The 70,984-nt window shown below is 44.5% G+C and overlaps 19 non-coding genes across 19 annotated transcripts; all 19 read left to right on the forward strand.

The window, feature by feature from the left end:
* Positions 1 to 1,195: 1,195 nt before the first annotated feature.
* Positions 1,196 to 1,269, forward strand: trnai-aau (transfer RNA isoleucine (anticodon AAU)). The gene has a single exon. It is a non-coding gene; the product is annotated as a tRNA-Ile (tRNA).
* A 2,212-nt stretch (positions 1,270 to 3,481) lies between these two features.
* trnai-aau (transfer RNA isoleucine (anticodon AAU)) lies at positions 3,482 to 3,555 on the forward strand. The gene has a single exon. It is a non-coding gene; the product is annotated as a tRNA-Ile (tRNA).
* Positions 3,556 to 5,773: 2,218 nt separating this feature from the next.
* On the forward strand, positions 5,774 to 5,847 carry trnai-aau (transfer RNA isoleucine (anticodon AAU)). The gene has a single exon. It is a non-coding gene; the product is annotated as a tRNA-Ile (tRNA).
* Positions 5,848 to 8,063: 2,216 nt separating this feature from the next.
* trnai-aau (transfer RNA isoleucine (anticodon AAU)) lies at positions 8,064 to 8,137 on the forward strand. Its single transcript has one exon. It is a non-coding gene; the product is annotated as a tRNA-Ile (tRNA).
* Positions 8,138 to 10,355: 2,218 nt separating this feature from the next.
* Positions 10,356 to 10,429, forward strand: trnai-aau (transfer RNA isoleucine (anticodon AAU)). The gene has a single exon. It is a non-coding gene; the product is annotated as a tRNA-Ile (tRNA).
* Positions 10,430 to 12,645: 2,216 nt separating this feature from the next.
* On the forward strand, positions 12,646 to 12,719 carry trnai-aau (transfer RNA isoleucine (anticodon AAU)). The gene has a single exon. It is a non-coding gene; the product is annotated as a tRNA-Ile (tRNA).
* A 2,217-nt stretch (positions 12,720 to 14,936) lies between these two features.
* trnai-aau (transfer RNA isoleucine (anticodon AAU)) lies at positions 14,937 to 15,010 on the forward strand. The gene has a single exon. It is a non-coding gene; the product is annotated as a tRNA-Ile (tRNA).
* A 2,217-nt stretch (positions 15,011 to 17,227) lies between these two features.
* On the forward strand, positions 17,228 to 17,301 carry trnai-aau (transfer RNA isoleucine (anticodon AAU)). The gene has a single exon. It is a non-coding gene; the product is annotated as a tRNA-Ile (tRNA).
* Positions 17,302 to 19,518: 2,217 nt separating this feature from the next.
* trnai-aau (transfer RNA isoleucine (anticodon AAU)) lies at positions 19,519 to 19,592 on the forward strand. The gene has a single exon. It is a non-coding gene; the product is annotated as a tRNA-Ile (tRNA).
* Positions 19,593 to 21,809: 2,217 nt separating this feature from the next.
* On the forward strand, positions 21,810 to 21,883 carry trnai-aau (transfer RNA isoleucine (anticodon AAU)). Its single transcript has one exon. It is a non-coding gene; the product is annotated as a tRNA-Ile (tRNA).
* Positions 21,884 to 24,100: 2,217 nt separating this feature from the next.
* trnai-aau (transfer RNA isoleucine (anticodon AAU)) lies at positions 24,101 to 24,174 on the forward strand. The gene has a single exon. It is a non-coding gene; the product is annotated as a tRNA-Ile (tRNA).
* Positions 24,175 to 26,391: 2,217 nt separating this feature from the next.
* On the forward strand, positions 26,392 to 26,465 carry trnai-aau (transfer RNA isoleucine (anticodon AAU)). The gene has a single exon. It is a non-coding gene; the product is annotated as a tRNA-Ile (tRNA).
* Positions 26,466 to 28,682: 2,217 nt separating this feature from the next.
* trnai-aau (transfer RNA isoleucine (anticodon AAU)) lies at positions 28,683 to 28,756 on the forward strand. The gene has a single exon. It is a non-coding gene; the product is annotated as a tRNA-Ile (tRNA).
* A 2,217-nt stretch (positions 28,757 to 30,973) lies between these two features.
* trnai-aau (transfer RNA isoleucine (anticodon AAU)) lies at positions 30,974 to 31,047 on the forward strand. The gene has a single exon. It is a non-coding gene; the product is annotated as a tRNA-Ile (tRNA).
* A 2,217-nt stretch (positions 31,048 to 33,264) lies between these two features.
* Positions 33,265 to 33,338, forward strand: trnai-aau (transfer RNA isoleucine (anticodon AAU)). Its single transcript has one exon. It is a non-coding gene; the product is annotated as a tRNA-Ile (tRNA).
* A 2,217-nt stretch (positions 33,339 to 35,555) lies between these two features.
* trnai-aau (transfer RNA isoleucine (anticodon AAU)) lies at positions 35,556 to 35,629 on the forward strand. The gene has a single exon. It is a non-coding gene; the product is annotated as a tRNA-Ile (tRNA).
* A 2,217-nt stretch (positions 35,630 to 37,846) lies between these two features.
* On the forward strand, positions 37,847 to 37,920 carry trnai-aau (transfer RNA isoleucine (anticodon AAU)). The gene has a single exon. It is a non-coding gene; the product is annotated as a tRNA-Ile (tRNA).
* Positions 37,921 to 40,137: 2,217 nt separating this feature from the next.
* Positions 40,138 to 40,211, forward strand: trnai-aau (transfer RNA isoleucine (anticodon AAU)). The gene has a single exon. It is a non-coding gene; the product is annotated as a tRNA-Ile (tRNA).
* Positions 40,212 to 42,428: 2,217 nt separating this feature from the next.
* On the forward strand, positions 42,429 to 42,502 carry trnai-aau (transfer RNA isoleucine (anticodon AAU)). The gene has a single exon. It is a non-coding gene; the product is annotated as a tRNA-Ile (tRNA).
* Positions 42,503 to 70,984: the final 28,482 nt, after the last annotated feature.

The raw sequence follows: 70,984 nt of genomic DNA on the forward strand, positions 1-70,984 counted from the left end.
AACGCAAATAAAAAAGGTAAGTAAAATAATTGAAATAAAATTATCTGAAGTTGTTTGAATTTAACAACTTCAGACAATTTTACTTCATTATTTTATTCATCTCTTTTTCATTTCACCTGCAATATCATAGAGCCATTAGATTTGGACAGCACTGAAAACACAATCTTCGGTCTGGCTCGTCCATTCCGAGCAGATATCCTCAACTGATCCAGCCACGATTGCATGCACTTGACCCATGTCTCTCTAAACCCTTCCTATTCAAATAACATCCAAATTCCTTAAAGTATTGGAATTGTACCAGCCATCACCAGCTCGTCGGCAACTTATTGCAGACACTCACAACCCTTTGCGTGACGCCGTTGCTCCTCACTGCCTGTCGAATTCTCACCCTCCCACACCAGATTTATACCCTGCCGTGCTGCACTGCCCCACCTGAGCGAAACGAACTTATCTATTTCCGAAAAATGCCCCTCATGATTGAAAAACCTTCATATGGTCAGCTCCCAGCCTCTGACGCGCCAGGCAAAATAGTGAGAGAGTGTTCAGCCTGTAAGCGTTTGCACCTTTTCATTTTCAAATGTAGGATGTAGATGCTGTCTGAAGCAGTCATCTTAGCAGCTGATCTGTCGCTGACAAACGCTGCAGGAAGGCGTGATAACCTGCTAAATATGCTGTCAAACGAAGATTGCAAAAGCAACATGAGTCATTGAGCAAAACGTGCAATTGAGTTCTGCGCTGTTGCTGACTCTAAAGCAACTGCGTCCTTCGGGAGCAGAAAGAATCCCACAGTTGGGTTACAATTCCAAAGCATTTGGCATAAGGTTCGCAGCAGTTTATCAGCAGCACATAACCCTGACTCCAAAGGTCTGTGAGTTTCCAGAAGCACAGTGAGCGATCGTTGAAGGTACGTTTCAAGCAGATGATATTTGTCAACATGACAAGCTGCAGCTGAGCTGGTGGCATTGCGATTGAAATTGCATGCGTCCGAACATTGTGCTTAATTTTGGATATCAGAGCAAATGGTTAGCTCGAGTGTGCGCGTTCGGTAAAGTCAATGTTTTTTTTGTTAAAAAACTTTGCAATGGAAGGAAATACTTCATACGATCGTGCGATCGATTGCAAATCAGAAAACGAATAGCCGCCGTGGTTGTGAGCGCAGGCAATATAAGCCTTTGTTTTGACCAAAGGGTACGTCGGTCGGTTAGCTCAGCTGGTTAGAGCGTGGTGCTAATAACGCCAAGGTCGTGGGTTCAATCCCCACACTGACCATGCGCAGCGCTCGTCTCGTCCGCTGTGCTGTGTCAAGGTTGGTCGTGGCTTTTGCTTTCACCGTCTGCAAGAACTTGTCACATGATCGATTCAGAAGTGTATTCATTTGAAAGCCGACCATCGCTGTCATGGAACAAAACTCGTTGGTCCTATGCGGATCTCAGCTGCGTTGCTGTATTTCCAAACAATGTGTCCACGAAACCACAAAATCACCAAGCAGAAAGCCTCAGCGGCGCAATAAAACATTTGACAGGGATAGACGCACAACTCGATCACCGTACCCATGATGACTGGTGGATGTTGTCTGCAGCAAATCAATCAGTCTCAATTGTTAACACAAAGAAATGCCAAACATGAAATATATAAAGTAAAAAGTCGACCTGGCACAGTCTCGGAGGAGACCAGAATTCAGGCTTCAATTCACTTCAAAGATTTGTTCAACTCATTTTCCTGGATCTCTGATACTACATTTCCCGCGACTTCCAGAGGGAATTCATTCGCTTGCTCACCTCTCATGCATCGACACTGGAGTCATCATATCCCCAGCAATATCACAGTGTCATTAATAAAAGCAAATTACTGCAGATGCTGGAATTCGAAACCAAAAGAGAAAATGCTGGAAAATCTCAGCAGGTCTGGCACCATCTGCAAGGAGAGAAAAGAGTTGACGTTTCGAGTCTAACTGACCCTTTGGTAAAGATTTTCAAAAAAAGGGGAGATTTACAGAGCAATTGACACCAGGCTGAGAGAAGGTGAGTCAAGGCTCCAGATGCAAAGGTGATAATGACAGTGCACGGAGAGATTAAAGGGAGATTAGGAGCCGCGAATGACCAAGGCTGAAGCCAGTGTTACGTGACAAAATATGTGGGGGATGTGTGAAACAGAGACAAAATGGAAAACAGGGGAGAAGCGTAGCAAAGCGGCAAGAGGAGAGGAAAAATGTATTGACAGAGTGGCAAGCGACAGAAAGAGAGACAAGCAAGAAATAAGAGGTACACAACAGTGAGAAAAACGCAAAAAAAAAGGTAAGTAAAATAATTGAAATAAAATTATCTGAAGTTGTTTGAATTTAACAACTTCAAACAATTTTACTTCATTATTTTATTCATCTCTTTTATCATTTCACCTGCAATATCATAGAGCCATTAGATATGGACAGCACTGAAAACACAATCTTCGGTCTGGCTCGTCATTCCGAGCAGATATCCTCAACTGATCCAGCCACGATTGCATGCACTTGACCCGTGACTCTCTAAACCCTTCCTATTCAAATACACATCCAAATTCCTTAAAAGTATTGGAATTGTACCAGCCATCACCAGCTCGTCCGGCAACTTATTGCAGACACTCACCACCCTTTGCGTGACGCCGTTGCTCCTCACTGCCTGTCGAATTCTCACCCTCCCACACCAGATTTATACCCTGCCGTGCTGCACTGCCCCACCTGAGCGAAACGAACTTATCTATTTACCCGAAAAATGCCCCTCATGATTGAAAAACCTTCATAAGGTCAGCTCCCAGCCTCTGACGCGCCAGGCAAAATAGTGAGAGAGTGTTCAGCCTGTAAGCGTTTGCACCTTTTTCCATTTTCAAATGTAAGATGTAGCATGCTGTCTGAAGCAGTCATCTTAGCAGCTGATCTGTCGCTGACAAACGCTGCAGGAAGGCGTGATAACCCGCTAAATATGCTGTCAAACGAAGATTGCAAAAGCAACATGAGTCATTGAGCAAAACGTGCAATTGAGTTCTGCGCTGTTGCTGACTCTAAAGCAACTGCGTCCTTCGGGAGCAGAAAGAATCCCACAGTTGGGTTACAATTCCAAAGCATTTGGCATAAGGTTCGCAGCAGTTTATCAGCAGCACATAACCCTGACTCCAAAGGTCTGTGAGTTTCCAGAAGCACAGTGAGCGATCGTTGAAGGTACGTTTCAAGCAGATGATATTTGTCAACATGACAAGCTGCAGCTGAGCTGGTGGCATTGCGATTGAAATTGCATGCGTCCGAACATTGTGCTTAATTTTGGATATCAGAGCAAATGGTTAGCTCGAGTGTGCGCGTTCGGTAAAGTCAATGTTTTTTTGTTAAAAAACTTTGCAATGGAAGGAAATACTTCATACGATCGTGCGATCGATTGCAAATCAGAAAACGAATAGCCGCCGTGGTTGTGAGCGCAGGCAATATAAGCCTTTGTTTTGACGAAGAGGCTACGTCGGTCGGTTAGCTCAGCTGGTTAGAGCGTGGTGCTAATAACGCCAAGGTCGTGGGTTCAATCCCCGCACTGACCATGCGCAGCGCTCCTCTCGTCCGCTGTGCTGTGTCAAGGTTGGTCGTGGTTTTTGCTTTCACCGTCTGCAAGAACTTGTCACATGATCGATTCAGAAGTGTATTCATTTGAAAGCCGACCATCGCTGTCATGGAACATCAACTCGTTGGTCCTATGCCGGATCTCAGCTGCGTTGCTGTATTTCCAAACAATGTGTCCCACGAAACCACAAAATCACCAAGCAGAAAGCCTCAGCGGCGCAATAAAACATTTGACAGGGATAGACGCACAACTCGATCACCGTACCCATGATGACTGGTGGATGTTGTCTGCAGCAAATCAATCAGTCTCAATTGTTAACACAAAGAAATGCCAAACATGAAATATATAAAGTAAAAAGTCGACCTGGCACAGTCTCGGAGGAGACCCAGAATTCAGGCTTCAATTCACTTCAAAGATTTGTTCAACTCATTTTCCTGGATCTCTGATACTACATTTCCCGCGACTTCCAGAGGGAATTCATTCGCTTGCTCACCTCTCATGCATCGACACTGGAGTCATCATATCCCCAGCAATATCACAGTGTCATTACTAAAAGCAAATTACTGCAGATGCTGGAATTCGAAACCAAAAGAGAAAATGCTGGAAAATCTCAGCAGGTCTGGGCACCATCTGCAAGGAGAGAAAAGAGTTGACGTTTCGAGTCTAACTGACCCTTTGGTAAAGATTTTCAAAAAAGGGGAGATTTACAGAGCAATTGACACCAGGCTGAGAGAAGGTGAGTCAAGGCTCCAGATGCAAAGGTGATAATGACAGTGCACGGAGAGATTAAAGGGAGATTAGGAGCCGCGAATGACCAAGGCTGAAGCCAGTGTTACGTGACAAAATATGTGGGGGATGTGTGAAACAGAGACAAAAATGGAAAACAGGGGGAGAAGCGTAGCAAAGCGGCAAGAGGAGAGGAAAAATGTATTGACAGAGTGGCAAGCGACAGAAAGAGAGACAAGCAAGAAATAAGAGGTACACAACAGTGAGAAAAACGCAAATAAAAAAGGTAAGTAAAATAATTGAAATAAAATTATCTGAAGTTGTTTGAATTTAACAACTTCAACAATTTTACTTCATTATTTTATTCATCTCTTTTATCATTTCACCTGCAATATCATAGAGCCATTAGATATGGACAGCACTGAAAACACAATCTTCGGTCTGGCTCGTCCATTCCGAGCAGATATCCTCAACTGATCCAGCCACGATTGCATGCACTTGACCCGTGACTCTCTAAACCCTTCCTATTCAAATACACATCCAAATTCCTTAAAAGTATTGGAATTGTACCAGCCATCACCAGCTCGTCCGGCAACTTATTGCAGACACTCACCACCCTTTGCGTGACGCCGTTGCTCCTCACTGCCTGTCGAATTCTCACCCTCCCACACCAGATTTATACCCTGCCGTGCTGCACTGCCCCACCTGAGCGAAACGAACTTATCTATTTACCCGAAAAATGCCCCTCATGATTGAAAAACCTTCATAAGGTCAGCTCCCAGCCTCTGACGCGCCAGGCAAAATAGTGAGAGAGTGTTCAGCCTGTAAGCGTTTGCACCTTTTCCATTTTCAAATGTAAGATGTAGCATGCTGTCTGAAGCAGTCATCTTAGCAGCTGATCTGTCGCTGACAAACGCTGCAGGAAGGCGTGATAACCCGCTAAATATGCTGTCAAACGAAGATTGCAAAAGCAACATGAGTCATTGAGCAAAACGTGCAATTGAGTTCTGCGCTGTTGCTGACTCTAAAGCAACTGCGTCCTTCGGGAGCAGAAAGAATCCCACAGTTGGGTTACAATTCCAAAGCATTTGGCATAAGGTTCGCAGCAGTTTATCAGCAGCACATAACCCTGACTCCAAAGGTCTGTGAGTTTCCAGAAGCACAGTGAGCGATCGTTGAAGGTACGTTTCAAGCAGATGATATTTGTCAACATGACAAGCTGCAGCTGAGCTGGTGGCATTGCGATTGAAATTGCAGGCGTCCGAACATTGTGCTTAATTTTGGATATCAGAGCAAATGGTTAGCTCGAGTGTGCGCGTTCGGTAAAGTCAATGTTTTTTTGTTAAAAAACTTTGCAATGGAAGGAAATACTTCATACGATCGTGCGATCGATTGCAAATCAGAAAACGAATAGCCGCCGTGGTTGTGAGCGCAGGCAATATAAGCCTTTGTTTTGACGAAGAGGCTACGTCGGTCGGTTAGCTCAGCTGGTTAGAGCGTGGTGCTAATAACGCCAAGGTCGTGGGTTCAATCCCCGCACTGACCATGCGCAGCGCTCCTCTCGTCCGCTGTGCTGTGTCAAGGTTGGTCGTGGTTTTGCTTTCACCGTCTGCAAGAACTTGTCACATGATCGATTCAGAAGTGTATTCATTTGAAAGCCGACCATCGCTGTCATGGAACATCAACTCGTTGGTCCTATGCCGGATCTCAGCTGCGTTGCTGTATTTCCAAACAATGTGTCCCACGAAACCACAAAATCACCAAGCAGAAAGCCTCAGCGGCGCAATAAAACATTTGACAGGGATAGACGCACAACTCGATCACCGTACCCATGATGACTGGTGGATGTTGTCTGCAGCAAATCAATCAGTCTCAATTGTTAACACAAAGAAATGCCAAACATGAAATATATAAAGTAAAAAGTCGACCTGGCACAGTCTCGGAGGAGACCCAGAATTCAGGCTTCAATTCACTTCAAAGATTTGTTCAACTCATTTTCCTGGATCTCTGATACTACATTTCCCGCGACTTCCAGAGGGAATTCATTCGCTTGCTCACCTCTCATGCATCGACACTGGAGTCATCATATCCCCAGCAATATCACAGTGTCATTAATAAAAGCAAATTACTGCAGATGCTGGAATTCGAAACCAAAAGAGAAAATGCTGGAAAATCTCAGCAGGTCTGGCACCATCTGCAAGGAGAGAAAAGAGTTGACGTTTCGAGTCTAACTGACCCTTTGGTAAAGATTTTCAAAAAAGGGGAGATTTACAGAGCAATTGACACCAGGCTGAGAGAAGGTGAGTCAAGGCTCCAGATGCAAAGGTGATAATGACAGTGCACGGAGAGATTAAAGGGAGATTAGGAGCCGCGAATGACCAAGGCTGAAGCCAGTGTTACGTGACAAAATATGTGGGGGATGTGTGAAACAGAGACAAAAATGGAAAACAGGGGAGAAGCGTAGCAAAGCGGCAAGAGGAGAGGAAAAATGTATTGACAGAGTGGCAAGCGACAGAAAGAGAGACAAGCAAGAAATAAGAGGTACACAACAGTGAGAAAAACGCAAATAAAAAAGGTAAGTAAAATAATTGAAATAAAATTATCTGAAGTTGTTTGAATTTAACAACTTCAGACAATTTTACTTCATTATTTTATTCATCTCTTTTATCATTTCACCTGCAATATCATAGAGCCATTAGATATGGACAGCACTGAAAACACAATCTTCGGTCTGGCTCGTCCATTCCGAGCAGATATCCTCAACTGATCCAGCCACGATTGCATGCACTTGACCCGTGACTCTCTAAACCCTTCCTATTCAAATACACATCCAAATTCCTTAAAAGTATTGGAATTGTACCAGCCATCACCAGCTCGTCCGGCAACTTATTGCAGACACTCACCACCCTTTGCGTGACGCCGTTGCTCCTCACTGCCTGTCGAATTCTCACCCTCCCACACCAGATTTATACCCTGCCGTGCTGCACTGCCCCACCTGAGCGAAACGAACTTATCTATTTACCCGAAAAATGCCCCTCATGATTGAAAAACCTTCATAAGGTCAGCTCCCAGCCTCTGACGCGCCAGGCAAAATAGTGAGAGAGTGTTCAGCCTGTAAGCGTTTGCACCTTTTCCATTTTCAAATGTAAGATGTAGCATGCTGTCTGAAGCAGTCATCTTAGCAGCTGATCTGTCGCTGACAAACGCTGCAGGAAGGCGTGATAACCCGCTAAATATGCTGTCAAACGAAGATTGCAAAAGCAACATGAGTCATTGAGCAAAACGTGCAATTGAGTTCTGCGCTGTTGCTGACTCTAAAGCAACTGCGTCCTTCGGGAGCAGAAAGAATCCCACAGTTGGGTTACAATTCCAAAGCATTTGGCATAAGGTTCGCAGCAGTTTATCAGCAGCACATAACCCTGACTCCAAAGGTCTGTGAGTTTCCAGAAGCACAGTGAGCGATCGTTGAAGGTACGTTTCAAGCAGATGATATTTGTCAACATGACAAGCTGCAGCTGAGCTGGTGGCATTGCGATTGAAATTGCAGGCGTCCGAACATTGTGCTTAATTTTGGATATCAGAGCAAATGGTTAGCTCGAGTGTGCGCGTTCGGTAAAGTCAATGTTTTTTTGTTAAAAAACTTTGCAATGGAAGGAAATACTTCATACGATCGTGCGATCGATTGCAAATCAGAAAACGAATAGCCGCCGTGGTTGTGAGCGCAGGCAATATAAGCCTTTGTTTTGACGAAGAGGCTACGTCGGTCGGTTAGCTCAGCTGGTTAGAGCGTGGTGCTAATAACGCCAAGGTCGTGGGTTCAATCCCCGCACTGACCATGCGCAGCGCTCCTCTCGTCCGCTGTGCTGTGTCAAGGTTGGTCGTGGTTTTTGCTTTCACCGTCTGCAAGAACTTGTCACATGATCGATTCAGAAGTGTATTCATTTGAAAGCCGACCATCGCTGTCATGGAACATCAACTCGTTGGTCCTATGCCGGATCTCAGCTGCGTTGCTGTATTTCCAAACAATGTGTCCCACGAAACCACAAAATCACCAAGCAGAAAGCCTCAGCGGCGCAATAAAACATTTGACAGGGATAGACGCACAACTCGATCACCGTACCCATGATGACTGGTGGATGTTGTCTGCAGCAAATCAATCAGTCTCAATTGTTAACACAAAGAAATGCCAAACATGAAATATATAAAGTAAAAAGTCGACCTGGCACAGTCTCGGAGGAGACCCAGAATTCAGGCTTCAATTCACTTCAAAGATTTGTTCAACTCATTTTCCTGGATCTCTGATACTACATTTCCCGCGACTTCCAGAGGGAATTCATTCGCTTGCTCACCTCTCATGCATCGACACTGGAGTCATCATATCCCCAGCAATATCACAGTGTCATTACTAAAAGCAAATTACTGCAGATGCTGGAATTCGAAACCAAAAGAGAAAATGCTGGAAAATCTCAGCAGGTCTGGCACCATCTGCAAGGAGAGAAAAGAGTTGACGTTTCGAGTCTAACTGACCCTTTGGTAAAGATTTTCAAAAAAGGGGAGATTTACAGAGCAATTGACACCAGGCTGAGAGAAGGTGAGTCAAGGCTCCAGATGCAAAGGTGATAATGACAGTGCACGGAGAGATTAAAGGGAGATTAGGAGCCGCGAATGACCAAGGCTGAAGCCAGTGTTACGTGACAAAATATGTGGGGGATGTGTGAAACAGAGACAAAAATGGAAAACAGGGGAGAAGCGTAGCAAAGCGGCAAGAGGAGAGGAAAAATGTATTGACAGAGTGGCAAGCGACAGAAAGAGAGACAAGCAAGAAATAAGAGGTACACAACAGTGAGAAAAACGCAAATAAAAAAGGTAAGTAAAATAATTGAAATAAAATTATCTGAAGTTGTTTGAATTTAACAACTTCAGACAATTTTACTTCATTATTTTATTCATCTCTTTTATCATTTCACCTGCAATATCATAGAGCCATTAGATATGGACAGCACTGAAAACACAATCTTCGGTCTGGCTCGTCCATTCCGAGCAGATATCCTCAACTGATCCAGCCACGATTGCATGCACTTGACCCGTGTCTCTCTAAACCCTTCCTATTCAAATACACATCCAAATTCCTTAAAAGTATTGGAATTGTACCAGCCATCACCAGCTCGTCCGGCAACTTATTGCAGACACTCACCACCCTTTGCGTGACGCCGTTGCTCCTCACTGCCTGTCGAATTCTCACCCTCCCACACCAGATTTATACCCTGTCGTGCTGCACTGCCCCACCTGAGCGAAACGAACTTATCTATTTACCCGAAAAATGCCCCTCATGATTGAAAAACCTTCATAAGGTCAGCTCCCAGCCTCTGACGCGCCAGGCAAAATAGTGAGAGAGTGTTCAGCCTGTAAGCGTTTGCACCTTTTCCATTTTCAAATGTAAGATGTAGCATGCTGTCTGAAGCAGTCATCTTAGCAGCTGATCTGTCGCTGACAAACGCTGCAGGAAGGCGTGATAACCCGCTAAATATGCTGTCAAACGAAGATTGCAAAAGCAACATGAGTCATTGAGCAAAACGTGCAATTGAGTTCTGCGCTGTTGCTGACTCTAAAGCAACTGCGTCCTTCGGGAGCAGAAAGAATCCCACAGTTGGGTTACAATTCCAAAGCATTTGGCATAAGGTTCGCAGCAGTTTATCAGCAGCACATAACCCTGACTCCAAAGGTCTGTGAGTTTCCAGAAGCACAGTGAGCGATCGTTGAAGGTACGTTTCAAGCAGATGATATTTGTCAACATGACAAGCTGCAGCTGAGCTGGTGGCATTGCGATTGAAATTGCAGGCGTCCGAACATTGTGCTTAATTTTGGATATCAGAGCAAATGGTTAGCTCGAGTGTGCGCGTTCGGTAAAGTCAATGTTTTTTTTGTTAAAAAACTTTGCAATGGAAGGAAATACTTCATACGATCGTGCGATCGATTGCAAATCAGAAAACGAATAGCCGCCGTGGTTGTGAGCGCAGGCAATATAAGCCTTTGTTTTGACGAAGAGGCTACGTCGGTCGGTTAGCTCAGCTGGTTAGAGCGTGGTGCTAATAACGCCAAGGTCGTGGGTTCAATCCCCGCACTGACCATGCGCAGCGCTCCTCTCGTCCGCTGTGCTGTGTCAAGGTTGGTCGTGGTTTTGCTTTCACCGTCTGCAAGAACTTGTCACATGATCGATTCAGAAGTGTATTCATTTGAAAGCCGACCATCGCTGTCATGGAACATCAACTCGTTGGTCCTATGCCGGATCTCAGCTGCGTTGCTGTATTTCCAAACAATGTGTCCCACGAAACCACAAAATCACCAAGCAGAAAGCCTCAGCGGCGCAATAAAACATTTGACAGGGATAGACGCACAACTCGATCACCGTACCCATGATGACTGGTGGATGTTGTCTGCAGCAAATCAATCAGTCTCAATTGTTAACACAAAGAAATGCCAAACATGAAATATATAAAGTAAAAAGTCGACCTGGCACAGTCTCGGAGGAGACCCAGAATTCAGGCTTCAATTCACTTCAAAGATTTGTTCAACTCATTTTCCTGGATCTCTGATACTACATTTCCCGCGACTTCCAGAGGGAATTCATTCGCTTGCTCACCTCTCATGCATCGACACTGGAGTCATCATATCCCCAGCAATATCACAGTGTCATTAATAAAAGCAAATTACTGCAGATGCTGGAATTCGAAACCAAAAGAGAAAATGCTGGAAAATCTCAGCAGGTCTGGCACCATCTGCAAGGAGAGAAAAGAGTTGACGTTTCGAGTCTAACTGACCCTTTGGTAAAGATTTTCAAAAAAGGGGAGATTTACAGAGCAATTGACACCAGGCTGAGAGAAGGTGAGTCAAGGCTCCAGATGCAAAGGTGATAATGACAGTGCACGGAGAGATTAAAGGGAGATTAGGAGCCGCGAATGACCAAGGCTGAAGCCAGTGTTACGTGACAAAATATGTGGGGGATGTGTGAAACAGAGACAAAAATGGAAAACAGGGGAGAAGCGTAGCAAAGCGGCAAGAGGAGAGGAAAAATGTATTGACAGAGTGGCAAGCGACAGAAAGAGAGACAAGCAAGAAATAAGAGGTACACAACAGTGAGAAAAACGCAAATAAAAAAGGTAAGTAAAATAATTGAAATAAAATTATCTGAAGTTGTTTGAATTTAACAACTTCAGACAATTTTACTTCATTATTTTATTCATCTCTTTTATCATTTCACCTGCAATATCATAGAGCCATTAGATATGGACAGCACTGAAAACACAATCTTCGGTCTGGCTCGTCCATTCCGAGCAGATATCCTCAACTGATCCAGCCACGATTGCATGCACTTGACCCGTGTCTCTCTAAACCCTTCCTATTCAAATACACATCCAAATTCCTTAAAAGTATTGGAATTGTACCAGCCATCACCAGCTCGTCCGGCAACTTATTGCAGACACTCACCACCCTTTGCGTGACGCCGTTGCTCCTCACTGCCTGTCGAATTCTCACCCTCCCACACCAGATTTATACCCTGCCGTGCTGCACTGCCCCACCTGAGCGAAACGAACTTATCTATTTACCCGAAAAATGCCCCTCATGATTGAAAAACCTTCATAAGGTCAGCTCCCAGCCTCTGACGCGCCAGGCAAAATAGTGAGAGAGTGTTCAGCCTGTAAGCGTTTGCACCTTTTCCATTTTCAAATGTAAGATGTAGCATGCTGTCTGAAGCAGTCATCTTAGCAGCTGATCTGTCGCTGACAAACGCTGCAAGAAGGCGTGATAACCCGCTAAATATGCTGTCAAACGAAGATTGCAAAAGCAACATGAGTCATTGAGCAAAACGTGCAATTGAGTTCTGCGCTGTTGCTGACTCTAAAGCAACTGCGTCCTTCGGGAGCAGAAAGAATCCCACAGTTGGGTTACAATTCCAAAGCATTTGGCATAAGGTTCGCAGCAGTTTATCAGCAGCACATAACCCTGACTCCAAAGGTCTGTGAGTTTCCAGAAGCACAGTGAGCGATCGTTGAAGGTACGTTTCAAGCAGATGATATTTGTCAACATGACAAGCTGCAGCTGAGCTGGTGGCATTGCGATTGAAATTGCATGCGTCCGAACATTGTGCTTAATTTTGGATATCAGAGCAAATGGTTAGCTCGAGTGTGCGCGTTCGGTAAAGTCAATGTTTTTTTGTTAAAAAACTTTGCAATGGAAGGAAATACTTCATACGATCGTGCGATCGATTGCAAATCAGAAAACGAATAGCCGCCGTGGTTGTGAGCGCAGGCAATATAAGCCTTTGTTTTGACGAAGAGGCTACGTCGGTCGGTTAGCTCAGCTGGTTAGAGCGTGGTGCTAATAACGCCAAGGTCGTGGGTTCAATCCCCGCACTGACCATGCGCAGCGCTCGTCTCGTCCGCTGTGCTGTGTCAAGGTTGGTCGTGGTTTTTGCTTTCACCGTCTGCAAGAACTTGTCACATGATCGATTCAGAAGTGTATTCATTTGAAAGCCGACCATCGCTGTCATGGAACATCAACTCGTTGGTCCTATGCCGGATCTCAGCTGCGTTGCTGTATTTCCAAACAATGTGTCCCACGAAACCACAAAACCACCAAGCAGAAAGCCTCAGCGGCGCAATAAAACATTTGACAGGGATAGACGCACAACTCGATCACCGTACCCATGATGACTGGTGGATGTTGTCTGCAGCAAATCAATCAGTCTCAATTGTTAACACAAAGAAATGCCAAACATGAAATATATAAAGTAAAAAGTCGACCTGGCACAGTCTCGGAGGAGACCCAGAATTCAGGCTTCAATTCACTTCAAAGATTTGTTCAACTCATTTTCCTGGATCTCTGATACTACATTTCCCGCGACTTCCAGAGGGAATTCATTCGCTTGCTCACCTCTCATGCATCGACACTGGAGTCATCATATCCCCAGCAATATCACAGTGTCATTACTAAAAGCAAATTACTGCAGATGCTGGAATTCGAAACCAAAAGAGAAAATGCTGGAAAATCTCAGCAGGTCTGGCACCATCTGCAAGGAGAGAAAAGAGTTGACGTTTCGAGTCTAACTGACCCTTTGGTAAAGATTTTCAAAAAAGGGGAGATTTACAGAGCAATTGACACCAGGCTGAGAGAAGGTGAGTCAAGGCTCCAGATGCAAAGGTGATAATGACAGTGCACGGAGAGATTAAAGGGAGATTAGGAGCCGCGAATGACCAAGGCTGAAGCCAGTGTTACGTGACAAAATATGTGGGGGATGTGTGAAACAGAGACAAAAATGGAAAACAGGGGAGAAGCGTAGCAAAGCGGCAAGAGGAGAGGAAAAATGTATTGACAGAGTGGCAAGCGACAGAAAGAGAGACAAGCAAGAAATAAGAGGTACACAACAGTGAGAAAAACGCAAATAAAAAAGGTAAGTAAAATAATTGAAATAAAATTATCTGAAGTTGTTTGAATTTAACAACTTCAGACAATTTTACTTCATTATTTTATTCATCTCTTTTATCATTTCACCTGCAATATCATAGAGCCATTAGATATGGACAGCACTGAAAACACAATCTTCGGTCTGGCTCGTCCATTCCGAGCAGATATCCTCAACTGATCCAGCCACGATTGCATGCACTTGACCCGTGTCTCTCTAAACCCTTCCTATTCAAATACACATCCAAATTCCTTAAAAGTATTGGAATTGTACCAGCCATCACCAGCTCGTCCGGCAACTTATTGCAGACACTCACCACCCTTTGCGTGACGCCGTTGCTCCTCACTGCCTGTCGAATTCTCACCCTCCCACACCAGATTTATACCCTGTCGTGCTGCACTGCCCCACCTGAGCGAAACGAACTTATCTATTTACCCGAAAAATGCCCCTCATGATTGAAAAACCTTCATAAGGTCAGCTCCCAGCCTCTGACGCGCCAGGCAAAATAGTGAGAGAGTGTTCAGCCTGTAAGCGTTTGCACCTTTTCCATTTTCAAATGTAAGATGTAGCATGCTGTCTGAAGCAGTCATCTTAGCAGCTGATCTGTCGCTGACAAACGCTGCAGGAAGGCGTGATAACCCGCTAAATATGCTGTCAAACGAAGATTGCAAAAGCAACATGAGTCATTGAGCAAAACGTGCAATTGAGTTCTGCGCTGTTGCTGACTCTAAAGCAACTGCGTCCTTCGGGAGCAGAAAGAATCCCACAGTTGGGTTACAATTCCAAAGCATTTGGCATAAGGTTCGCAGCAGTTTATCAGCAGCACATAACCCTGACTCCAAAGGTCTGTGAGTTTCCAGAAGCACAGTGAGCGATCGTTGAAGGTACGTTTCAAGCAGATGATATTTGTCAACATGACAAGCTGCAGCTGAGCTGGTGGCATTGCGATTGAAATTGCATGCGTCCGAACATTGTGCTTAATTTTGGATATCAGAGCAAATGGTTAGCTCGAGTGTGCGCGTTCGGTAAAGTCAATGTTTTTTTGTTAAAAAACTTTGCAATGGAAGGAAATACTTCATACGATCGTGCGATCGATTGCAAATCAGAAAACGAATAGCCGCCGTGGTTGTGAGCGCAGGCAATATAAGCCTTTGTTTTGACGAAGAGGCTACGTCGGTCGGTTAGCTCAGCTGGTTAGAGCGTGGTGCTAATAACGCCAAGGTCGTGGGTTCAATCCCCACACTGACCATGCGCAGCGCTCCTCTCGTCCGCTGTGCTGTGTCAAGGTTGGTCGTGGTTTTTGCTTTCACCGTCTGCAAGAACTTGTCACATGATCGATTCAGAAGTGTATTCATTTGAAAGCCGACCATCGCTGTCATGGAACATCAACTCGTTGGTCCTATGCCGGATCTCAGCTGCGTTGCTGTATTTCCAAACAATGTGTCCCACGAAACCACAAAACCACCAAGCAGAAAGCCTCAGCGGCGCAATAAAACATTTGACAGGGATAGACGCACAACTCGATCACCGTACCCATGATGACTGGTGGATGTTGTCTGCAGCAAATCAATCAGTCTCAATTGTTAACACAAAGAAATGCCAAACATGAAATATATAAAGTAAAAAGTCGACCTGGCACAGTCTCGGAGGAGACCCAGAATTCAGGCTTCAATTCACTTCAAAGATTTGTTCAACTCATTTTCCTGGATCTCTGATACTACATTTCCCGCGACTTCCAGAGGGAATTCATTCGCTTGCTCACCTCTCATGCATCGACACTGGAGTCATCATATCCCCAGCAATATCACAGTGTCATTACTAAAAGCAAATTACTGCAGATGCTGGAATTCGAAACCAAAAGAGAAAATGCTGGAAAATCTCAGCAGGTCTGGCACCATCTGCAAGGAGAGAAAAGAGTTGACGTTTCGAGTCTAACTGACCCTTTGGTAAAGATTTTCAAAAAAGGGGAGATTTACAGAGCAATTGACACCAGGCTGAGAGAAGGTGAGTCAAGGCTCCAGATGCAAAGGTGATAATGACAGTGCACGGAGAGATTAAAGGGAGATTAGGAGCCGCGAATGACCAAGGCTGAAGCCAGTGTTACGTGACAAAATATGTGGGGGATGTGTGAAACAGAGACAAAAATGGAAAACAGGGGAGAAGCGTAGCAAAGCGGCAAGAGGAGAGGAAAAATGTATTGACAGAGTGGCAAGCGACAGAAAGAGAGACAAGCAAGAAATAAGAGGTACACAACAGTGAGAAAAACGCAAATAAAAAAGGTAAGTAAAATAATTGAAATAAAATTATCTGAAGTTGTTTGAATTTAACAACTTCAGACAATTTTACTTCATTATTTTATTCATCTCTTTTATCATTTCACCTGCAATATCATAGAGCCATTAGATATGGACAGCACTGAAAACACAATCTTCGGTCTGGCTCGTCCATTCCGAGCAGATATCCTCAACTGATCCAGCCACGATTGCATGCACTTGACCCGTGTCTCTCTAAACCCTTCCTATTCAAATACACATCCAAATTCCTTAAAAGTATTGGAATTGTACCAGCCATCACCAGCTCGTCCGGCAACTTATTGCAGACACTCACCACCCTTTGCGTGACGCCGTTGCTCCTCACTGCCTGTCGAATTCTCACCCTCCCACACCAGATTTATACCCTGTCGTGCTGCACTGCCCCACCTGAGCGAAACGAACTTATCTATTTACCCGAAAAATGCCCCTCATGATTGAAAAACCTTCATAAGGTCAGCTCCCAGCCTCTGACGCGCCAGGCAAAATAGTGAGAGAGTGTTCAGCCTGTAAGCGTTTGCACCTTTTCCATTTTCAAATGTAAGATGTAGCATGCTGTCTGAAGCAGTCATCTTAGCAGCTGATCTGTCGCTGACAAACGCTGCAAGAAGGCGTGATAACCCGCTAAATATGCTGTCAAACGAAGATTGCAAAAGCAACATGAGTCATTGAGCAAAACGTGCAATTGAGTTCTGCGCTGTTGCTGACTCTAAAGCAACTGCGTCCTTCGGGAGCAGAAAGAATCCCACAGTTGGGTTACAATTCCAAAGCATTTGGCATAAGGTTCGCAGCAGTTTATCAGCAGCACATAACCCTGACTCCAAAGGTCTGTGAGTTTCCAGAAGCACAGTGAGCGATCGTTGAAGGTACGTTTCAAGCAGATGATATTTGTCAACATGACAAGCTGCAGCTGAGCTGGTGGCATTGCGATTGAAATTGCATGCGTCCGAACATTGTGCTTAATTTTGGATATCAGAGCAAATGGTTAGCTCGAGTGTGCGCGTTCGGTAAAGTCAATGTTTTTTTGTTAAAAAACTTTGCAATGGAAGGAAATACTTCATACGATCGTGCGATCGATTGCAAATCAGAAAACGAATAGCCGCCGTGGTTGTGAGCGCAGGCAATATAAGCCTTTGTTTTGACGAAGAGGCTACGTCGGTCGGTTAGCTCAGCTGGTTAGAGCGTGGTGCTAATAACGCCAAGGTCGTGGGTTCAATCCCCGCACTGACCATGCGCAGCGCTCCTCTCGTCCGCTGTGCTGTGTCAAGGTTGGTCGTGGTTTTTGCTTTCACCGTCTGCAAGAACTTGTCACATGATCGATTCAGAAGTGTATTCATTTGAAAGCCGACCATCGCTGTCATGGAACATCAACTCGTTGGTCCTATGCCGGATCTCAGCTGCGTTGCTGTATTTCCAAACAATGTGTCCCACGAAACCACAAAACCACCAAGCAGAAAGCCTCAGCGGCGCAATAAAACATTTGACAGGGATAGACGCACAACTCGATCACCGTACCCATGATGACTGGTGGATGTTGTCTGCAGCAAATCAATCAGTCTCAATTGTTAACACAAAGAAATGCCAAACATGAAATATATAAAGTAAAAAGTCGACCTGGCACAGTCTCGGAGGAGACCCAGAATTCAGGCTTCAATTCACTTCAAAGATTTGTTCAACTCATTTTCCTGGATCTCTGATACTACATTTCCCGCGACTTCCAGAGGGAATTCATTCGCTTGCTCACCTCTCATGCATCGACACTGGAGTCATCATATCCCCAGCAATATCACAGTGTCATTACTAAAAGCAAATTACTGCAGATGCTGGAATTCGAAACCAAAAGAGAAAATGCTGGAAAATCTCAGCAGGTCTGGCACCATCTGCAAGGAGAGAAAAGAGTTGACGTTTCGAGTCTAACTGACCCTTTGGTAAAGATTTTCAAAAAAGGGGAGATTTACAGAGCAATTGACACCAGGCTGAGAGAAGGTGAGTCAAGGCTCCAGATGCAAAGGTGATAATGACAGTGCACGGAGAGATTAAAGGGAGATTAGGAGCCGCGAATGACCAAGGCTGAAGCCAGTGTTACGTGACAAAATATGTGGGGGATGTGTGAAACAGAGACAAAAATGGAAAACAGGGGAGAAGCGTAGCAAAGCGGCAAGAGGAGAGGAAAAATGTATTGACAGAGTGGCAAGCGACAGAAAGAGAGACAAGCAAGAAATAAGAGGTACACAACAGTGAGAAAAACGCAAATAAAAAAGGTAAGTAAAATAATTGAAATAAAATTATCTGAAGTTGTTTGAATTTAACAACTTCAGACAATTTTACTTCATTATTTTATTCATCTCTTTTATCATTTCACCTGCAATATCATAGAGCCATTAGATATGGACAGCACTGAAAACACAATCTTCGGTCTGGCTCGTCCATTCCGAGCAGATATCCTCAACTGATCCAGCCACGATTGCATGCACTTGACCCGTGTCTCTCTAAACCCTTCCTATTCAAATACACATCCAAATTCCTTAAAAGTATTGGAATTGTACCAGCCATCACCAGCTCGTCCGGCAACTTATTGCAGACACTCACCACCCTTTGCGTGACGCCGTTGCTCCTCACTGCCTGTCGAATTCTCACCCTCCCACACCAGATTTATACCCTGTCGTGCTGCACTGCCCCACCTGAGCGAAACGAACTTATCTATTTACCCGAAAAATGCCCCTCATGATTGAAAAACCTTCATAAGGTCAGCTCCCAGCCTCTGACGCGCCAGGCAAAATAGTGAGAGAGTGTTCAGCCTGTAAGCGTTTGCACCTTTTCCATTTTCAAATGTAAGATGTAGCATGCTGTCTGAAGCAGTCATCTTAGCAGCTGATCTGTCGCTGACAAACGCTGCAAGAAGGCGTGATAACCCGCTAAATATGCTGTCAAACGAAGATTGCAAAAGCAACATGAGTCATTGAGCAAAACGTGCAATTGAGTTCTGCGCTGTTGCTGACTCTAAAGCAACTGCGTCCTTCGGGAGCAGAAAGAATCCCACAGTTGGGTTACAATTCCAAAGCATTTGGCATAAGGTTCGCAGCAGTTTATCAGCAGCACATAACCCTGACTCCAAAGGTCTGTGAGTTTCCAGAAGCACAGTGAGCGATCGTTGAAGGTACGTTTCAAGCAGATGATATTTGTCAACATGACAAGCTGCAGCTGAGCTGGTGGCATTGCGATTGAAATTGCATGCGTCCGAACATTGTGCTTAATTTTGGATATCAGAGCAAATGGTTAGCTCGAGTGTGCGCGTTCGGTAAAGTCAATGTTTTTTTGTTAAAAAACTTTGCAATGGAAGGAAATACTTCATACGATCGTGCGATCGATTGCAAATCAGAAAACGAATAGCCGCCGTGGTTGTGAGCGCAGGCAATATAAGCCTTTGTTTTGACGAAGAGGCTACGTCGGTCGGTTAGCTCAGCTGGTTAGAGCGTGGTGCTAATAACGCCAAGGTCGTGGGTTCAATCCCCGCACTGACCATGCGCAGCGCTCCTCTCGTCCGCTGTGCTGTGTCAAGGTTGGTCGTGGTTTTTGCTTTCACCGTCTGCAAGAACTTGTCACATGATCGATTCAGAAGTGTATTCATTTGAAAGCCGACCATCGCTGTCATGGAACATCAACTCGTTGGTCCTATGCCGGATCTCAGCTGCGTTGCTGTATTTCCAAACAATGTGTCCCACGAAACCACAAAACCACCAAGCAGAAAGCCTCAGCGGCGCAATAAAACATTTGACAGGGATAGACGCACAACTCGATCACCGTACCCATGATGACTGGTGGATGTTGTCTGCAGCAAATCAATCAGTCTCAATTGTTAACACAAAGAAATGCCAAACATGAAATATATAAAGTAAAAAGTCGACCTGGCACAGTCTCGGAGGAGACCCAGAATTCAGGCTTCAATTCACTTCAAAGATTTGTTCAACTCATTTTCCTGGATCTCTGATACTACATTTCCCGCGACTTCCAGAGGGAATTCATTCGCTTGCTCACCTCTCATGCATCGACACTGGAGTCATCATATCCCCAGCAATATCACAGTGTCATTACTAAAAGCAAATTACTGCAGATGCTGGAATTCGAAACCAAAAGAGAAAATGCTGGAAAATCTCAGCAGGTCTGGCACCATCTGCAAGGAGAGAAAAGAGTTGACGTTTCGAGTCTAACTGACCCTTTGGTAAAGATTTTCAAAAAAGGGGAGATTTACAGAGCAATTGACACCAGGCTGAGAGAAGGTGAGTCAAGGCTCCAGATGCAAAGGTGATAATGACAGTGCACGGAGAGATTAAAGGGAGATTAGGAGCCGCGAATGACCAAGGCTGAAGCCAGTGTTACGTGACAAAATATGTGGGGGATGTGTGAAACAGAGACAAAAATGGAAAACAGGGGAGAAGCGTAGCAAAGCGGCAAGAGGAGAGGAAAAATGTATTGACAGAGTGGCAAGCGACAGAAAGAGAGACAAGCAAGAAATAAGAGGTACACAACAGTGAGAAAAACGCAAATAAAAAAGGTAAGTAAAATAATTGAAATAAAATTATCTGAAGTTGTTTGAATTTAACAACTTCAGACAATTTTACTTCATTATTTTATTCATCTCTTTTATCATTTCACCTGCAATATCATAGAGCCATTAGATATGGACAGCACTGAAAACACAATCTTCGGTCTGGCTCGTCCATTCCGAGCAGATATCCTCAACTGATCCAGCCACGATTGCATGCACTTGACCCGTGTCTCTCTAAACCCTTCCTATTCAAATACACATCCAAATTCCTTAAAAGTATTGGAATTGTACCAGCCATCACCAGCTCGTCCGGCAACTTATTGCAGACACTCACCACCCTTTGCGTGACGCCGTTGCTCCTCACTGCCTGTCGAATTCTCACCCTCCCACACCAGATTTATACCCTGTCGTGCTGCACTGCCCCACCTGAGCGAAACGAACTTATCTATTTACCCGAAAAATGCCCCTCATGATTGAAAAACCTTCATAAGGTCAGCTCCCAGCCTCTGACGCGCCAGGCAAAATAGTGAGAGAGTGTTCAGCCTGTAAGCGTTTGCACCTTTTCCATTTTCAAATGTAAGATGTAGCATGCTGTCTGAAGCAGTCATCTTAGCAGCTGATCTGTCGCTGACAAACGCTGCAAGAAGGCGTGATAACCCGCTAAATATGCTGTCAAACGAAGATTGCAAAAGCAACATGAGTCATTGAGCAAAACGTGCAATTGAGTTCTGCGCTGTTGCTGACTCTAAAGCAACTGCGTCCTTCGGGAGCAGAAAGAATCCCACAGTTGGGTTACAATTCCAAAGCATTTGGCATAAGGTTCGCAGCAGTTTATCAGCAGCACATAACCCTGACTCCAAAGGTCTGTGAGTTTCCAGAAGCACAGTGAGCGATCGTTGAAGGTACGTTTCAAGCAGATGATATTTGTCAACATGACAAGCTGCAGCTGAGCTGGTGGCATTGCGATTGAAATTGCATGCGTCCGAACATTGTGCTTAATTTTGGATATCAGAGCAAATGGTTAGCTCGAGTGTGCGCGTTCGGTAAAGTCAATGTTTTTTTGTTAAAAAACTTTGCAATGGAAGGAAATACTTCATACGATCGTGCGATCGATTGCAAATCAGAAAACGAATAGCCGCCGTGGTTGTGAGCGCAGGCAATATAAGCCTTTGTTTTGACGAAGAGGCTACGTCGGTCGGTTAGCTCAGCTGGTTAGAGCGTGGTGCTAATAACGCCAAGGTCGTGGGTTCAATCCCCGCACTGACCATGCGCAGCGCTCCTCTCGTCCGCTGTGCTGTGTCAAGGTTGGTCGTGGTTTTTGCTTTCACCGTCTGCAAGAACTTGTCACATGATCGATTCAGAAGTGTATTCATTTGAAAGCCGACCATCGCTGTCATGGAACATCAACTCGTTGGTCCTATGCCGGATCTCAGCTGCGTTGCTGTATTTCCAAACAATGTGTCCCACGAAACCACAAAACCACCAAGCAGAAAGCCTCAGCGGCGCAATAAAACATTTGACAGGGATAGACGCACAACTCGATCACCGTACCCATGATGACTGGTGGATGTTGTCTGCAGCAAATCAATCAGTCTCAATTGTTAACACAAAGAAATGCCAAACATGAAATATATAAAGTAAAAAGTCGACCTGGCACAGTCTCGGAGGAGACCCAGAATTCAGGCTTCAATTCACTTCAAAGATTTGTTCAACTCATTTTCCTGGATCTCTGATACTACATTTCCCGCGACTTCCAGAGGGAATTCATTCGCTTGCTCACCTCTCATGCATCGACACTGGAGTCATCATATCCCCAGCAATATCACAGTGTCATTACTAAAAGCAAATTACTGCAGATGCTGGAATTCGAAACCAAAAGAGAAAATGCTGGAAAATCTCAGCAGGTCTGGCACCATCTGCAAGGAGAGAAAAGAGTTGACGTTTCGAGTCTAACTGACCCTTTGGTAAAGATTTTCAAAAAAGGGGAGATTTACAGAGCAATTGACACCAGGCTGAGAGAAGGTGAGTCAAGGCTCCAGATGCAAAGGTGATAATGACAGTGCACGGAGAGATTAAAGGGAGATTAGGAGCCGCGAATGACCAAGGCTGAAGCCAGTGTTACGTGACAAAATATGTGGGGGATGTGTGAAACAGAGACAAAAATGGAAAACAGGGGAGAAGCGTAGCAAAGCGGCAAGAGGAGAGGAAAAATGTATTGACAGAGTGGCAAGCGACAGAAAGAGAGACAAGCAAGAAATAAGAGGTACACAACAGTGAGAAAAACGCAAATAAAAAAGGTAAGTAAAATAATTGAAATAAAATTATCTGAAGTTGTTTGAATTTAACAACTTCAGACAATTTTACTTCATTATTTTATTCATCTCTTTTATCATTTCACCTGCAATATCATAGAGCCATTAGATATGGACAGCACTGAAAACACAATCTTCGGTCTGGCTCGTCCATTCCGAGCAGATATCCTCAACTGATCCAGCCACGATTGCATGCACTTGACCCGTGTCTCTCTAAACCCTTCCTATTCAAATACACATCCAAATTCCTTAAAAGTATTGGAATTGTACCAGCCATCACCAGCTCGTCCGGCAACTTATTGCAGACACTCACCACCCTTTGCGTGACGCCGTTGCTCCTCACTGCCTGTCGAATTCTCACCCTCCCACACCAGATTTATACCCTGTCGTGCTGCACTGCCCCACCTGAGCGAAACGAACTTATCTATTTACCCGAAAAATGCCCCTCATGATTGAAAAACCTTCATAAGGTCAGCTCCCAGCCTCTGACGCGCCAGGCAAAATAGTGAGAGAGTGTTCAGCCTGTAAGCGTTTGCACCTTTTCCATTTTCAAATGTAAGATGTAGCATGCTGTCTGAAGCAGTCATCTTAGCAGCTGATCTGTCGCTGACAAACGCTGCAAGAAGGCGTGATAACCCGCTAAATATGCTGTCAAACGAAGATTGCAAAAGCAACATGAGTCATTGAGCAAAACGTGCAATTGAGTTCTGCGCTGTTGCTGACTCTAAAGCAACTGCGTCCTTCGGGAGCAGAAAGAATCCCACAGTTGGGTTACAATTCCAAAGCATTTGGCATAAGGTTCGCAGCAGTTTATCAGCAGCACATAACCCTGACTCCAAAGGTCTGTGAGTTTCCAGAAGCACAGTGAGCGATCGTTGAAGGTACGTTTCAAGCAGATGATATTTGTCAACATGACAAGCTGCAGCTGAGCTGGTGGCATTGCGATTGAAATTGCATGCGTCCGAACATTGTGCTTAATTTTGGATATCAGAGCAAATGGTTAGCTCGAGTGTGCGCGTTCGGTAAAGTCAATGTTTTTTTGTTAAAAAACTTTGCAATGGAAGGAAATACTTCATACGATCGTGCGATCGATTGCAAATCAGAAAACGAATAGCCGCCGTGGTTGTGAGCGCAGGCAATATAAGCCTTTGTTTTGACGAAGAGGCTACGTCGGTCGGTTAGCTCAGCTGGTTAGAGCGTGGTGCTAATAACGCCAAGGTCGTGGGTTCAATCCCCGCACTGACCATGCGCAGCGCTCCTCTCGTCCGCTGTGCTGTGTCAAGGTTGGTCGTGGTTTTTGCTTTCACCGTCTGCAAGAACTTGTCACATGATCGATTCAGAAGTGTATTCATTTGAAAGCCGACCATCGCTGTCATGGAACATCAACTCGTTGGTCCTATGCCGGATCTCAGCTGCGTTGCTGTATTTCCAAACAATGTGTCCCACGAAACCACAAAACCACCAAGCAGAAAGCCTCAGCGGCGCAATAAAACATTTGACAGGGATAGACGCACAACTCGATCACCGTACCCATGATGACTGGTGGATGTTGTCTGCAGCAAATCAATCAGTCTCAATTGTTAACACAAAGAAATGCCAAACATGAAATATATAAAGTAAAAAGTCGACCTGGCACAGTCTCGGAGGAGACCCAGAATTCAGGCTTCAATTCACTTCAAAGATTTGTTCAACTCATTTTCCTGGATCTCTGATACTACATTTCCCGCGACTTCCAGAGGGAATTCATTCGCTTGCTCACCTCTCATGCATCGACACTGGAGTCATCATATCCCCAGCAATATCACAGTGTCATTACTAAAAGCAAATTACTGCAGATGCTGGAATTCGAAACCAAAAGAGAAAATGCTGGAAAATCTCAGCAGGTCTGGCACCATCTGCAAGGAGAGAAAAGAGTTGACGTTTCGAGTCTAACTGACCCTTTGGTAAAGATTTTCAAAAAAGGGGAGATTTACAGAGCAATTGACACCAGGCTGAGAGAAGGTGAGTCAAGGCTCCAGATGCAAAGGTGATAATGACAGTGCACGGAGAGATTAAAGGGAGATTAGGAGCCGCGAATGACCAAGGCTGAAGCCAGTGTTACGTGACAAAATATGTGGGGGATGTGTGAAACAGAGACAAAAATGGAAAACAGGGGAGAAGCGTAGCAAAGCGGCAAGAGGAGAGGAAAAATGTATTGACAGAGTGGCAAGCGACAGAAAGAGAGACAAGCAAGAAATAAGAGGTACACAACAGTGAGAAAAACGCAAATAAAAAAGGTAAGTAAAATAATTGAAATAAAATTATCTGAAGTTGTTTGAATTTAACAACTTCAGACAATTTTACTTCATTATTTTATTCATCTCTTTTATCATTTCACCTGCAATATCATAGAGCCATTAGATATGGACAGCACTGAAAACACAATCTTCGGTCTGGCTCGTCCATTCCGAGCAGATATCCTCAACTGATCCAGCCACGATTGCATGCACTTGACCCGTGTCTCTCTAAACCCTTCCTATTCAAATACACATCCAAATTCCTTAAAAGTATTGGAATTGTACCAGCCATCACCAGCTCGTCCGGCAACTTATTGCAGACACTCACCACCCTTTGCGTGACGCCGTTGCTCCTCACTGCCTGTCGAATTCTCACCCTCCCACACCAGATTTATACCCTGTCGTGCTGCACTGCCCCACCTGAGCGAAACGAACTTATCTATTTACCCGAAAAATGCCCCTCATGATTGAAAAACCTTCATAAGGTCAGCTCCCAGCCTCTGACGCGCCAGGCAAAATAGTGAGAGAGTGTTCAGCCTGTAAGCGTTTGCACCTTTTCCATTTTCAAATGTAAGATGTAGCATGCTGTCTGAAGCAGTCATCTTAGCAGCTGATCTGTCGCTGACAAACGCTGCAAGAAGGCGTGATAACCCGCTAAATATGCTGTCAAACGAAGATTGCAAAAGCAACATGAGTCATTGAGCAAAACGTGCAATTGAGTTCTGCGCTGTTGCTGACTCTAAAGCAACTGCGTCCTTCGGGAGCAGAAAGAATCCCACAGTTGGGTTACAATTCCAAAGCATTTGGCATAAGGTTCGCAGCAGTTTATCAGCAGCACATAACCCTGACTCCAAAGGTCTGTGAGTTTCCAGAAGCACAGTGAGCGATCGTTGAAGGTACGTTTCAAGCAGATGATATTTGTCAACATGACAAGCTGCAGCTGAGCTGGTGGCATTGCGATTGAAATTGCATGCGTCCGAACATTGTGCTTAATTTTGGATATCAGAGCAAATGGTTAGCTCGAGTGTGCGCGTTCGGTAAAGTCAATGTTTTTTTGTTAAAAAACTTTGCAATGGAAGGAAATACTTCATACGATCGTGCGATCGATTGCAAATCAGAAAACGAATAGCCGCCGTGGTTGTGAGCGCAGGCAATATAAGCCTTTGTTTTGACGAAGAGGCTACGTCGGTCGGTTAGCTCAGCTGGTTAGAGCGTGGTGCTAATAACGCCAAGGTCGTGGGTTCAATCCCCGCACTGACCATGCGCAGCGCTCCTCTCGTCCGCTGTGCTGTGTCAAGGTTGGTCGTGGTTTTTGCTTTCACCGTCTGCAAGAACTTGTCACATGATCGATTCAGAAGTGTATTCATTTGAAAGCCGACCATCGCTGTCATGGAACATCAACTCGTTGGTCCTATGCCGGATCTCAGCTGCGTTGCTGTATTTCCAAACAATGTGTCCCACGAAACCACAAAACCACCAAGCAGAAAGCCTCAGCGGCGCAATAAAACATTTGACAGGGATAGACGCACAACTCGATCACCGTACCCATGATGACTGGTGGATGTTGTCTGCAGCAAATCAATCAGTCTCAATTGTTAACACAAAGAAATGCCAAACATGAAATATATAAAGTAAAAAGTCGACCTGGCACAGTCTCGGAGGAGACCCAGAATTCAGGCTTCAATTCACTTCAAAGATTTGTTCAACTTATTTTCCTGGATCTCTGATACTACATTTCCCGCGACTTCCAGAGGGAATTCATTCGCTTGCTCACCTCTCATGCATCGACACTGGAGTCATCATATCCCCAGCAATATCACAGTGTCATTACTAAAAGCAAATTACTGCAGATGCTGGAATTCGAAACCAAAAGAGAAAATGCTGGAAAATCTCAGCAGGTCTGGCACCATCTGCAAGGAGAGAAAAGAGTTGACGTTTCGAGTCTAACTGACCCTTTGGTAAAGATTTTCAAAAAAGGGGAGATTTACAGAGCAATTGACACCAGGCTGAGAGAAGGTGAGTCAAGGCTCCAGATGCAAAGGTGATAATGACAGTGCACGGAGAGATTAAAGGGAGATTAGGAGCCGCGAATGACCAAGGCTGAAGCCAGTGTTACGTGACAAAATATGTGGGGGATGTGTGAAACAGAGACAAAAATGGAAAACAGGGGAGAAGCGTAGCAAAGCGGCAAGAGGAGAGGAAAAATGTATTGACAGAGTGGCAAGCGACAGAAAGAGAGACAAGCAAGAAATAAGAGGTACACAACAGTGAGAAAAACGCAAATAAAAAAGGTAAGTAAAATAATTGAAATAAAATTATCTGAAGTTGTTTGAATTTAACAACTTCAGACAATTTTACTTCATTATTTTATTCATCTCTTTTATCATTTCACCTGCAATATCATAGAGCCATTAGATATGGACAGCACTGAAAACACAATCTTCGGTCTGGCTCGTCCATTCCGAGCAGATATCCTCAACTGATCCAGCCACGATTGCATGCACTTGACCCATGTCTCTCTAAACCCTTCCTATTCAAATACACATCCAAATTCCTTAAAAGTATTGGAATTGTACCAGCCATCACCAGCTCGTCCGGCAACTTATTGCAGACACTCACCACCCTTTGCGTGACGCCGTTGCTCCTCACTGCCTGTCGAATTCTCACCCTCCCACACCAGATTTATACCCTGTCGTGCTGCACTGCCCCACCTGAGCGAAACGAACTTATCTATTTACCCGAAAAATGCCCCTCATGATTGAAAAACCTTCATAAGGTCAGCTCCCAGCCTCTGACGCGCCAGGCAAAATAGTGAGAGAGTGTTCAGCCTGTAAGCGTTTGCACCTTTTCCATTTTCAAATGTAAGATGTAGCATGCTGTCTGAAGCAGTCATCTTAGCAGCTGATCTGTCGCTGACAAACGCTGCAAGAAGGCGTGATAACCCGCTAAATATGCTGTCAAACGAAGATTGCAAAAGCAACATGAGTCATTGAGCAAAACGTGCAATTGAGTTCTGCGCTGTTGCTGACTCTAAAGCAACTGCGTCCTTCGGGAGCAGAAAGAATCCCACAGTTGGGTTACAATTCCAAAGCATTTGGCATAAGGTTCGCAGCAGTTTATCAGCAGCACATAACCCTGACTCCAAAGGTCTGTGAGTTTCCAGAAGCACAGTGAGCGATCGTTGAAGGTACGTTTCAAGCAGATGATATTTGTCAACATGACAAGCTGCAGCTGAGCTGGTGGCATTGCGATTGAAATTGCATGCGTCCGAACATTGTGCTTAATTTTGGATATCAGAGCAAATGGTTAGCTCGAGTGTGCGCGTTCGGTAAAGTCAATGTTTTTTTGTTAAAAAACTTTGCAATGGAAGGAAATACTTCATACGATCGTGCGATCGATTGCAAATCAGAAAACGAATAGCCGCCGTGGTTGTGAGCGCAGGCAATATAAGCCTTTGTTTTGACGAAGAGGCTACGTCGGTCGGTTAGCTCAGCTGGTTAGAGCGTGGTGCTAATAACGCCAAGGTCGTGGGTTCAATCCCCGCACTGACCATGCGCAGCGCTCCTCTCGTCCGCTGTGCTGTGTCAAGGTTGGTCGTGGTTTTTGCTTTCACCGTCTGCAAGAACTTGTCACATGATCGATTCAGAAGTGTATTCATTTGAAAGCCGACCATCGCTGTCATGGAACATCAACTCGTTGGTCCTATGCCGGATCTCAGCTGCGTTGCTGTATTTCCAAACAATGTGTCCCACGAAACCACAAAACCACCAAGCAGAAAGCCTCAGCGGCGCAATAAAACATTTGACAGGGATAGACGCACAACTCGATCACCGTACCCATGATGACTGGTGGATGTTGTCTGCAGCAAATCAATCAGTCTCAATTGTTAACACAAAGAAATGCCAAACATGAAATATATAAAGTAAAAAGTCGACCTGGCACAGTCTCGGAGGAGACCCAGAATTCAGGCTTCAATTCACTTCAAAGATTTGTTCAACTTATTTTCCTGGATCTCTGATACTACATTTCCCGCGACTTCCAGAGGGAATTCATTCGCTTGCTCACCTCTCATGCATCGACACTGGAGTCATCATATCCCCAGCAATATCACAGTGTCATTACTAAAAGCAAATTACTGCAGATGCTGGAATTCGAAACCAAAAGAGAAAATGCTGGAAAATCTCAGCAGGTCTGGCACCATCTGCAAGGAGAGAAAAGAGTTGACGTTTCGAGTCTAACTGACCCTTTGGTAAAGATTTTCAAAAAAGGGGAGATTTACAGAGCAATTGACACCAGGCTGAGAGAAGGTGAGTCAAGGCTCCAGATGCAAAGGTGATAATGACAGTGCACGGAGAGATTAAAGGGAGATTAGGAGCCGCGAATGACCAAGGCTGAAGCCAGTGTTACGTGACAAAATATGTGGGGGATGTGTGAAACAGAGACAAAAATGGAAAACAGGGGAGAAGCGTAGCAAAGCGGCAAGAGGAGAGGAAAAATGTATTGACAGAGTGGCAAGCGACAGAAAGAGAGACAAGCAAGAAATAAGAGGTACACAACAGTGAGAAAAACGCAAATAAAAAAGGTAAGTAAAATAATTGAAATAAAATTATCTGAAGTTGTTTGAATTTAACAACTTCAGACAATTTTACTTCATTATTTTATTCATCTCTTTTATCATTTCACCTGCAATATCATAGAGCCATTAGATATGGACAGCACTGAAAACACAATCTTCGGTCTGGCTCGTCCATTCCGAGCAGATATCCTCAACTGATCCAGCCACGATTGCATGCACTTGACCCATGTCTCTCTAAACCCTTCCTATTCAAATACACATCCAAATTCCTTAAAAGTATTGGAATTGTACCAGCCATCACCAGCTCGTCCGGCAACTTATTGCAGACACTCACCACCCTTTGCGTGACGCCGTTGCTCCTCACTGCCTGTCGAATTCTCACCCTCCCACACCAGATTTATACCCTGTCGTGCTGCACTGCCCCACCTGAGCGAAACGAACTTATCTATTTACCCGAAAAATGCCCCTCATGATTGAAAAACCTTCATAAGGTCAGCTCCCAGCCTCTGACGCGCCAGGCAAAATAGTGAGAGAGTGTTCAGCCTGTAAGCGTTTGCACCTTTTCCATTTTCAAATGTAAGATGTAGCATGCTGTCTGAAGCAGTCATCTTAGCAGCTGATCTGTCGCTGACAAACGCTGCAAGAAGGCGTGATAACCCGCTAAATATGCTGTCAAACGAAGATTGCAAAAGCAACATGAGTCATTGAGCAAAACGTGCAATTGAGTTCTGCGCTGTTGCTGACTCTAAAGCAACTGCGTCCTTCGGGAGCAGAAAGAATCCCACAGTTGGGTTACAATTCCAAAGCATTTGGCATAAGGTTCGCAGCAGTTTATCAGCAGCACATAACCCTGACTCCAAAGGTCTGTGAGTTTCCAGAAGCACAGTGAGCGATCGTTGAAGGTACGTTTCAAGCAGATGATATTTGTCAACATGACAAGCTGCAGCTGAGCTGGTGGCATTGCGATTGAAATTGCATGCGTCCGAACATTGTGCTTAATTTTGGATATCAGAGCAAATGGTTAGCTCGAGTGTGCGCGTTCGGTAAAGTCAATGTTTTTTTGTTAAAAAACTTTGCAATGGAAGGAAATACTTCATACGATCGTGCGATCGATTGCAAATCAGAAAACGAATAGCCGCCGTGGTTGTGAGCGCAGGCAATATAAGCCTTTGTTTTGACGAAGAGGCTACGTCGGTCGGTTAGCTCAGCTGGTTAGAGCGTGGTGCTAATAACGCCAAGGTCGTGGGTTCAATCCCCGCACTGACCATGCGCAGCGCTCCTCTCGTCCGCTGTGCTGTGTCAAGGTTGGTCGTGGTTTTTGCTTTCACCGTCTGCAAGAACTTGTCACATGATCGATTCAGAAGTGTATTCATTTGAAAGCCGACCATCGCTGTCATGGAACATCAACTCGTTGGTCCTATGCCGGATCTCAGCTGCGTTGCTGTATTTCCAAACAATGTGTCCCACGAAACCACAAAACCACCAAGCAGAAAGCCTCAGCGGCGCAATAAAACATTTGACAGGGATAGACGCACAACTCGATCACCGTACCCATGATGACTGGTGGATGTTGTCTGCAGCAAATCAATCAGTCTCAATTGTTAACACAAAGAAATGCCAAACATGAAATATATAAAGTAAAAAGTCGACCTGGCACAGTCTCGGAGGAGACCCAGAATTCAGGCTTCAATTCACTTCAAAGATTTGTTCAACTCATTTTCCTGGATCTCTGATACTACATTTCCCGCGACTTCCAGAGGGAATTCATTCGCTTGCTCACCTCTCATGCATCGACACTGGAGTCATCATATCCCCAGCAATATCACAGTGTCATTACTAAAAGCAAATTACTGCAGATGCTGGAATTCGAAACCAAAAGAGAAAATGCTGGAAAATCTCAGCAGGTCTGGCACCATCTGCAAGGAGAGAAAAGAGTTGACGTTTCGAGTCTAACTGACCCTTTGGTAAAGATTTTCAAAAAAGGGGAGATTTACAGAGCAATTGACACCAGGCTGAGAGAAGGTGAGTCAAGGCTCCAGATGCAAAGGTGATAATGACAGTGCACGGAGAGATTAAAGGGAGATTAGGAGCCGCGAATGACCAAGGCTGAAGCCAGTGTTACGTGACAAAATATGTGGGGGATGTGTGAAACAGAGACAAAAATGGAAAACAGGGGAGAAGCGTAGCAAAGCGGCAAGAGGAGAGGAAAAATGTATTGACAGAGTGGCAAGCGACAGAAAGAGAGACAAGCAAGAAATAAGAGGTACACAACAGTGAGAAAAACGCAAATAAAAAAGGTAAGTAAAATAATTGAAATAAAATTATCTGAAGTTGTTTGAATTTAACAACTTCAGACAATTTTACTTCATTATTTTATTCATCTCTTTTATCATTTCACCTGCAATATCATAGAGCCATTAGATATGGACAGCACTGAAAACACAATCTTCGGTCTGGCTCGTCCATTCCGAGCAGATATCCTCAACTGATCCAGCCACGATTGCATGCACTTGACCCATGTCTCTCTAAACCCTTCCTATTCAAATACACATCCAAATTCCTTAAAAGTATTGGAATTGTACCAGCCATCACCAGCTCGTCCGGCAACTTATTGCAGACACTCACCACCCTTTGCGTGACGCCGTTGCTCCTCACTGCCTGTCGAATTCTCACCCTCCCACACCAGATTTATACCCTGTCGTGCTGCACTGCCCCACCTGAGCGAAACGAACTTATCTATTTACCCGAAAAATGCCCCTCATGATTGAAAAACCTTCATAAGGTCAGCTCCCAGCCTCTGACGCGCCAGGCAAAATAGTGAGAGAGTGTTCAGCCTGTAAGCGTTTGCACCTTTTCCATTTTCAAATGTAAGATGTAGCATGCTGTCTGAAGCAGTCATCTTAGCAGCTGATCTGTCGCTGACAAACGCTGCAAGAAGGCGTGATAACCCGCTAAATATGCTGTCAAACGAAGATTGCAAAAGCAACATGAGTCATTGAGCAAAACGTGCAATTGAGTTCTGCGCTGTTGCTGACTCTAAAGCAACTGCGTCCTTCGGGAGCAGAAAGAATCCCACAGTTGGGTTACAATTCCAAAGCATTTGGCATAAGGTTCGCAGCAGTTTATCAGCAGCACATAACCCTGACTCCAAAGGTCTGTGAGTTTCCAGAAGCACAGTGAGCGATCGTTGAAGGTACGTTTCAAGCAGATGATATTTGTCAACATGACAAGCTGCAGCTGAGCTGGTGGCATTGCGATTGAAATTGCATGCGTCCGAACATTGTGCTTAATTTTGGATATCAGAGCAAATGGTTAGCTCGAGTGTGCGCGTTCGGTAAAGTCAATGTTTTTTTGTTAAAAAACTTTGCAATGGAAGGAAATACTTCATACGATCGTGCGATCGATTGCAAATCAGAAAACGAATAGCCGCCGTGGTTGTGAGCGCAGGCAATATAAGCCTTTGTTTTGACGAAGAGGCTACGTCGGTCGGTTAGCTCAGCTGGTTAGAGCGTGGTGCTAATAACGCCAAGGTCGTGGGTTCAATCCCCGCACTGACCATGCGCAGCGCTCCTCTCGTCCGCTGTGCTGTGTCAAGGTTGGTCGTGGTTTTTGCTTTCACCGTCTGCAAGAACTTGTCACATGATCGATTCAGAAGTGTATTCATTTGAAAGCCGACCATCGCTGTCATGGAACATCAACTCGTTGGTCCTATGCCGGATCTCAGCTGCGTTGCTGTATTTCCAAACAATGTGTCCCACGAAACCACAAAACCACCAAGCAGAAAGCCTCAGCGGCGCAATAAAACATTTGACAGGGATAGACGCACAACTCGATCACCGTACCCATGATGACTGGTGGATGTTGTCTGCAGCAAATCAATCAGTCTCAATTGTTAACACAAAGAAATGCCAAACATGAAATATATAAAGTAAAAAGTCGACCTGGCACAGTCTCGGAGGAGACCCAGAATTCAGGCTTCAATTCACTTCAAAGATTTGTTCAACTCATTTTCCTGGATCTCTGATACTACATTTCCCGCGACTTCCAGAGGGAATTCATTCGCTTGCTCACCTCTCATGCATCGACACTGGAGTCATCATATCCCCAGCAATATCACAGTGTCATTACTAAAAGCAAATTACTGCAGATGCTGGAATTCGAAACCAAAAGAGAAAATGCTGGAAAATCTCAGCAGGTCTGGCACCATCTGCAAGGAGAGAAAAGAGTTGACGTTTCGAGTCTAACTGACCCTTTGGTAAAGATTTTCAAAAAAGGGGAGATTTACAGAGCAATTGACACCAGGCTGAGAGAAGGTGAGTCAAGGCTCCAGATGCAAAGGTGATAATGACAGTGCACGGAGAGATTAAAGGGAGATTAGGAGCCGCGAATGACCAAGGCTGAAGCCAGTGTTACGTGACAAAATATGTGGGGGATGTGTGAAACAGAGACAAAAATGGAAAACAGGGGAGAAGCGTAGCAAAGCGGCAAGAGGAGAGGAAAAATGTATTGACAGAGTGGCAAGCGACAGAAAGAGAGACAAGCAAGAAATAAGAGGTACACAACAGTGAGAAAAACGCAAATAAAAAAGGTAAGTAAAATAATTGAAATAAAATTATCTGAAGTTGTTTGAATTTAACAACTTCAGACAATTTTACTTCATTATTTTATTCATCTCTTTTATCATTTCACCTGCAATATCATAGAGCCATTAGATATGGACAGCACTGAAAACACAATCTTCGGTCTGGCTCGTCCATTCCGAGCAGATATCCTCAACTGATCCGGCCACGATTGCATGCACTTGACCCATGTCTCTCTAAACCCTTCCTATTCAAATACACATCCAAATTCCTTAAAAGTATTGGAATTGTACCAGCCATCACCAGCTCGTCCGGCAACTTATTGCAGACACTCACCACCCTTTGCGTGACGCCGTTGCTCCTCACTGCCTGTCGAATTCTCACCCTCCCACACCAGATTTATACCCTGTCGTGCTGCACTGCCCCACCTGAGCGAAACGAACTTATCTATTTACCCGAAAAATGCCCCATATGATTGAAAAACCTTCATAAGGTCAGCTCCCAGCCTCTGACGCGCCAGGCAAAATAGTGAGAGAGTGTTCAGCCTGTAAGCGTTTGCACCTTTTCCATTTTCAAATGTAAGATGTAGCATGCTGTCTGAAGCAGTCATCTTAGCAGCTGATCTGTCGCTGACAAACGCTGCAAGAAGGCGTGATAACCCGCTAAATATGCTGTCAAACGAAGATTGCAAAAGCAACATGAGTCATTGAGCAAAACGTGCAATTGAGTTCTGCGCTGTTGCTGACTCTAAAGCAACTGCGTCCTTCGGGAGCAGAAAGAATCCCACAGTTGGGTTACAATTCCAAAGCATTTGGCATAAGGTTCGCAGCAGTTTATCAGCAGCACATAACCCTGACTCCAAAGGTCTGTGAGTTTCCAGAAGCACAGTGAGCGATCGTTGAAGGTACGTTTCAAGCAGATGATATTTGTCAACATGACAAGCTGCAGCTGAGCTGGTGGCATTGCGATTGAAATTGCATGCGTCCGAACATTGTGCTTAATTTTGGATATCAGAGCAAATGGTTAGCTCGAGTGTGCGCGTTCGGTAAAGTCAATGTTTTTTTGTTAAAAAACTTTGCAATGGAAGGAAATACTTCATACGATCGTGCGATCGATTGCAAATCAGAAAACGAATAGCCGCCGTGGTTGTGAGCGCAGGCAATATAAGCCTTTGTTTTGACGAAGAGGCTACGTCGGTCGGTTAGCTCAGCTGGTTAGAGCGTGGTGCTAATAACGCCAAGGTCGTGGGTTCAATCCCCGCACTGACCATGCGCAGCGCTCCTCTCGTCCGCTGTGCTGTGTCAAGGTTGGTCGTGGTTTTTGCTTTCACCGTCTGCAAGAACTTGTCACATGATCGATTCAGAAGTGTATTCATTTGAAAGCCGACCATCGCTGTCATGGAACATCAACTCGTTGGTCCTATGCCGGATCTCAGCTGCGTTGCTGTATTTCCAAACAATGTGTCCCACGAAACCACAAAACCACCAAGCAGAAAGCCTCAGCGGCGCAATAAAACATTTGACAGGGATAGACGCACAACTCGATCACCGTACCCATGATGACTGGTGGATGTTGTCTGCAGCAAATCAATCAGTCTCAATTGTTAACACAAAGAAATGCCAAACATGAAATATATAAAGTAAAAAGTCGACCTGGCACAGTCTCGGAGGAGACCCAGAATTCAGGCTTCAATTCACTTCAAAGATTTGTTCAACTCATTTTCCTGGATCTCTGATACTACATTTCCCGCGACTTCCAGAGGGAATTCATTCGCTTGCTCACCTCTCATGCATCGACACTGGAGTCATCATATCCCCAGCAATATCACAGTGTCATTACTAAAAGCAAATTACTGCAGATGCTGGAATTCGAAACCAAAAGAGAAAATGCTGGAAAATCTCAGCAGGTCTGGCACCATCTGCAAGGAGAGAAAAGAGTTGACGTTTCGAGTCTAACTGACCCTTTGGTAAAGATTTTCAAAAAAGGGGAGATTTACAGAGCAATTGACACCAGGCTGAGAGAAGGTGAGTCAAGGCTCCAGATGCAAAGGTGATAATGACAGTGCACGGAGAGATTAAAGGGAGATTAGGAGCCGCGAATGACCAAGGCTGAAGCCAGTGTTACGTGACAAAATATGTGGGGGATGTGTGAAACAGAGACAAAAATGGAAAACAGGGGAGAAGCGTAGCAAAGCGGCAAGAGGAGAGGAAAAATGTATTGACAGAGTGGCAAGCGACAGAAAGAGAGACAAGCAAGAAATAAGAGGTACACAACAGTGAGAAAAACGCAAATAAAAAAGGTAAGTAAAATAATTGAAATAAAATTATCTGAAGTTGTTTGAATTTAACAACTTCAGACAATTTTACTTCATTATTTTATTCATCTCTTTTATCATTTCACCTGCAATATCATAGAGCCATTAGATATGGACAGCACTGAAAACACAATCTTCGGTCTGGCTCGTCCATTCCGAGCAGATATCCTCAACTGATCCAGCCACGATTGCATGCACTTGACCCATGTCTCTCTAAACCCTTCCTATTCAAATACACATCCAAATTCCTTAAAAGTATTGGAATTGTACCAGCCATCACCAGCTCGTCCGGCAACTTATTGCAGACACTCACCACCCTTTGCGTGACGCCGTTGCTCCTCACTGCCTGTCGAATTCTCACCCTCCCACACCAGATTTATACCCTGTCGTGCTGCACTGCCCCACCTGAGCGAAACGAACTTATCTATTTACCCGAAAAATGCCCCTCATGATTGAAAAACCTTCATAAGGTCAGCTCCCAGCCTCTGACGCGCCAGGCAAAATAGTGAGAGAGTGTTCAGCCTGTAAGCGTTTGCACCTTTTCCATTTTCAAATGTAAGATGTAGCATGCTGTCTGAAGCAGTCATCTTAGCAGCTGATCTGTCGCTGACAAACGCTGCAAGAAGGCGTGATAACCCGCTAAATATGCTGTCAAACGAAGATTGCAAAAGCAACATGAGTCATTGAGCAAAACGTGCAATTGAGTTCTGCGCTGTTGCTGACTCTAAAGCAACTGCGTCCTTCGGGAGCAGAAAGAATCCCACAGTTGGGTTACAATTCCAAAGCATTTGGCATAAGGTTCGCAGCAGTTTATCAGCAGCACATAACCCTGACTCCAAAGGTCTGTGAGTTTCCAGAAGCACAGTGAGCGATCGTTGAAGGTACGTTTCAAGCAGATGATATTTGTCAACATGACAAGCTGCAGCTGAGCTGGTGGCATTGCGATTGAAATTGCATGCGTCCGAACATTGTGCTTAATTTTGGATATCAGAGCAAATGGTTAGCTCGAGTGTGCGCGTTCGGTAAAGTCAATGTTTTTTTGTTAAAAAACTTTGCAATGGAAGGAAATACTTCATACGATCGTGCGATCGATTGCAAATCAGAAAACGAATAGCCGCCGTGGTTGTGAGCGCAGGCAATATAAGCCTTTGTTTTGACGAAGAGGCTACGTCGGTCGGTTAGCTCAGCTGGTTAGAGCGTGGTGCTAATAACGCCAAGGTCGTGGGTTCAATCCCCGCACTGACCATGCGCAGCGCTCCTCTCGTCCGCTGTGCTGTGTCAAGGTTGGTCGTGGTTTTTGCTTTCACCGTCTGCAAGAACTTGTCACATGATCGATTCAGAAGTGTATTCATTTGAAAGCCGACCATCGCTGTCATGGAACATCAACTCGTTGGTCCTATGCCGGATCTCAGCTGCGTTGCTGTATTTCCAAACAATGTGTCCCACGAAACCACAAAACCACCAAGCAGAAAGCCTCAGCGGCGCAATAAAACATTTGACAGGGATAGACGCACAACTCGATCACCGTACCCATGATGACTGGTGGATGTTGTCTGCAGCAAATCAATCAGTCTCAATTGTTAACACAAAGAAATGCCAAACATGAAATATATAAAGTAAAAAGTCGACCTGGCACAGTCTCGGAGGAGACCCAGAATTCAGGCTTCAATTCACTTCAAAGATTTGTTCAACTCATTTTCCTGGATCTCTGATACTACATTTCCCGCGACTTCCAGAGGGAATTCATTCGCTTGCTCACCTCTCATGCATCGACACTGGAGTCATCATATCCCCAGCAATATCACAGTGTCATTACTAAAAGCAAATTACTGCAGATGCTGGAATTCGAAACCAAAAGAGAAAATGCTGGAAAATCTCAGCAGGTCTGGCACCATCTGCAAGGAGAGAAAAGAGTTGACGTTTCGAGTCTAACTGACCCTTTGGTAAAGATTTTCAAAAAAGGGGAGATTTACAGAGCAATTGACACCAGGCTGAGAGAAGGTGAGTCAAGGCTCCAGATGCAAAGGTGATAATGACAGTGCACGGAGAGATTAAAGGGAGATTAGGAGCCGCGAATGACCAAGGCTGAAGCCAGTGTTACGTGACAAAATATGTGGGGGATGTGTGAAACAGAGACAAAAATGGAAAACAGGGGAGAAGCGTAGCAAAGCGGCAAGAGGAGAGGAAAAATGTATTGACAGAGTGGCAAGCGACAGAAAGAGAGACAAGCAAGAAATAAGAGGTACACAACAGTGAGAAAAACGCAAATAAAAAAGGTAAGTAAAATAATTGAAATAAAATTATCTGAAGTTGTTTGAATTTAACAACTTCAGACAATTTTACTTCATTATTTTATTCATCTCTTTTATCATTTCACCTGCAATATCATAGAGCCATTAGATATGGACAGCACTGAAAACACAATCTTCGGTCTGGCTCGTCCATTCCGAGCAGATATCCTCAACTGATCCAGCCACGATTGCATGCACTTGACCCATGTCTCTCTAAACCCTTCCTATTCAAATACACATCCAAATTCCTTAAAAGTATTGGAATTGTACCAGCCATCACCAGCTCGTCCGGCAACTTATTGCAGACACTCACCACCCTTTGCGTGACGCCGTTGCTCCTCACTGCCTGTCGAATTCTCACCCTCCCACACCAGATTTATACCCTGTCGTGCTGCACTGCCCCACCTGAGCGAAACGAACTTATCTATTTACCCGAAAAATGCCCCTCATGATTGAAAAACCTTCATAAGGTCAGCTCCCAGCCTCTGACGCGCCAGGCAAAATAGTGAGAGAGTGTTCAGCCTGTAAGCGTTTGCACCTTTTCCATTTTCAAATGTAAGATGTAGCATGCTGTCTGAAGCAGTCATCTTAGCAGCTGATCTGTCGCTGACAAACGCTGCAGGAAGGCGTGATAACCCGCTAAATATGCTGTCAAACGAAGATTGCAAAAGCAACATGAGTCATTGAGCAAAACGTGCAATTGAGTTCTGCGCTGTTGCTGACTCTAAAGCAACTGCGTCCTTCGGGAGCAGAAAGAATCCCACAGTTGGGTTACAATTCCAAAGCATTTGGCATAAGGTTCGCAGCAGTTTATCAGCAGCACATAACCCTGACTCCAAAGGTCTGTGAGTTTCCAGAAGCACAGTGAGCGATCGTTGAAGGTACGTTTCAAGCAGATGATATTTGTCAACATGACAAGCTGCAGCTGAGCTGGTGGCATTGCGATTGAAATTGCATGCGTCCGAACATTGTGCTTAATTTTGGATATCAGAGCAAATGGTTAGCTCGAGTGTGCGCGTTCGGTAAAGTCAATGTTTTTTTGTTAAAAAACTTTGCAATGGAAGGAAATACTTCATACGATCGTGCGATCGATTGCAAATCAGAAAACGAATAGCCGCCGTGGTTGTGAGCGCAGGCAATATAAGCCTTTGTTTTGACGAAGAGGCTACGTCGGTCGGTTAGCTCAGCTGGTTAGAGCGTGGTGCTAATAACGCCAAGGTCGTGGGTTCAATCCCCGCACTGACCATGCGCAGCGCTCCTCTCGTCCGCTGTGCTGTGTCAAGGTTGGTCGTGGTTTTTGCTTTCACCGTCTGCAAGAACTTGTCACATGATCGATTCAGAAGTGTATTCATTTGAAAGCCGACCATCGCTGTCATGGAACATCAACTCGTTGGTCCTATGCCGGATCTCAGCTGCGTTGCTGTATTTCCAAACAATGTGTCCCACGAAACCACAAAACCACCAAGCAGAAAGCCTCAGCGGCGCAATAAAACATTTGACAGGGATAGACGCACAACTCGATCACCGTACCCATGATGACTGGTGGATGTTGTCTGCAGCAAATCAATCAGTCTCAATTGTTAACACAAAGAAATGCCAAACATGAAATATATAAAGTAAAAAGTCGACCTGGCACAGTCTCGGAGGAGACCCAGAATTCAGGCTTCAATTCACTTCAAAGATTTGTTCAACTCATTTTCCTGGATCTCTGATACTACATTTCCCGCGACTTCCAGAGGGAATTCATTCGCTTGCTCACCTCTCATGCATCGACACTGGAGTCATCATATCCCCAGCAATATCACAGTGTCATTACTAAAAGCAAATTACTGCAGATGCTGGAATTCGAAACCAAAAGAGAAAATGCTGGAAAATCTCAGCAGGTCTGGCACCATCTGCAAGGAGAGAAAAGAGTTGACGTTTCGAGTCTAACTGACCCTTTGGTAAAGATTTTCAAAAAAGGGGAGATTTACAGAGCAATTGACACCAGGCTGAGAGAAGGTGAGTCAAGGCTCCAGATGCAAAGGTGATAATGACAGTGCACGGAGAGATTAAAGGGAGATTAGGAGCCGCGAATGACCAAGGCTGAAGCCAGTGTTACGTGACAAAATATGTGGGGGATGTGTGAAACAGAGACAAAAATGGAAAACAGGGGAGAAGCGTAGCAAAGCGGCAAGAGGAGAGGAAAAATGTATTGACAGAGTGGCAAGCGACAGAAAGAGAGACAAGCAAGAAATAAGAGGTACACAACAGTGAGAAAAACGCAAATAAAAAAGGTAAGTAAAATAATTGAAATAAAATTATCTGAAGTTGTTTGAATTTAACAACTTCAGACAATTTTACTTCATTATTTTATTCATCTCTTTTATCATTTCACCTGCAATATCATAGAGCCATTAGATATGGACAGCACTGAAAACACAATCTTCGGTCTGGCTCGTCCATTCCGAGCAGATATCCTCAACTGATCCGGCCACGATTGCATGCACTTGACCCATGTCTCTCTAAACCCTTCCTATTCAAATACACATCCAAATTCCTTAAAAGTATTGGAATTGTACCAGCCATCACCAGCTCGTCCGGCAACTTATTGCAGACACTCACCACCCTTTGCGTGACGCCGTTGCTCCTCACTGCCTGTCGAATTCTCACCCTCCCACACCAGATTTATACCCTGTCGTGCTGCACTGCCCCACCTGAGCGAAACGAACTTATCTATTTACCCGAAAAATGCCCCTCATGATTGAAAAACCTTCATAAGGTCAGCTCCCAGCCTCTGACGCGCCAGGCAAAATAGTGAGAGAGTGTTCAGCCTGTAAGCGTTTGCACCTTTTCCATTTTCAAATGTAAGATGTAGCATGCTGTCTGAAGCAGTCATCTTAGCAGCTGATCTGTCGCTGACAAACGCTGCAAGAAGGCGTGATAACCCGCTAAATATGCTGTCAAACGAAGATTGCAAAAGCAACATGAGTCATTGAGCAAAACGTGCAATTGAGTTCTGCGCTGTTGCTGACTCTAAAGCAACTGCGTCCTTCGGGAGCAGAAAGAATCCCACAGTTGGGTTACAATTCCAAAGCATTTGGCATAAGGTTCGCAGCAGTTTATCAGCAGCACATAACCCTGACTCCAAAGGTCTGTGAGTTTCCAGAAGCACAGTGAGCGATCGTTGAAGGTACGTTTCAAGCAGATGATATTTGTCAACATGACAAGCTGCAGCTGAGCTGGTGGCATTGCGATTGAAATTGCATGCGTCCGAACATTGTGCTTAATTTTGGATATCAGAGCAAATGGTTAGCTCGAGTGTGCGCGTTCGGTAAAGTCAATGTTTTTTTGTTAAAAAACTTTGCAATGGAAGGAAATACTTCATACGATCGTGCGATCGATTGCAAATCAGAAAACGAATAGCCGCCGTGGTTGTGAGCGCAGGCAATATAAGCCTTTGTTTTGACGAAGAGGCTACGTCGGTCGGTTAGCTCAGCTGGTTAGAGCGTGGTGCTAATAACGCCAAGGTCGTGGGTTCAATCCCCGCACTGACCATGCGCAGCGCTCGTCTCGTCCGCTGTGCTGTGTCAAGGTTGGTCGTGGTTTTTGCTTTCACCGTCTGCAAGAACTTGTCACATGATCGATTCAGAAGTGTATTCATTTGAAAGCCGACCATCGCTGTCATGGAACATCAACTCGTTGGTCCTATGCCGGATCTCAGCTGCGTTGCTGTATTTCCAAACAATGTGTCCCACAAAACCACCAAGCAGAAAGCCTCAGCGGCGCAATAAAACATTTGACAGGGATAGACGCACAACTCGATCACCGTACCCATGATGACTGGTGGATGTTGTCTGCAGCAAATCAATCAGTCTCAATTGTTAACACAAAGAAATGCCAAACATGAAATATATAAAGTAAAAAGTCGACCTGGCACAGTCTCGGAGGAGACCCAGAATTCAGGCTTCAATTCACTTCAAAGATTTGTTCAACTCATTTTCCTGGATCTCTGATACTACATTTCCCGCGACTTCCAGAGGGAATTCATTCGCTTGCTCACCTCTCATGCATCGACACTGGAGTCATCATATCCCCAGCAATATCACAGTGTCATTACTAAAAGCAAATTACTGCAGATGCTGGAATTCGAAACCAAAAGAGAAAATGCTGGAAAATCTCAGCAGGTCTGGCACCATCTGCAAGGAGAGAAAAGAGCTGACGTTTCGAGTCTAACTGACCCTGTGTTAAAGATTTTCAAAAAAGGGGAGATTTACAGAGCTATTAACACCAGGGTGAGAGAAGGTGAGTCAAGCCTCCAGATGCAAAGGTGATAATGACAGTGCACGGAGAGATTAAAGGGAGATGAGGAGCCGCGAATGACCAAGGCTAAAGCCAGTGTTACGTGACAAAATATGTGGGGCATGTGGAAAACAGAGACAAAATGGAAAACAGGGGAGAAGCGTAGCAAAGCGGGCAGAAGAGAGGAAAAATGTATTGACAGAGTGGGAAGCGACAGAAAGAGAGACAATCAAGAAATAAGAGGTACACAACAGTGAGAAAAACGCAAATAAAAAAGGTAAGTAAAATAATTGAAATAATATTATCTGAAGTTGTTTGAATTTAACAACTTCAGACAATTTTACTTCATTATTTTATTCATCTCTTTTATCATTTCACCTGCAATATCATAGAGCCATTAGATATGGACAGCACTGAAAACACAATCTTCGGTCTTGCTCATCCATTCCGAACAGATATCCTCAACTGATCCAGCCACGATTGCATGCACTTGACCCATGTCTCTCTAAACCCTTCCTATTCAAATGCACATCCAAATTCCTTAAAAGTATTGGAATTGTACCAGCCATCACCAGCTCGTCTGGCAACTTATTGCAGACACTCACCACCCTTTGCGTGACGCAGTTGCTCCTCACTGCCTGTCGAATTCTCACCCTCCCACACCAGATTTATACCCTCTCGTGCTGCACTGCCCCACCTGAGCGAAACGAACTTATCTATTTACCCGAGAAATGCCCCTCATGATTGAAAAACCTTCATAAGGTCAGCTCCCAGCCTCTGACTCGCCAGGCAAATTAGTGAGAGAGTGTTCAGCCTGTAAGCGTTTGCACCTTTTCCATTTTCAAATATAGGATGTAGCATGCTGTCTGAAGCAGTCATCTTAGCAGCTGATCTGTCGCTGACAAACGCTGCAGGAAGGCGTGCTAACCTGCTAAATATGCTGTCAAACGAAGATTGCAAAAGCAACATGAGTCATTGAGCAAAACGTGCAATTGAGTTCTGCGCTGTTGCTGACTCTAAAGCAACTGCGTCCTTCGGGAGCAGAAAGAATCCCACAGTTGAGTTCCAATTCCAATGCATTTGGCATAAGGTTCGCAGCAGTTTATCAGCAGCACATAACCCTGACTCCAAAGGTCTGTGAGTTTCCAGAAGCACAGTGAGCGATCGTTGAAGGTACGTTACAATAGCCGCCGTGGTTATGAGCGTCGGCAATATAGGCATATGCTTTGAACCGGAGCGTTCGTTGGTTGGTTTGCTCAGCTGGTTAGAGCGTGGTGCTAGTTACGCCGAGGTCGCGGGTTCGTTCCGCAATCTGACTATGTGCAGCGCTTGTGTTCTCAGCTGTGCTGTGTCAAGGTTTGTCGTGGCTTTTGCTTTCACCGTCTGCAAGAACTTGTCACATGATCGATTCAGATGTGTATTCATTCGAAAGCCGGCCATCGCGTTCATGGAACATCAACTCGTCGGTCCCATGCCGGATCTCAGCTGCGTTGCTGTATTTCCAACAAATTGTCCCGCAAAATCACCAAGCAGTAAGCCTCACCAGCGCAATAAACATTTGACAGGGATAGACGCACAACTCGATCACCGTACCCATGATGACTGGTGGATGTTGTCTGCAGCAAATCAATCAGTCTCAATTGTTTTCACAAAGAAATGCAAAGGGACAATCGGGACATGAAGCCAGAAGAAGTAGGTGAGGTCTTCAATGAATACTTCCCATCTGTATTCACACAGGAGCAAGGCATCGTAGCTCGGGATTTCAGTTGGGATGGTGATTTTCTCAAACATATTACGATCAATAAGGAAGAGGGATTTTATGTTTTCACAGGCTTAAATGTGGAGAAATCCCCAGTGCCCAATTGAATGTATCCCACGCTGCTATGGGAGGTAAGGGAGGAGATTGCTCGGGCCCTGGTGGATATATTTAATACTTTGCTGGCCACTGATAAAGTGTGGAATGACTGGAGGATAGCTAATGTGGTTCCTTTGTTCAAGAAGGGCAGCAGGGATAGGCCAGCTAATTACAGAGCAGACAGTCTGACAGCAGGGGGAGAGAAATTGTTGGGAACAATTCTGAGGAACAGAATGAATCAAAAATTGGAAAGGCTGAGATCGATTTGGGATACTCATCATACATTTGGTAGAGTAAGATCCTTTCCCAAATTCAGCTGAGATTTATATTTGAAATTATGATTGAGAATTTTGATGATGGCTGTGCAGATGATGTGGGTTACATGAAGTTCATTACATCGCTTCACAAGATCCCATATAGAAGGCTGGTGCAACAGACCAATAGGATCCAAGGCAATTTGGCAAACAGGATCCACAACTGGTGGAGGGCTGTTTTTACAATTGAAATTCTTTCACTAACGGGTGTACCATAGGGATCTGTACGGGAGCCGTTGCTGTTTATTATATACATTAATAACTCTGATGTGAAAGCAGAAGGTATCATTAGTAGGTTTGCAGATGACATGAAAGCTGAGGGTGTTGTCCATAGTGAGGTGGATGGTGCCAGGCTGCAGTCTGAATGTAGAGGCTGGGACTGAATTTCAAGACAGGAACTTAAGTAGAAACATCAGGAAAGAGCACAGCAGACATTGAGGGAAAACTGATTGATTAAAGTGCATTTATTTCAAAATAAAAGGCTTAATAATTAAGGCAAATGAAGTCGGCGCATGGATGAGAACATGAGACTGGAATACCATAGATATGGCAGAAACCCACCTGAGAGTGGGACAGGACTGGGAGCTCAATGTTCCAGGATACAGATTCCACAGGGTGGATAGAACAGAAGGTGAGAGAGGAGGGGGTGGAGTTTTTGATCAGTGAAATATCACTGCAGCACTTGGAGAGGATATTCCTGGGGAACACCCATTGAAGCTATAATGGTGCAATTGAGATATGGGATTGGGTGATCAGTTTGATATGACTGTACTCCAGGCTGCCAACAGTCAGCGAGAGTTTGAGCAGCAAATATGTCGGGAGATCTCAGATATCTGTAAGATTGATAGGGTTGGAATGGTCAGGGATTTTAACTTTCCAAACCTAGTCTGGGACTGCCAGTGTGCTCAGAGCTTGAATGGATGGGATTTGTTAGGCATGTACAAGAAAAATGTCTCAGACAGAATGTAAATGGTTGGACTGCAGGAAGGGGTAAAACCTGACTACGCCTTGGGGAACAAGGTAGGGAAAGGGACTGAGGCACTAGTGGGACAACACTTTGGCAAAGTGAGCACAATTGTATTAGTTTGAATATAGTGATGGAAATGCACAAGCCTAGTCCACAAGTTAAAGATCAAAATTTGTCTTGCCGCAATCCAGAAGGTATTAGTGAAGAGCTTTTGGCAATTGATTGTGGAGGTTATTTGCAGGTAAAGGGACGTCAGGCAGGTGGGAAGCTTTCAAAAGAGCGATAAAATGATATTTGAGGGATATCATATTTCTGTTAGTGTGAAAGACAATGCTGACACAAGTGGGATACACTGATGACTGGGGGTATTGAGACTCTGGTCAACAAAAAGGGGGCACGTGTCACATAGCCAGCTGGATTCAGGGAATCTATTGAAGAACATTGCAGATGGAGTATTCACTTAAGAGGGAAATCAGGAGGGCACAAAGGGGACTACAGAAAGCATTGGCAGATCAGGCTGAGGAAAATCCAAAGTGATTCTTCAAGTATATTCTTCAGGAGATTAACTAGGAGAAGAATGTGGCTCCTTGACGACGAATGGGGCCATCCAAGTGTGGAAACACAGAAGATGGGTGAGATCCTGAACAAAAATTTCATGTTTGAACTTAACTTGGTGAAATACTGGGCAAGTCAGGGAATAAGGAACAATAACGTCTTCAAAAGACTCCACTTAACATAACAGGCGGTAGTGAAGGTTCTATAATGCGTATAAGATGGACAAATCCTTGGGAACTAATCATGTATATCCCAGGATATTGCAGGAAGCTCAGGAAGAAATTGTGGGGTCCCATAAAGAGATATTTCTATCACTGATAGCCATGGGAGAATGGAATAGGGAAGGTTAGATGGGCTTCAGATTGGGTCCACAGGTTAGCACACATTGAGGGCCGAAGGGCCTGTACTGTACTGTCATGTTCTTATGTTCTGTGTCTGGAGGATATAAGTAGGAGATGGGAGAGAAAAAAAACTTCAAAGAATTTGGAGGAGAAGATTTTCCACACAGAGTACAGTGCAGGTAGGAAATGGGATTCGAGGGGAAGTGATAGAGAAAAGTACAATAACAACATGGAAAAGACATTTGTGCAGGTACATGGAGAGGAGAAGGTTTGAAGGGATATGGGTCAAGTGCAGGGAAACGCGACTCGTTCATAGACTCTGTTCAGCATGGACTAGTTCGATCGAAGGAACCTGTTCCGTGCTGGATGACCCTGTCTCCTGTTATTGTAGGAGACTACTGAGATAAGGCACGTTATAGACACTGAAGCAAGTTACAGCGATAGGGCTGGTAGTCAGGAATGCAGTACAATCCAAATATGTGGAGAGAGTATAGGGAAGGGAGGATTCCAATATGTGGAGGGAGTATAGGGAAGGGAGGATGTTACCGGGACAGGAACTGTTATAGGAGTTACAAATTATTGAAGACACTAAGTCACCATGACATTCCATAGATAGATTGTTGCAGAGTAGTGAGTCTTAGCACAGCAGAACTTACTATAAGGTTTTGATTGAGCCTGGGGTGTGTCTGTACTGTGCACCCCCTCCAGCACTGTATCTATGTCATGTTTTGTTATCTGATGTTGGGAGCTCTGTCTTTGCTGTCTGCTCTGTTCACTGTAGTGATCTTACCTCACTGCAGGATTTATTGAACACTCCAAATCTCCCTTCTCTTTGTCTCCCTGGCTGATCAACCATCTTCAATGTGGCGATGGACGAGACATCCAGCAGCTGGGAAGTCTATTGAGTCAGGCCGTTCCTAATACCTACAGAAGTCAGAGGAATCAACAATTTGGGAAATTAGACAGATCCCGTGAGGGATACACATGGAGAATGGCACTAAGTCCAACAGAGATCTGAAAAACCCTGTCTCCATCTCTTGCATATGCTGCTGCGTCTCTCTGGAGTAAAGACTTAAATTGGTTCAGGATCCGGAGAAGCTGCAAGAGTGAGAGACGCTGACAGAGGCAGCAATTCGACCCTCACAGTGAGGGATACCACATGAAGAGAGTCTGAGTGATAGCACCAGAGGGCAGGAAAATTTCATAACGAAACAATCATGTAGGAAGAACAGGTTTAGGTTCCTGATGCCCTGGTGTCAGTGCTCAGGAATGAGCAACCTTTGAGTAGGTGAAGTGATGGCCTCGTGGTATTGTTGCAAGAGCATGTATCCAAATGCTCACCCAATGTTCTGTGGAGGCAGGTTTAAATCCCACCATCAGAAATGGTGGAATTTGCAATAATCATTTTTTTAAAAATTGCAATTAACAATCTATGAATAAGTCTGAAATCATTGCTGATGTCCAAAACAATGTTTGTTCATCAAAAATACACTAGGGAGCAACTGCCATGCTCACATGGTTTGTCCGACATTCCCACAGCAAAGTGTTTGCCTCTGAAATGGCCGAGCAAATTACTCAGCTCAAGGGCAGCGAGGGCTGTGCAGTAAAGGCTGGTCAGACAGAGACACCAACATCCCATACCTGAGTTTAAAAATAAACCATTCGGATTGTCCCACTGGAAGTATGCTGGGACCAGTGTCCTGGCCAATCACGTCGGTAGGTTTAGGGACAGGGCTTTAAACTGACAGAGAGGATGCAGGGACAGGGTTCAGGTGAAAGGAGCTTTCCAAATCCAAATAGAAAAGGTGAAGCTTTGCAACAGCATGGGGATGTCGCTGAAAACAAGCAGAAAGGAACAGGATGGGACCAAGTTTAACTAAAACTGTACGTCAGCGAATCAATTTGTGACAGGAAATTGTAGGAAACAGTTAAATTATGTTTTTTTTTGGAATGGACAAAGTCTCTGCCATAAGGTAGATGAATTTGTGACAGAGATAAAAGAGAGTTAGACACCAGGGTGACGTGGTTACAGGGTGAAAAAAGGTGGACATAAAAATTCAAATGGTTCACAACTTTGTGGAAACTCATGCAAAGTGGACAACGCTAACAATAATTGATAACAAAGGCATTACAGAGAAAGTATTTGGCCGCAGATCATGAAGTAGAGTCAGTCTGAATGTAAATTCTGGCTACTACTTGCCAAGGACACCAGCAGCAGAACAGTTTTAGGCCACTGAACAGCATTTCATTGATCATCACTGCATTACACAGGAACTCACTGGAATTTTTAATAAAGGCATTACGAAAAATTCAGTGAAAATTCAAAATTCGCATAATCTTGACAATCACACTGACAACAGTGATATTGGAAGGGAAGTTCGGAGAATTTTTTTCAGTGTTTCTTTAAATAACACATTGTGCAACTGGCTCGGAATGTAACTAAGTCAGATCGACCGTTGCGTGATGAAACTTAGTGAATGAGTGATGTCACCTGGAGAGATCGTCTGGGAAATTGTGATAAAATGCAGTTTAAAGAAATATAAAGTTTTAAAGTGAATCACAGAAAGGACAAGCTACAACTAAAAACAAAAATTGCCAATTGCATGAGTTTGAGAGAAGAACTGACCAAGGTAAACAGCCTAACAGACTGAAACATGTGTGTGCGTAAATGAACAGTGGTAAACTTTTGAAGGAACAGTGAAAATCACTGAACAAAAGGATATTCCATTGAAACAGACAAAATCTTAACAAGAAACTCACACCTGTCCCTGACTCAGGACAAAATGGATCACATTAGATTATGAGGCTGAGAAGATCACCAAAAAGTACTTAAAATCCTGAAGTGCGAGTGTGCTTTAGGAGTAAGTGTTAAAGGGGTTGCAAAGGGTCTGTTAGCAGGAGGAGGGCAATTGGAAGAGGAATCCCTGTGAGGGTATAGTGTCACAATAGGAACAGGGAGAGGTGAAGGTGCTGGTGGTAGTGAGAGTGTTACAGAGAGTGGTCAGGGCCTGAAGTGTGTTTCAAACTAAGTACGAGTGTTGCAGCTGGAGGGGTTTGCAGAGGTAGGGAGGGACATATGAATTTTTATTTAATCATTTATGGGATGTGGGTGTCACTGCCTGGACTTACATTCCTTGACCCCACTCTTAACTACCCAGAGGATAGCTCAGTCAGCCCTCTTGTTGTGGGTCTGGAGTCACATGTTGGCCAGACCATGTGAGAATATTTGTTGTCCTTCCCTAAAGCTGGGAAGTGAACCTGATGAGTTCTTCCTACTGATCAGCAATGTATTTATGGTAGACTCGCCAATGTCTTGTACAGATACAACATGACATCCCAACTCCTACTCTCCATGCTCTGCCCAATGAAGGGAACCATCCCAAACGCCTGCTTCACCAGCCTGCCTGCCTGTGATGCAACTTTCAAAGAACTGTGTACCTGCATCCCCGTGTCTCTGACTGACAACACTACCCAGGGCCCGAACATCAGCTGTACAAGTCCCACCCTGGTTTGTTTCACCAAAATGGAACATGGCACATTTATCTAATTCCACTTCATTTGCTGTTCTTCAGCCCACTCTCCCAGCAGTACTGTTCATCCTGTTGTATCACAGATAACCTTCATCACTGTCCAGTTTACCACCAATTTCAGTATCACCCAAAAACCTTACTTACCAGGAAACCATTTACCCAAATGACAAACAGCAGGGGACCCACTACACCGCTGGTCACATGCCTCCAGTCAGAAAAAACAACATCTCATCCATCACCCTCTGTCTCCAACCATCAAGCCAATTTTGTACCCAGTTGACTAGCTTCTCCTGAATGCCATATCCTTTTACACTGATCTGAGCTTATTACCCGTTTACCATACGGAACGTAGAACACAGAACAGTACAGCACAAGACCCTTTGGCCATGATGCCATGCCAACATTTTATCCGACTATAAGACCAAACTAACTTCCATAAGCTTAATTTTACTATCATCCATGTGCTTATCCAAGAGTCTATTAAATGTCCCGAAAGTATCTAACTTTACTACCACCATAGTCAGTGCATTCCAACCACCTACCATTCTCTATTCTTTTATCCATCCTCCATTCACCTTAAAATTACACCCCCTTGTAATATCCATTTATGCCAAAGGAGAAAAAGTCTCTGACTATTCACTCACTCTGTGCCTCTCATCATCTTGTTCACCTCTACCACCTTGGCCCCCCCCTTTCTTCACGCCAATGAGAAAAGCCTTAGCTTCCTCGGCCTTTCTTCATAAGAAATGCTCTCCATTCCAGGCAGCATCCTGGTAAATCTCCTGTGTAAGCTCTCTAAAACTTGCACATCCTTCCTGAATAGAGGGGACCAGAACTGAACACAATATTCCAAGTGTGGTCTCACCAGGATGCTATAAAGATGCAGTAAAACCTTACTGTTCTTCAAATAAATCCCCTTGCTAAGGAAAACAAACACAACAACCCTATAAACGTGCGTGGCAACTTTGAGGAATCTATGAACACGGACCCCTTAATCTCTCTGATCTTCCATACGGCCAAGCATTCTGCCTTTCACCCTGCATTCTGTACTCAAATTCCACCTTCCAGAATGAAATTCCACCAGATTGGCAAACTTACTAACCCACTGTCCAACATCCACATCCAAGTCATTTATAAAAATCAGAGAGAGCAGAGCAGAGTCCCAAAGCCGACTGTTACAGAACACCACTGGTCACTGAGCTCCAGGCTCAATACTGTCTATCTGCTGCCATACTCTGTCTTCTCTCGGCCATCCAATCCTGTATCCAGACAGACAGATTTCCCTGTATCCCATGCCTCCTTATTTTCTGTATGAGCTTCAACATATTCTGTCATATCTTCAAAGAATTCAATAAGGTTTGTGAGGCATGACCTGCCCCTGTCAAACCCGTGCTGACTGTCTAAAATTTAACTATGCTTTTCCAAGTAGTCATAAATTCTGTCTGTTAGAGTCCTCTCCAATAATCTGCACACCACAGACATTAGACCAAATCTGTAATTCCCAAGATTCTACCTCCGTTACGTGGCCCGGACTCTACAATTCTTCTCTCCTCTGCTAGCTTCCCCAAATGGGCACTGGCGGGTGGTGGGGATTACAGAGATAGGGAGGGATATCAGGACAGGAGGATTTGCAGACATTCGGAGGGTTGCAGGGCCAAAAGGAGGATTCAGTAATTGGGAGGTTACATGATTATGAACGCATTTGAGGAGGGAAGGAGGGAGGATTGTTGCAAAATGAAATGTTTCACAGTTTAGGTGTTTTGTTAGGACTGCAAGAGGTTACTGAGTTAGGTAGGGTTTAAGCACTGGTGGATTTTACGGAAACATGATTTTGATTGCAATGGCAGGAAGAGGATTCAGGAAGCTGGAGAGTATGGGGTCTGAATGAAGTTATACAAATCGGAAGAGTTGGCAGAGATGGAGGCGTTAACAGAGACAACAATAGCCTGATCTGGAGCAGAGGACACATATTGGGAGGGATTTGGGGACTGCAGGTAGTTTGAAAAGGAGAGGGGACCATACAGACTCAAGAGGTTACAGAAATGCAAAGAGCTGTAGGGTCTGCAGGAGTTCATGAAGATGGGCAGGTTGGGAGTGATGGAGCAGTTTACAGGGATAACAGTGCTGGTTTATACTGACAGGGACTATTTAGGGAATGGAGCAGATTACAGAGATAATGTAGGTTGTATAGACTGGAAGAAAAAATACATATGGAGGGTAGTTGGGACTGAAATGGTTTAGAGATATCGAAATTCTTAGGTTCTGGTGTTATTTAGACATGGAGGATGTGGAATCGGACAGGTTTTCCAGGAGATGAGAACAGCAATTTTGATTGGAGAAAGTTACACAGATAAAGGAGCACTAGCAATCTCCTCCAGTTTGGCCTAAGTGGGCAAGTGTTGTAGGGGAGGTTGTCATTAACACAGATAGGGGTGTAAGAGCTGGAGAAGTTTATGCAGATGAGTAGATGGGTGGAAATATTGGAAGAGCTTACATTGACAGGGTGGGTGACAATGATGAGAGCATGTTACACAGATCGCAGGTCGTTGAGGAACTGGATTGGAACAGTCACAGGGACTGGAGTGGGTTCGACAGATCGGAGTGTGGCCGAGGCCTGAGAAGATTATAGGGTCTCCATAGATTCATTTTGTCTTTAGTGCTGGAAGAGGTTCGGTAGATACGGAACCCTTAAACCCAATGTATACCATCTTCATTTGCCAGCCCAGAGCCTAAATATCCTTCATCAGCCAGGGATCCCTAAACCTGCTATTTTCACTTCACCCTAACAAGTACATACTAACCCTGGATTTTCCGTATCACACTTTTAAAAGCTTCCCATTTTCCAGTCGTTTCTTTTCCTTCAAACAGACTCACCCACCCAACCTCTGCTAGGTCCTGCTTCATGGTCCCAAAACTGGCTGTGTTCCAGCATAGCTCCCTAACCTGTGGACCTCTCCTATCATTTTTATAGTTATGTTAAAACTAAGACAGTTGCGGTCACTGGACCTAAAGTGCTCTCTGACTGACACATCAGTCACTTCCTCATCTCGTTTTCTCAGGGGAGATTCAATGTTGTGCCCACCTGAGTAGAATAGGACCGACTACATATTGGTCAAGGAAACTTTCTTGGACCCATTTGACAAATTGTAACCTCTATGAGCCTTTTATTCTCTAAATTCACAAGTCAACCCAGGGGAAATTAAAATCTCCAATCAATACTACTCTCTTATTCTTACAGCTATACAATCTCTCTACACATCCACTCTTCTCATACCCGCTGGCTATTTGCGAGTCTGTAATACAGTCCCATCAAAGTGACCGCCCCCTTCTTCTTTCTAACTCCTAACCATATGGCCTCATTTGATGACTCTTTAGGAATATCCTCTCTGACCACTGTTGTTATGCTCTCCCTTATCAAAAGCGCACTCCCCTCCTCATTTACTTGTCTTTCTGTCACAACACTGAGCTGCCAGTTCTGCCCTTCTCTCAGCCATGTTTCTGTTATGGCTATAACACCTCAGTCCCCAGAGCCAATCCATGCTCTGAGCTCACCTACCTTATCTGTCAGGCCTCACGAAATAAATGCCCTTTAAACCAGATGTCTTTTCCCTCCCTTGACTGTGCCCCTGGATATTCTGAATAGGAAACTTGCTCTCGGTGGCTGTGAAGTTTCCTCTGACTGGCCGATGGTCTCTCTCTTTTTCAGAATCCCAATCGCCTGGCAAACCAGATTAAGCCCTCCCAGCTAACACTAGCAAATCCCCCTCCCAGGTTGCTAGTACCCCTCTGGTTCAAGTGTAACCAGCCCCCCTTGTCCAGGTCACCTCTACTGCAGAAGAGATCCCAATGATCCAAGACGTAAAAACCCTTACCCCTCCGCCAGCTCCTCAGGCACTCATCCATCCGGCTAGTCTTTTTATTTCCATTTTCACTGCGAGCGGATCTGTGAGTAATCTGGGGCTCACTGCCCTTGTCGTCCTGCTTTTTAACTTCTTACCTAACTCCCAATACTCACTTGACCAGAACCCACCTAACTGTATCTATGTCATGTGTACTGATGTGCACAATTACCACTGGATGTTTGCCCTCCCCCTGGAGAAAAGGGCAGAATCTGACCTCCCCTTGGGGAATAAGGTAGGAAAAGGGACTGAGGTGTTAGTTGGGAAGCACTTTGACAAAGTGTGCACAACTATATTAGTTTGAAAACAGTTATGGAAAAGGACAGGCCTGGTCCAGAAGTGAAACATCAAAATTACCCTGCCCCAATCCAGACGGTATTGGTCAAGAGCTTTTAACAGTTGATTGTGGAGATTATTTGCAGGTAAATGGACTTCAGGCAGGTGGGAATCTTTCAAAAGAAAGATAAAATGAGAGTTCAGGGTGAGGATATTTCTGTTAGTGTGAAGGACAATGCTGATTACAAGTAGAAAATTCTGGATAACTGGGATATTGAGATTCTGGTCAAGAAAAAGGCGGTCCATGTCAATATGCCCAATTGGATTCCTCAAAGAACATTGTGGGTGCAGTAATACACTGAAGAGGGAGAGCAGTAAGGCAAACAGGAGACCTGAGAAAACTGACGAAATGCTGAGGAAAATCCAAAGGTATTCCATATGAATACTAACGACAGAAGATTAACTAGGCACAGAATGTGTCCCCTGAAAGATCAATGGAATAATCCATGTTTGGAACCACAGGAGATGTGTGAGATCCTTAACGAAAATTTCATATCAGAACTTAAAGACTGGGGAAGTCAGGGAAATAAAGTCATCAAAAGACTCCGCATATCAGAACAAGAGTTGCTGGAGATTTTAAAATGCATAAAAAATAGACAAATCCCTGGAACTAATCATGTATATCCGAGGACATTGGGGTAAAGTCAGGAAGAAGTGCCCCTTAAAGAGATACTCATGTCAGTGACAGCTACGGGTGATGAGCTGGAAGCCTGCACAAGTAGTGTCTCACAAACTTGACTGAGTTGGTTGAAGAGTTGACTAAGAAGATAGATGATGACAGAACAGGAGACTTTGACTATACTGACCACAGCAAGGCCTTGGACAGGGTTTAGCGTGGAACACTGGTTAGTAAGGTTAGATCACATGGGAGCAGGGAGAGCTATCCAACTGGATATAAAATTGGTTTGACACTGGGAGACAGAGAGTGGTGGAAGAGGGTTGTTCTGCAGACTATGGGCCTATCACGAGCAATGTGCCATAAGGAACAGTACTAGATCCACTGTTATGCATCATTTACAGAAATCATTTCTGTAAGAGCATAGGAGTCACTGCTTGTAAGTTTGTCGATAAAAGTCCGGATATAACACGGGTTATAGCAGGAAATACATTTATCGAGGGGGATCTCGAACAACTGAGCCAGTGGGCCAAGGAATGAACGATGGAGTTGAATTCAGGTGATGGATTTTGTTAAAACAAACTAGGGAGGACGAACACAATTAATGGTCGGGCCTGGGCAGTATTGTCGAACAGAGAGAGAGACCAAGAAGTACAGTTATATTGTTCCTTGGATGTGGCATCACACATGGACAGGGTGGGGAAAGGGCATTTAGCAGACTTACTCTCATGGGTCACAGCATTACGACATGAGTTGGTACATTATGATAAGGCTGTATAAGATATTGCTGGGTGCCCAGTTGGAGTACTGCATAGAATTCTGGTCCTCCTGCTTTAGGAAGCATTTCCTGAAACTGTAAATGGAGCAAAGATTGACGAAGATGTTACTGATACTGGAGTGTTTGACAGAAACTGAGAGGCTGGATAAGTTGGATAGCAACATAGGGGGATAAGACAGATTTGGCATTTTAGGTTAAGAAGAATTCAAGGAAATTCTACAGCACACAAGTACAAAAAGCAACTAGAGAGAGAGACTAGGGCCCCACAAAGATCAATAAGGCCATCCATGAGTGGAATAACAGAAGATGGGTGAGACCCGAAATGAACATTTCATGTCAGAAAGTGCGGACAAGTCAGTTGAAGAAACACTGATGGCTTGAAAAGAGTTCTATTTACAGAAGAGGTGGTGCTGGAGGTCTTAGAACACAAAGGTAGAGAAAGCACTAGGTCCTGAACAAGTGTATCCCAGAACATTGTGGCGAAGTAGTGGCAGAGACCTGAGCAGAAATATTTGTATCATTGTCCTTCGATGATAGAAATCGTAGGACGATGATTTAAATCACGAGGGAGACAGGTATGGTGATTAGCCAACGTCTTTACCCCAGGGTAGTGGAGTCCATAACTAGATTGGATCGAAGTGCAGAAGGAGGAGGTGTGAGCAATTCTGCAAAGTCTAAAAATAGATAAGTCCGCAGGGCTGGATGTGATTTATCCTCGGATTCTCTGGGAATCCAGGAAGGAGATTGCCATGCCTTTGGCTTTTAGGTTTATGTCGTCATTGTTTACAAGAGTAGTGCCAGAAGGCTGGAGGAGAGCAAATGTTGTCCCCTTAGAATAGATTAATTACAGTGTAGAAACAGGCCATTCGGCCCAACAAGTCCACACCGACCCTCTGATGAGCAACCCACCTCCTTACATTTATCCCTTCACCTAACACTATGGGCAATTTAGCTAACCTGCACATTTTGGACTGTGGGAGGAAACCCACACAGACAGTTGGCTGAAGCAGGAATTAAAACCAGGTCACCGGCGATGTGAAACAGCAGTGCTAACCATTGCACCAACGTGCCACCCCAAGCAGGTGAGTGTAGACAATCCTGGTAGTTATAGATGTGTGAGCATTAATTTGATTCTGGGTAAAGTGTTGGAAAGGCTTGTAAGGGATAGGATTTATATTCATCTGAGATTAATAAGTTGATTAGGGATAGTCAACACGATTTTGTGAAGGGTAGGTCGTGCCTCACAAACCTTATTGAGGTCTTTAAGAAGGAGAACGAAGACAGAGATGGATGACGGTAAAGCAGTTGATGTGGTGCATAATTATTTCAGTAAGGCGTTTGTTAAGGTTCCCCATGGTAGGCTATTGCCAATAATACGGAGGCATGGGATTGTGGGTGATTAAGCAGTTTGGATCAGAAATTGGCTCACTGAAAGAAGACAGAGGGTAGTGGTTGATGATAAAGATTGATCCTGGAGTACAGTTGCTAGTGGGAACTGCCAGGATGTGTTTTGGGTCCACTGTTGCTGTCATTTATATAAATGACTTGAATGAAGGCATTGAAGGATGGGTTAGTAAATTTGCAGAAGACACTAAGGTTGGTAGAGATGTGGATAATGACGAAGGATGTTGTAGGTTACAGAAAGATATAAATAAGCTGCACAGCTGGACTGAAAGTTCGCAAGTGGAGTTTAATGTGGAAAGGTGTGAGGCGACTCACTCTGGAACACAAGAGTATTGGGATAATGGTAAGATGGTAGTTAGTGCAGACGAACAGAGAGATCTCTATGTCCATGTACATAGATCATTGAAAGTTGCCACCCAGGTTTAAGAAGCCATTCAGTGTGTGAGCTTGTATTGGTAGAGGGATTGTGTTTCGCAACCATGAGATCATGCTGCAGCTGTACAAAACTCTGTGTGTGGCCACATTTGTTCACGTCACTGCATTACAGGATGGATGTGTAAGCTTTGGAAATGATTCAGAGGAGATTTACTAGGGAGTTACCTGGTATGGACCGAAGGTCTTATGAGGAAAGGCTGAGGGACTTAAGCTGCTTTTGTTCAAGAGAATGTGTTTGAGGTCAATTAATTGAGGTATATAAGATAATCAGCAGGTAAGATGGGTTGTATAGTGAGAGCCTTTTCTATTGAATGGCAATGTCTAGCACGAGGCAGATATTAATTTTAATACTTGGGATAGATGCCAGTGGTAGGTTCTTTACTCAGTATAGTCACGGCCAACTTTAAAGGCACTTAAACGGTCTTTCGGTAGGGGTATGGACAAGAATTGGAATGGTGTTGGTTCGATTGGCTTCAGATTGGGTCTACAGGTTGGCGCAACATCGAATCAGAAGGGGCTGTATTGCGCTGTCATGTTCTGTTTTCCAGCGGGCATAAATATGAGATGGGAGAGGAAATACTTAAAAGAGATTTTAGGAGAAAATTTACTACACAGTGGATGGTGCAGTTATGGAATGAGCTTCCAGCGGAAATGTTAGAGAAAAGTACAATTACAACATGGAAAAGTTGGGCAGGTACATGGGGAAGAGAAGGTTTGAAGAATACGGGTCAAATACAGGGAAAGGCAACTCGTTCATTGACTCGGGTCAGCATGGGCTATTTGGGTTGAAGGAAAAGTTTCCATGCTGCAAGTCTCTGTCTCCAGTTATTGGAGGAGGAGACTACCGAGTTAAGACATGTTGTAAACACTGAAGCAAGTTACAGCGATAGGGATGGTAGTCCATAATGCAGTACATTTCAAATATGCGGAGGGACTATTGGGCTGGGAGGAGGTTACAGAGATAGGAACTGTTATAGAAGTTATAAATTATTGAAGACATAGAGATCTGGAAAATCTGGAGAGAGAGAGAGAGAGAGAAAGTGAGAGCAAGAGCAAGTGTGAGAGACTAAGTGATATTACAAGAGTCCTGGAAGATATCAGGAACACATAATTGTGTTGGAAGAACAGGTTTTGCTTCATGATGCACTGGTATCGCTGTCATATAATATCAACTCTGTTGGTCCCATGCCGGATCTCAGCTGCGTTGCTGTATTTCCAAACAATGTGTCCCATGAAACCACAAAATCACCAAGCAGAAAGCCTCACCGGCGCACTAAAACATTTGACAGGGAGAGACGCATGACACGATCGCCGTACCTATGATGACTGGTGGATGTTGTCTGCAGCAAATCAATCAGTCTCAACTGTCTTCACAAAGAAATGCAAAACATGAAATATATGCAGTATTAAGTCGACCTGGCACAGTCTCGGAGGAGAATCAGAGTTCAGGCTTCAATTCAAATCAAAGATTCGTTCATCTTATTTTCCTGGATCTCTGTTACTACTTTTCACGCGACTTCCAGAGGGAATTCATTCGTTTGTTCACCTTTTATGTATCGACACTGGAGTTATCATGTCCCCAACAATATCATAGAGCCATTAATAGAAACAAATAACTGCAGATGCTTTAATCTGAAACCAAAAGAGAACATGCTGGAAAATCTAAGCAGGTCTGGCACCATCTGCAAGGAGAGAAAAGAGCTGACGTTTCGAGTTTAACTGACACTTTGTTAAAGATATCAAAAAAATGGGGAGAATTAGGAAGCTATTTACACCATGCTGAGAGAAGGTGAGTCAGGGCTCCAGATGCAAAGGTGATAATGACAGTGCACGGAGAGATTAAAGGGAGATTAGGAGCCGCGAATGACCAAGGCTGAAGCCACTGCTATGTGACAAAATATGTGGGGGATGTGTGAAGCAGACTAAATGGAAAACAGGGGAGAAGCGTAGCAAAGCGGGAAGAGGAGAGGAAAGATGTATTGAAAAAGTGGGAAGCGCCAGAAAGAGAGACAATCAAGAAATAAGATGTACAGAACAGTGAAAAAAGACAAATGAGAAAGGTAATTAAAATAATTGAAAATAAAATTATCCGAAGTTGTTTGAATTTAACAACTTCGACAATTTTACTTCATTATTTTATTCATCTTTTTTATCATTTTGCCTGCAATATCATAGAGGCAATAGATATGGACAGCACTGAAAACACAGTTTTTGATCGAACTCGTCCATTCCGAACAGATGTCCTCAAATTATCCAGCCGCGATTGCATGCACTTGACCAATGTCTCTCTGAAGCCTTCCTATTCAAATTCACGTCCAAATTCCTCAAAAGTATTGGAATTGTACCAGTCAGCACCAGCTCGTCTGGCAATTTATTGCAGACACTCACCACCCTTTGCGTGACGCCCTTGCTCCTCATTGCCTTTCGAATTCTCAGTCACCCACAACAGATGTATACCCTCTCGTACTGCACTGCCCCACCTGAGCGAAAGGAACTTATCTACTGACACGATTCATGCCCCTCATGATTGAAAAACCTCCATAAGATCAACTCCCAGCCTCTGACGCGCCAGGCAAAGTAGTGAGAGAGCGTTCAGCCTGGAAACGTTTGCACCTTTTCCATTTTCAAATGTAGGATGTAGCATGCTGTCTGAAGCAGTCATCTTAGCAGCTGATCTGTCGCTGACAAACGCTGCAGGAAGGCGTGATAACTTGCTAAATATGCTGTCAAACGAAGATTGCATAAGCAATATGAGTCATTGAGGAAAACGTGCAATTGAGTTCTGCGCTGTTGCTGACTCTAAAGCAACTCCCACTGTTGATTACAATTCCAATGCATTTGGCATAAGGTTCGCAGCAGTTTATCAGCAGTACATAAGCCTGACTCCAAAGGTCTGTGAGTTTCCAGAAGCAGAGTGAGCGATCGTTGAAGGTACGTTTCTTCAGACGATATTTGTCAACATGACAAACTGCAGCTGAGCTGGTGGCATTGCGATTGAAATTGCATGCAAGAAGCGTAGCAAAGCGGGAAGAGGAGAGGAAAAATGTATTGAAACAGTGGGAAGCGACAGAAAGAGAGACAATCAAGAAATAACAGGCACAGATCCGTGAAAAAATACGAATGAAAAAGGTAATTAAAATAATTGAAAATAAAATTATCTGAAGTTGTTTGAATTTAACAACTTCGACAATTTTACTTCATTATTTTGTTTATCTTTTTTATCATTTTACCTGCAATATCATAGAGCCAATAGATATGGACAGCACTGAAAACACAGTTTTTGATCGAACTCGTCCATTCCGAACAGATATCCTCAACTGATCCAGATGCCATTGCATGCACTTGACCCATGTCTATCTAAAGTCTTCCTATACAAATACACGTCTAAATTCGTTAAAAGTATTGGAATTGTGCCAGTCATCACCAGCTCGTCTGGCAACTTATTGCAGACACGCACCATCCTCTGCGTGAAGACGTTGCTCCTCATTGCCTTTCGAATTCTCACCCGCCCACAACAGATGTTTACCCTCTCGTTCTGCACTGCCCCACCTGAGCGAAAGGAACTTATCTACTTACCCGATTCATGCTCCTCATGATTGAAAAACCTCCATAAGATCAGCTCCCAGCCTCTGACGCTCCAGGCAAAATAGTGAGAGAGCGTTCAGCCTGTAAACGTTTGCACCTTTTCCATTTTCAAATGTAGGATGTAGCATGCTGTCTGAAGCAGTCATCTTAGCAGCTGATCTGTCGCTGACAAACGCTGCAGGAAGTCGTGATAACTTGCGAAATATGCTGTCAAACGAAGATTGCATAAGCAACATGAATCATTGAGGAAAACGTGCAATTGAGTTCTGCGCTGTTGCTGACTCTAAAGCAACTGCGTCCTTCGGGAGCAGAAAGAATCCCACAGTTGGGTTACAATTCAAATGTCTTTGGCATAAAGTTCGCAGCAGTTTATCAGCTGCACATAACCCTGACTCCAAAGGTCTGTGAGTTACCAGAAGCAGAGTGAGCGATCGTTGAAGGTTCGTTTCTTCAGACGATATTTGTCATCATGACAAACTGCAGCTTAGCTGGTGGCATTGCGATTGAAATTGCATGCGTCCGAACATTGTGCTTAATTTTGGATATCAGAGCAAATGGTTAGCTCGAGTGTGCGCGTTCGGAAAAGTCAATGCCTTTTTTTGTTGAAAAGTTTTGCAACGAAAGGAAATACCTCAGACGAGCGTGCGATCGATTGCAAATCAGAAAATGAATAGCCGCCGTGATTGTGAGCACGGGCCATTTAGGCATTTGCTTTGGGGCGGGGCAGCCTCGTTGGTCGTTTAGCTCAGCCGGTTAGAGTGTGGTGCTCATAACACCAAGGTCGTTGCTTCAATCCCCACACTGGCCATGTTAGCTACCCTATGCCAAGGTTCGTCGCGGCTTTTACTTTCATCGCCTGCAAGTACTTGTCACATGATCGATTCAGATGTGTATTCATTCGAAAGCCGACCGTCGCTGCCTTGGAACAGCAACTCGTTGGTCCCATGCCGGATCTCAGCTGCGTTGCTGTATTTCCAAACAAAGTGAACCACAATATCCCCAAGCAGAAAGCCTCGCCAGCGCAATAAAGCATTTGACAGGGACAGACGCACAACTCGATCGCGGTACCCATGATGACTCTTGGATGTTGTCTGCAGCAAATCAATAAGTCTCAATTGTTTTCACAAAGAAATGCAAAACATTAAATATATGCAGTATTAAGTCGGCCTGGCACAGTCTCGGAGGAGAACCAGAGTTCAGGCTTCAATTCAAATCAAAGATTCGTTCATCTTATTTTCCTGGATCTCTGTTACTACTTTTCACGTGACTTCCAGAGGGAATTCATTCGCTTATTCACCTCTTATGCATCGACACTGAAGTTATCATCTTCCGAGCAATATCATAGAGCCATTAATATAAGCGAATTACTGCAGATGCTGGAATCTGAAACCAAAAGAGAAAATGCTAGAAAATCTACGCAGATCTGGCACCATCTGCAAGTAGAGAAAAGAGCTGACGTTTCGAGTATAACTGACCCTTTGTTAAAGATTTAAAAAAGGGGAGAATTAGGGAGCTATTTACACCATGATGAGAGAAGGTGAGTCAGGGCTCCAGATGCAAAGGTGATAATGACAGAGCACGGAGAAATTAAAGGGAGATTAGGAGCCGCGAATAACCAAGGCTGAAGCCAGTGCTATGTGACAAAATATGTGGGGGATGTGTGAAGCAGGCTAAATGGAAAACAAGGGAGAAGCGTAGCAAAGCGGGAAGAGGAGAGGAAAAATGTATTGACAGAGTGGGAAGCGCCAGAAAGAGAGACAATCAAGAAATAAGAAGTACAGAACAATGAAAAAAACACAAATTATAAAGGTAATTAAAATAATTGAAAATAAAATTATCTGAAGTTGTTTGAATTTAACAACTTCGATAATTTTACTTCATTATTTTATTCATCTCTTTTATCATTTCATCTGCAATATCATAGAACCAATAGATATGGACAGCACTGGAAACACAGTTTTTGATCGAACTCGTCCATTCCGAACAGATATCCTCAACTGATCAAGCCGCGATTGCATGCACTTGACCCATGTCTCTCTAAAGCTTTCCTATTCAAATACACGTCCAAATTCATTAAAAGTATTGGAATTATACCAGCCATCACCAGCTCGTGTGGCAAATTATTGCAGACTCGCACCTCCCTCTGCGTGAAGCCGTTGCTCCTCACTGCCTTTCGAATTCTCACCCTCCCACACCAGATTTGTACCCTCTCGTTCTGCACTGGCCCACTAAATGAAGATTGATTTAGAATTATGTGATATTGAACAAAACGTGCAAGTGTGTTCTGCGCTGTTGCTGACACCAAAGCAACTGCCTCGGTTGGGAGCAGAAAGAATCCATGTATATCCTATTTGCGGTGGTTCATGTCTCAGCAGTAGTTGGAAATGAAGAGATCGAAGGCAGGTAATAGGACAGCACGGGGTGTTCTGGTGGATGGAGTGCATTGGAGGTGGGCAATGGGATCCTCGGAGGTTGGCGAGTGTCTACATTGTGAAAGTAAGCTCGTAGGCGTCAGAAGAAGTGTTCGACGTCACGGCGTGTATTATATTCATTAATGCGTAGACAGAGGGGGATGCATTTGAGGCCTTTCCTGAGGACTGGTCATTCATCCTCCCTCTGGGTGAGGTCAAAGAGAATAGTGAAATCTCGCCAGGACTTGGACCTGGGATCTGGCGTGGTGTGGAGCTTGGGGAAGAGACCGAGCCTGTAACTGGAGTGGGTGTGGTGTTAGGGGGAATGGGCGTGGAGTCTTGAGCAGGGTGGTGTTCCCCTCAGGTTTCTAGGGACGGGGATGCTGACAGTGGGACCTGGGGGGTGTCAGCATAATGCAGGTGGTTGTCGATGATGGGGGTGGACGTGGTGGCAAACACGGCAGTGGGGGCCGCTGAAGTCACTGAGTGTGTGACATCAGCGATGATGTGAGGGGCGGAAGTGTTGTCACTTGTGGCGTATGTGAAATTGTGAGGGGCGGAAATGGCACTTACTTTATGATTACCAATAATTTCCTGTCACAAATCTGTTTGACAATGTCGTATTTTAATTAAACTCACTCCCTTACTGTTTCTCTGTTTTGGTCTTCATCTAAATCTCCATGGTATTCCAATATTTCAACCTTTCTCTTTGGACTTCCGAATTTCCATTTACCACAGACCAGTCCCCCTCCTCATCTGTATCCGCTTTTAGCACACTGCATAATCTTGGTACCAGAGGAGCCTATTCCAATAAAATAGCTCAGTCTTCCCTGAGTACTGGTAGCAATGCTCACTGGTCAGAACCACTTCTGATGATACTATTGTGTGATCCTGATACATTCCTGCACTTTGCTGATATCATTCAGTTTCTCTCCATGTGATATCCCTCACTGTGTGGGTTTAATTACTGCCTCTGTCAGTGTCTCTCGCTCTTGCAGGTACTCCAGATCCTGGGCCAACAACATTCTCCAATCCAGAGGGAAGCAACTGCACAGGCCATTGATGGAGATTGGGATTTTCCAGATCTCTGTTGGACTCAGTGCCATTCTCTATGTGTTGCCTTCATTGCATTGGAATAATTTCCCATTCTGTCTATTTCTCTGTCTCCTGCAGGTATTTTTGATGCCACTGACTCAGCAGAATTCCCAATTCCTGTCTCATCCATCAGCACATTCAAGATGATTGGTCAGCCAGAGACAGTTGGAGAGTGAGATCTGGAGCCTTCAGTAAATCCTACAGCCGGTAAGATCACTCACGCAGTAAGCAGCACAGGGAGGAGTTCATGGGCTTTAATTCAGAACCTGCGGGGACGATGTCGGAACAATGCTGGGCAAGGAATATGACAAAAGTCTCAGGCTTCATAATCACCACCTTGTCTGTAAATTCATCTGTTCCACAGAACCCTCCCTATGTCGGTCAGTTTCTCCACTGTCTGTTTCATAGATACCACCTTCCCCTATCTCTATCAGCCCCTGCAACCCTGTTTATCCCTGTCAGCTCCTCCTACCAGTACAAACCTTCAGGTTTCTGCCGTTGCCTTTAATCCTGGGTTCTGTCACATCTCTCCTTAACGGACGAAAAACAACTCTTCAGTTCCTGAAGCCATCCCGGTCAGTGTCGTCCTTTCCAGACCAGAAAAAGACCTCACTGTCTTTCTGAAATTTTTGAACTCCTACTACGTTCATGACCTCTGTAACCTTCCCGTCATGACAACAAAAAAGCTCTCTACCTTAGTAACCTCCTCCAGCTGTTAGACTCCTCCTTGTCTCTGTGCACAAAGCAGAGTGACCCTGCTTCTCTCATAAATTAGTTTCTGCATTTCTAATGATGACTATGAACTCTTCCTGTCTCTAAAACGCACTCAGTCTCTGTAAACTCTGTTGGTCCCGAATGATGTAATTTCCATCGGTAACTACAAGCCTTTATGCCTTTAATTTTCTCCTGACGCAACCACACAGTTTATATCTATAACCGCCATGAGTGACAGAGTCATAGAGATGTACAGCACGGAAATAGACCCTTAGATACAACCCGTCCATGCCGACCAAATATTCCAATCCAATCTAATCCCACCTGCCAGCAGCCAGCCCATATTCGTCCAAACCCTTCCCATTCATATTCCCGTCCAAATGCCTCTTAAATGTTCCAATTGTACCATTCTCCACCTCTGGCAGCTGTTTCCGTACACGTACCATCCTCTACGTGAAAAAGTTGCCCCTTAGGTCTGTTTTCTACCTTTCCCCTCTCAAATTAAATCTATGCCCTCTGGTTCTGGACTCTCTGACCCCACGGAAAAGACATTTGTCTATTTATCCTATCCATGCCCATCATAATTTGGTAAACCTCTGTCAGGTCACCCCTCAGCCTCCGAAGTACCAGAGAAAACTGTTCCAGCCTGTTCAGCTTCTCCCTATAGCTCAAATCCTCCAACTCTGACAACATCCTTGTAAATCTGTTGTGAACCCTTTCAAGTTTCACAAAATCTTTCTGATAGGATGGAGACCGGAAGGGCACAAAATATTCCAACAGTGGCCTAACCAATGCCCAGTACATCCGCAACATGACCTCCCAACTCCTGTACTCAATACTCTGACCAATAAAGGAAAGCATACCAAATGCCACCTTCATGATCCTATCTACCTGCGACTCCACTTTCAAGGAGCTATGAACTTGCACTCCAAAGTCTCTTGGTCAGCAACACCCCCTAGGACCTTAGCATTACGAGTATAAGTCCTGCTAAGATTTGCTTTCACAAAATGCAGCACCTCGCATTTATTTGAATTAAACTCCATCTTCCCCTTAGTCCAATGGCCCATCTGGTCCAGATCCTCTTGTACCCCTCTTCGCTATTCACTACACCTCCAATTTTGGTGTCATCTGTAAACTTACTAACTATATCTCTTAAGCTCGCCTCCAAATCATTTATGTAAATGACAAACAGTAGAGAGCCCAGCAGTGATGCTTGTGGCTCTGCACTGGCCACAGGCTCTAGTCTGATAAACATCCCTCCACCACCACTCTCTGTCTTTTACCTTTGAGCCAGCTCTGTATCCAAATGGCTAGTTCTCCCTTTATTCCATCTTGCTTATCAGGCTCCCATGGGGAACCTTGTCGAATGCCTCACTAAAGTCCATGTAGATCACATCTATCACTCTGCCCTCCTCAATCTTCTTTGTTACTTCTTCAAAAAACTCAATCAAGTTTATGAGACATGATTTCCCACGCACAAAGCCAAGTCGACTATTCCTAATCAGTCCTTGCCTTTCCAAATACACGTGCATTTTGTCCTTCAGGATTCCCTCCAACAACGTGCCCACCACTGAGTTTAGGCTCACCGGTCTATAGTTCCCTGGCTTGTCTTTACCACTCTTCTTAAACAGTGGCGCCACTTTTGCCAACCTCCAGTTTTCTAGCACCTCATCTGTGACTATTGATGATACAAATATCTCAGCAAGAGGCCCAGCAATCACCTCTATAGCTTCCCACAGAGTTCTCTGGTACAACTGATCATTTATTGGGGATTTATTCGCCTTTAACCGTTTCAAGACATCCAGCACTTCCTCCCTTGTAATCTGGACGTTTTGCAAGATGTCACCATTTATTTCCCTGCAGTCTATATCTTCCCTATGCTTTTCGACAGTAAATACTGATGCAAAATATTCATTTAGTGTCTCCCCCGTTTTCTGCGGCTCCACACAAATGCCGCCTTGCTGATCTTTGTGGGGCCCTATTCTCTCCCTAGTTACTCTTTTTTCCTTAATATATTTGTAAAAACCCTTTGCATTCTCCTTAATTCTACTTGTCAGACCTATCTCATGTCCGCCTTTTGCCCTCCTGAATTCCCCTTAAGTGTACTCACGCTTCCTTTATACTCTTCTCAGGATTCACTCGATCTATCCTGTCTATACCTGACATATGCTTCCTTCTTTTTTCCGAACCAAACACTCAATTTCTTTAGTCATCCAGATTTCCCTATACTTACCAGCCTTCCCTTTCACTCTGACAGGAACATTCTTCTATGGACTCTTTTATCTCATTTCTGAAGGCTTCGCATTTTCCAGCCGTCCCTTTACCCGTGAACATCTGCCTCCAATCAATTTTCAAAAGTTCTTGCCTAATATCGTCAAAATTGGCCTTTATCCAACTTAGAACATCGACTTGTAGATCTGGTCTATCCTTTTCCATCACTGTTTTAAAACAAATAGAATTATGGTCGCTGGCCCCAAAGTGCTCCCCCACTAACACCTCACTCACCTGCTCTGCCTTATTTCCTAAGAGTCGGTCAAGTTTTGCACCTTCTCTAGTAGGTATATCCACATACTGAATCAGAAAATTGTATTGTACACACTTAAGAAATTTCTCTCCATCTAAACCTTTAACACTATGGCAGCCCCAGTCAATGTTTGGAAAGTTAAAATCCCCTACCATACCTACCGTATTATTCTTACAGATAGCTGAGTTCTCCTTACAAGTTTGTTTGGCAAATTCCCTTTGACTATTGGGGCGTCTGTAATACAATCCTAATAAGGTGATCATCCATTTCTTATTTCTCAGTTCCACCCAAATAACTTTCCTGGATGCATTTCTGGGAATATCCTCCCTCTGCACAGCTGTAATGCTATCCCCTATCAAAAATGTCACTCCCACTCCTCTCTTGCCTCCCTTTCTATCCTTCCTGTAGCATTTGTATCCTGGAACATTACGCTGCCAGTCCTGCCCACCCCTGAGCCATGTTTCGGCAATTGCTATGAGATCCAAATCCCATGTTCCTAACCATGCCCTGAGTTCATCTGCCTTCCCTGTTAGGCCCCTTGCATTAAAATAAATGCAGTTTAATTTATTAATCCTACCTTGTCCCTGCTTGTCCTGACTGTTTGGCTCACTTCTGTTCTCAGCTGCACCCGTTACAGATCGAGCTCCCAAAATCCTCCCTGTGATTGTTACCACGTCCCATCCGTGCATTCCTCCAAATCCCTGTAAAGTCCTCCCATTCCTAAAACCCTCCCTGTATATGTCACCTGTTCCAGCTTCCACAACCCTCCCTATCTCTGTAAGACATCCCCCCCAACCACCCGTCCAAGTTACTACAGCCCGCTGTATCACTAAATGCCAGTAGTCACTATAATATCAGAGTAAGTGTGAAGGCAGGAATACTGTACTGGGTTAGATGATCAGTCCTGATCATATTAAATGTTGGGACCGACTCTGTAGTCAAATGGTTGATACCTGCTCTTCTTTATAAACGTTCGATCTATATAACGTCCTTCAGTCCCCACAGCTCTCCCTATGTCCATAAATTCCTTCAGTCCCCACGACTCTTCCTATCTATGTGCCCTGAATCATTCACGGCAAACCTCCCTAACTCCATAACCTCCAATACACACCACGGCCCTCCCTATCTCCATGATCTCATCCAGATTCGACGACCCTCCCATTCAGAGTAACCTCCTTCAGTCCCCATGATCCTCCTGATCTGTGAAACCTACTTCAGGCCCAACATCCTTCCAGATCTCTTTGGCCTCTTTCAGGCCCCACAGCACTCCTTATCTCCATCATGTCCTTCAGTCACCACTGCACTCTCTATGTCCATAATCTCATACAGTCTGCACATTACTCCCTAACTGCGTAATGTCCTTCAGTGACCACGAACCTCCCGATTCCAAAGCCTCTATGAACTGTTGACCCTGTAAGCCACCTTTTTCAGATTGAGAAACAAGAACCTCCATAACCCTTTCCGCTATCAGTCTGAAACCAAACCGTGTTAGCCTGACAGTCAGTCGGGATCTGGAATGTGTTAGAAAGGATATGTCAATAGAAACGTATTTAATAAAAAGTGAACCTGGATTTGAGCCTGTTGGATTGTATTTTTATTGTTGTCAGTATAAATGGAAGAATAGATACGGGTGTAGGAGTGGCTGTACCAGGGAAACGGTTTATTTGAATTTTCAGAAACATTTACACAAGTTTCAATAAGGGCTATCGAGTAACTTGGTAGAGAAAAGGACACCTTAACTATCAGAAGGTGGTTGAGAAATTAGACAAAGTAGTGTTGTCAGAATTTACTGTGTAGAAAGACATGGAAGCTCGGGAAATAAATAGCGATGTCTTGGAAAGAATTGTAAGGAGATTAGATTAGATTACTTACAGTGTGGAAACAGGTCCTTCGGCCCAACAAGTGCACACCAACCCGCCAGCGCACAACCCACCCATACCCCTTACCTAACACTACGGGCAATTTAGCATGGCCAGTTCACCTGACCCGCACATCTTTGGATGGTGGGAGGAAACCCACGCAGACACCACACAAACTCCACTCAGTCAGTCGCCTGAGGCAGTGAATTGAACCCGGGTCTTTGGGGTTGTGAGGCAGTACTGCTAACCATTGTGCCACCATGCCACTCACTAATCCTCAACAGAGAAGACAAAGTGCAAGAATCTTAAAATAATTAAAGGTAGATCAATCCTCAGTATCTCATTAGGTCGATCCTAGAATATTTTGGGAAGCTAGGGAAGAGATTGCAGTGTCCCTAACGGAGATATTTATATTATCAACAGACACAATGAGTTACCAGAAGACTGCAGGGCAGCTAATGCTGTTCCATCACTTCAGGGTTGCAGGGAAACAGCAGGAAATTACAACCCCGTGAGCCCA

Source organism: Hemiscyllium ocellatum, unplaced genomic scaffold (genome assembly GCF_020745735.1).
Source record: "Hemiscyllium ocellatum isolate sHemOce1 unplaced genomic scaffold, sHemOce1.pat.X.cur. scaffold_1491_pat_ctg1, whole genome shotgun sequence".
NCBI classification, from domain to species: domain Eukaryota; kingdom Metazoa; phylum Chordata; class Chondrichthyes; order Orectolobiformes; family Hemiscylliidae; genus Hemiscyllium; species Hemiscyllium ocellatum.